Source organism: Telopea speciosissima, chromosome 8 (genome assembly GCF_018873765.1).
Source record: "Telopea speciosissima isolate NSW1024214 ecotype Mountain lineage chromosome 8, Tspe_v1, whole genome shotgun sequence".
Lineage (NCBI taxonomy): Eukaryota > Viridiplantae > Streptophyta > Magnoliopsida > Proteales > Proteaceae > Telopea > Telopea speciosissima.
This window is the reverse complement of record NC_057923.1, coordinates 51,348,301-51,420,389: the sequence shown is the minus strand read 5'-3', so window position 1 is coordinate 51,420,389 and position 72,089 is coordinate 51,348,301. Positions and strand designations below refer to the sequence as shown.

Genomic DNA, 72,089 nt, shown 5'->3' with positions numbered 1-72,089 from the left:
GCCCAAGGAGGTAAGCTCTGAGGGGCCTTTTGGTTTTAATGCTATATAGAGGATGGGATTGTATTGTGACTATGATAATTCCGGGGAGCAGGTCAGGTATGGGGAGGGTGGAGGACCCAGAGAGATCAATGATGATGATGACGATGACATTGAGTTCATGGGCTTCGGACAATTTGTTGCTGGGACTTCTGGTGCTCAGGAGGGAGGTGGGAGTGATATTCTATTGGCCATCAGGCGGATGATGGAAGGATTTGAAGATGTCAAGAAACAGTTCTCCACTCAGGGTCGGCGTCCTGAGAGCATAGAGAAAGAGTTGAGCGGCATCAACACCTTTCTCGGTCGCGGTGGTGGCGATGGCGCTGAGGATTAGCCCATTTCTCTCTCTCAAAAAATTTGAAGTTATTTTGATCAGCCTTTTCTTTACTTGTCTTTGAATCGGATGTTGTTGGAACTTTTCTTTTAGTTTTTCTTTGTTTTCTTATTTTTCTCTCCCTTTTTTTGATCAGTTGGTCTGGGAACTTTGGAAATGGTGGATGTATGTACTTTGAGTTTGGGATGGATGGAACTATATATTTTGAATTGGGAGGGTCACAAACTCACAATCACTCCCAAGCAAGAATTTGGAATAGTCTGGTGGTTGAACTTGATTATATATATATATATATATATATATATATATATATATATATATATATATATATATATATATGCTTATATATTTACCTATTTCCCTCATTTGGATTATCTTTGGATAATTGTAGGTTGGTCATATTTGATTTATCATTGATTATTGTGAATTCTCATATGTAATTGTCCACCTATTACTTACTCAGGACCTAACAAAACATTAACACGGTTATTATTTAACAGCCTATATTTCAAGTCCTAAGTTCCATATTTACCTATTATCTTCTAGGTTCTCATTTCACCACAATCAGCCTTCTTCCTATGTCTGCATATAATTATTTATGCTCTTGAGGCTTTTAATTTAGAACCTAATTGTGGAGAGTAAATCAAGAGGTTACGCCAGACTGTGGGCGGTGCAGAGCATCATTGCTCTGATACAACTTTGTCACGCCCCCATCCCGATGAAATATAATTAATAATAAAGGGGGTGACTGGGACGACAGGTGTCATCCCACTACCTACCAGGATCACAGATACAATGTCCCGAGCAATAGTCCACCCTGTCATCAAATCGTGATAACAGCAAGGAACGTACCCAATGGAATAAATTGTTCCAATTTCAGAGTTAGCGGAAGCGAAATTTATTTAAATTATGTGAATATTGAGCATCGGTTCTCTAATAATAACACATAGTACAATTTTATTACTCATAATCACTCATTTCTCTCCTTATAGTTAAACATAAAGTTTATACATGAATGAAGATGAATATAGAAATAAATAAATAATCACGCCACTAGGGCACCAATATTGGGTGTACATCGACATCCAAGTCACAGCCACCGGCTCCACTTGATTCGCATTTATACGTGTGCATCAAGAGATTACCTGCATATCAACTAAAAAGGGGTTGCGCAACAGGGTTAGCTCCACAAGCTAGTGAGAGAGCAAAGGAAAATGCACATACACACAAACATATAATTTCAAGCAATTCATGATGCATGATAATGTTAGATTCATTTTCCACCTAGCACGCAATTTCTAAGTCAAGTGTATTCTACTGTGATAACTCGGGAGACACTGATGGTCACTTAACTTATCACCCCAATGAAACCTCAGTTATCACACGGGAGCCTATGCTAGGAGAAGCCATCAGACCACCCAGTGGCAGACCCCGATAGCCATCACTACCCCTGACTTGGCCTCTCTCCCCTCCACAGGCCACAGGTGCTTAGACTGTCTAACACATAAACCTCTGTTGGCAAGGGTCGTAGCATAAGGGAGCAAGAATCCTAGCCACAGATATACTACATGCAAATCCTATCGTCCCGAGAGGTATTCTGGGTGCATCAACGTCCCATTCCATCTAGTACCTGGGTACCAGCACGGCACGACGTATACAGATCAGGATGACAGATAACAAGTTTCATAATTAAATTCTGGGGTTCCGGCACCGGCACACCCGACACTGTAACCCGATACAATAGTGAGAATAATGTCACATCACATTCATAGCAATTCACATTTAAGATAAAAAAAATACAATGCGCACAATGCTTATACGTTATATAATAGCATGATAATGATTGCTTAATATATATATTTAAGCCCAACAAAATCACCCAAAACCCACTCACCGAACTCGGGTGCCACCCGGCGTGGTTGACATAAATCTCACCGGTGCACCAGCTATCCATAGAGTTTGGTAGCCTAAGAATACAAAATCAATCGTCAAAAGATGTATAGAGGGGTCCCAAGTTATGCCCCCAAAGCCATAATTAAGTTTCAACCAAGACAGCATGGACGGAAGCAATAGGGTGAGTCCGTCCTTGACTCCGTTCAGGCCAAAAGGTCAAAACACAAGGGACGGATCCATGGACGGAACTTCTACTTGGATCCATTCCTGCATCCGTTCGATTTCTGAGACACACCCGAGAGCGAGCGGATCCACCGATGGAAGCACCATCTAAATTCGTCATTGCATCCGTTCGATCCCTGAGACCCGAGAGGGAACGGACCCACGGGCGGAGGCAACAGAGTAATTCCGTTCCTTCATCCGTTTAGGTCCAGTCATTGGGATTATACTGGATGGACTGACGGACGAAACCACGATGGTGAATCCGTTTGTGCGTCCATTGGAATTCTTTTTTGAGATTTCTTTGGGTTTTTCCTCTAGCTTGAAGCCTAGATTTCACCTTGCACTCAAGGTCATGGAAGGGGTGTCTTAGGTCTCCTTATGATCACTAGAACCTAGGTCTACCTCATGGATCCAAGATCACATAAGGGTTTAGCTCCATTGGGTCCAAGGGTAGGGTTTGATGGTTTAAAACCAAGGATTCAACAGCAATGGCTACAAGGCAGCTTTATAGAAACCTTAACTAGGGTTTGGTCATCACTATTAGAGCTCCATTTAAGGGCTGAGCTTCACTTTGAGTCCCAAATGGAACCCTAGGTTAGCTCAAGCTCAAGGGATCTACTTCAATCAAGAATGTACAAGGAGAAGAGGAAGGTACCAAGAGTTAGAGCTTACCTTGGGGAGTGGAGCTCAAATTCCAGCCCTAGCCAGCCTTGAAGATCCACCTCCTCTTCCTCCTTCTCTTCCTTTCTTTCCTTTTCTTCTTCTCCTTCTCCCCTTTTTCTTCTTTTCCTCAAGCCTTGGTCGAGCATGAGGAGGGATGGTAGGGCAGCTAGCCTTCTTGGCATGCCTTCTATCTTCTTCCCTTCCCCTCTCATTCCTCTCCCTACTTTTCTTCCTTCTTCTTTCTTGTCTCTTCTCCTCCATGGTTTGCTTGGAGGGGAAGAGATAAGAGAATATGAGGCTTTATCTTATCTTTTAAGGGTCAAAAGAGGCCTTAGGTCTTGTTTGTTTAGGTGCCCCTAAAACACGAGATAGTCTCTTAGGTTTAAATGGGTTTTAAGGCCTGTTTGGCCCAAGTCATAACCCATAAGTCTATCTAGTTAGGACATGTTTGGGTCTACCCTAAGTCTTATGAGACATATTAGTCCTTAAGGTTTGTTTGGTTTAAGATAGAATAGTAAAACTCGTTATTTGTTTATGTAAAGTTTTGTGGGCCCACTTTTATGGTCCAACTAGCCAATTAATGGTAAGGGTGGGAGTCCATCTGGTCTAGGGATCTAGTTATGGTGTCCGGGACATGGGGATGTGGGTCCCACAGAAAAATAAATCAAAAGGGCAAGTAATAGCACGAGCGGATCCACGAGCGAAACCAGTTGAGTGAGTCCGTTCGTGACTCTGTTGCTGTTGTTAAGGCCCAAACTTTGAGAAAAATTGTGGGGCTTTGACCCGTACTTCTAGGACTTCGAGGGGACACTTATAATGGTAATTTAAGTTCAAGGCCATAGATGTTGACCATTTCCACCATGGCATTACCCTTTGGTAAAGCCTAATTTGACCCGGGGTACTAGGATATATTTCGGGTGCGGGTGTAACACTTTTCCCCTATTTTCATGGGCCTTTCCAGCCATATCGACCCATAATTGTGATCGCCTGAGGAAGACAATCGTTTCTCTTAAATCCGTCAGCACCCTGGTTTGGTCACTAGAACAGGCGATGACAGATTTCCTGAAACCCTAAAATAATGGGTTCTTCTATTTGTGCGATTTGAGGAAGAAGGAATCCTTATTTCGTTGCTAAATAAGTAAACAACAACAACAACCATAACCTTATCCCAACTAAATGGGGTCGGCTACATGGATCCGAAGAGGCTGCGACAATAATAGAAATAGGAGAAGTAGAAGGGTTTAAAAAGTAAAAAAAAAAAAAAAAGTAAGGAGTAAAAGGAAGTAAAAAGATAAAATAAAGTTACTAAAGGAAAAATTCTAAGTAGCATCCCCCTATAAGGGGTTGGCTACACGAGTCCTTGTCCTCCAAACAACTCTATCTACGGTCATACTAAGGTCGAGCCCTACCACATGCTTATCCTTTCTTACCACTTCTCTGATAGTCATTTTAGGCTTGCTCCTACCTCTTTTAGCTCCTTCCAATTTAATCCGGTCACTCCTCCTTACTAGTGCATCCATGGATCTCCGTTGGACGTGACCATACCACCTCTAGCGGCTCTCTCGGAGCTTGTCCTGGATTGGTACAACTCCCAAGTCGGTTCTAATACAATCATTCCTTACTTTATCTCTCCTGATCTTGCCGCACATCCTCCTCAACATCCTAACCTCCGCTACACTCATCTTATCTATATTACTCTTCTTAACGGCCCAACATTCTTCCCCATATATCATCGCTGGTCTTATTACTGTCTTATAGAACTTCCCCTTAAGCTTACTAGGCATGTGTTTGTCATATAAAACTCCTGATGCACCTCTCCACTTCAACCATCCTACTTTAATTCTTTGTGAAATATCATCCTCTACATCACCCCCATTGCTAATGGTTGATCCCAGGTATCTAAATTATTCACTTGGTAGTATCTCTTGCTCCTCAAGCTTCACCACATCATCACCTCTCCTAGTTTGACTAAAGTTACACATCGTATATTCTATCTTTGTTCTGCTTAACTTAAAACCTCTTGATTCCAAGCAAGATCTCCATAACTCTAGCTTTGCGTTAATCCCCTCCACTGTCTCGTGTATCAAAATAAAATCATTAGCGAAAAGCATACACTAAGGGACCTGATCTTGGATATGCCTAGTTAAATCATCCAAGATGGTGCAAATAAATAAGGGCTTAGAGCTGATCCTTGGTGTAACCTAATTGTAATTGGGAATTCACTACTTTGGCCATCTGCAGTTCTGACACTTGTCACCACACCTTCATACATGTCCTTAATTATATCCACATAGTTACTTAAGCTCATTCTCTTCCCTAATACATGCCAAATGAGTTCTCTAGGAACTCTATCATAGGCCTTTTCTAGGTTGATAAAGACCATATAGAGGTTCCTTTTATAAGCTCTAAAAATTTCCATAAGCCTTCTTAGAAGGTAAATAGCTTCAGTTTCTTTTCTTACGTGTAATTCAATGATTTTCTCCCATAACTTCATGGTATGACTCATTAGTTTAATGCCTCTATAGTTATTGCAGTTCTGGATATCACCTTTGTTCTTATAAATTTGAACTACAGTGCTTCTCCTCCAATCATCTGACATTTTCTTTGTACTCAAAATCTTGTTAAATAGCTTGGTTAGCTAAGATATCCCCCGTACTCCTAAGCTCTTCCACACTTTAATTGGGATCTCATCTGGTCCTAGGGTTTTGCCTACTCTCATCTTTCGTAAGGCCTCTTTAACTTCAGTCTCGCTAACTTGTTGTAGAAGTCCATGACAAGTGATGTTGTCTTCAGGGCTATTCCTCTCAACTTCCGAATCCATTCTATCAATCAAGGTAGCTCTGTTAAGTAGATTGTACAAATACTCACCCCATCTCTCCAAAATGTCCGCATCCCTTAACAACACTCTACCATCCTCGTTTTTAATGCATCTAACATGGTCCAAATATCTACTCTTCCTTTCTCTTATTTTAGCTATCCGATAGATCAAATTTTTTCCTTCCTTAGTATTAAGTTTTTCATAAAGGTCATCATATTTCTTCGCTCTTACTTTCCCCACAATCTTCCAAGCTTTTTTTCTAGCTGCATAGTATCTCACTTTATCTTCTTCCTCATTAGTCCTTTGCCAGATCTTAAAACAAACTTTCTTAGTTCTAATGGCTGCTTGAACCTCGTCATCCCACCACCAAGTCTCTTTAGGACCCATACGCATACCCTTGGAAACCCCTAGAACTTCCTTAGCAACCTTCGTAATACAACTTGTCATCTCAATCCACATCTCGTTGGTATCATCTTCAAAATCCCACCTTCCTTGTAAAACCACTTTATCGGTAAATGACTCTAGGAGAGTTCCTTGTAGTCGCCCCCATCTTATCTTAGGACAAACATGTTTTGCCTTTTTGCGTTGCCTCATATTGAGGTACATATCCAAGACCACCAGTCTATATTGGGCAGTTAAGCTCTCTCCTTGTATAACCTTACAATCCATACATAAAAATCTGTCCCCCGATCTTCTAGTAAGGAAGAAATCTATTTGGCTTGCATGTTGTCCGCTCTTGTAGGTAATTAAATGTTCATCTGTCTTTTTAAAAAAGGTATTTGTAATGTACAGATCAAACACTATCTTAAAGTCTAGCACTGAGATCCATTTTTTCATTTCTCTCCCCAACTCCATAACCTCCATGAACCTCATCATATCCTCTACGATCTCTGCCCATATGTCCGTTAAGGTCACCTCCGATAATAATTTTCTCTTCTTGACCAAAACCATGCGCTAACCATCCATGTGTTCCCAGAATTGTAATTTAACACTCTTCTAATCCTGCCTGGGGTGCGTACGCGCTAACTATGTTGATAGCCTCGTTGTCTAACACCAGCTTGATAGATAAGATCCTATCCCCAAATCTTTTAATGTCTACTACATCATTCTTAAGGTCTTTGTCCACAACTATGCCCACTCCACCTCTCCCGCTTTCGTCTCCCAAGTACCATAGTTTGAAGTCATCCAATGCCTTGGCTTTTTTATCCTTCCATCTTGTTTCTTAAATACATGCAACATTAATCCTTCTTCTTCTTATAACATCTATCAGCTCCAAACTCTTACCTATCAATGATCCGATGTTCCAGGATGCAAATCTAATCCTACGTTTAGAAACAAGATTAGTATTAAAGGACATGATAAACGAAAAGGTTAGAGATAAACAAAACAAAAATAAAAAAATAAAACAAAAATAGTCAAAACAAAATACTAGGATCCATGCAAAAGGGATTGGCTAGATATATAGTATAGTGCCAGTTGCCTACCTGACACACCCAAAATAGTATAAATACTATAGAATATATAGATATAATATGAAAGGTATGGTTAAAAGAGGTTATTTAGTAGCTTATACCATCAGTTTCATCTAAATAGAAAGTAATGATGCGGAATAAAGATAGATAAACAAGACGAATACACAAGATTCAACTAAGGCCTGGTCAAGATAGATCAGGTTATTTCACAATAAAACACACTATACAGAGGGGTGGCACAGCGAATTAGAAGAAGAAGAGATAAACAAAATTGAGGTATAATACTTTATTAAAAACTTAAGCAATGGATACCACCACAACACCAAATAATACTAGTGCAATACACAATGTAGTAATCAAGTGTAGTAAAACAATAATCAAGCAAACACGAAATTAAGTGTAGAACAAGTGAAACACGTAAACAAATGAATGAACAATGAGACAAATGCAATAAATAATGCAATGAGACCCACAATAGGTCAAGCAAGGCAAAAGAAACAAATGAATGCACTACAAAATAAAACAAATGCAATAAATGATGCAATCAGGCCCACATTAGATCAAGCAAGTCAAAAAGAAACACTGAAACAAATGGATGCACTACCGAGCTGGTACTTGAGAAAATCAATATACAAGTGCCTAAAAAAAATGAATATTGTAATGGATATATTTTTTTTATTACAATGTTGATATGATATGTCATTTTGTTTTATTATAATGATAAAATAAAAGAAAAGGATTTTGTTTTATGATGATGGATGGTTTTTGTCTTATTGTAATAATTTTTTGAGTAAATTACTCCCCCTCCTCTCTATGATGCCCGAATGACAAATCCCTCCCCTGGGTTTTGGGTAATAATTCTTCTTTCTCTTGAACTTAAAAGATTTTATCAATTGTATCCATTCTGTCAAAAATGGTTGTTAAGTGATGACATCACCTAAAATATTTTCATTTAAACCTCAAAATACCCTTATTTTCTAAAATACCAATAATACCCCCTAATAACAATAGATAAAATGACCTAAAATCTCTTCTTTTATTCTCAAAATTTTATCCACATAAGCAAAGATAAAAAATAAAAAAGGAATCTTAAGAAATCTGATTTTTTTTGCTTAAATGGTTAAGCCTACAGGAGTTCAAATTCTATGACAAGTAAGAACTGATTGAAATATGAAGATAAAAAACCATGAATTGGCCAAATTTGCAAAAAATTACCTCTGAGAAGAAAGGGCAGTGTAGAAACAGAGGCCAGGTATTATCGTATTGATGGTCGTGGCCTAGTTAAAGATATTAAGAGGCTCAATGGAGAAATGCAGATCCATGGACAATGAACTAAGAGCACAACTTTACCCAAAAAAAAAAACAAAAAAACTAAGAGCACTTGAAGGATGGTAAAATCTAGGTTTGTCCAAATCATGGTTCGTGATCTCGGTACCGGTTGGAATCGGATAGATCGATACAGATCAGGATTGCCTAAACTTGGGCAAATATGACCCTTTTGTCCTTGTTTTTTTATTAAAAAATTAATTTTTTTATATTTTACCCCTATCCATATATGTAGATTGGATCAATATCAGGATCAGTCTCAACCAATATCGATCCGATCTGACCAAATTGATCGATGCGATCCGATACCTCAAACCATGGTCCAAATGCTAACATGTGGTTGTTGTTTCAACGACGGACGACTCCAAAGGTACGAGTTGAAACCAAGGGAATGAGAAGAAAGAAAAAGGTTTGGGAAAAGAAAAAAGGGCACAAGACACTAGTATTTTATTTACACTAGGATACTCTCACGTGCAATAAATAATATGATAATGATGGGATTCTAATTTTTTTTATTTTTTTTTAGAAATAATGATGGGACCCTATAAAAGTTCATTTTTCTGTCTCTCCTTCGACAGGTATGATGGACATAAAGCGGATTCTTGTGAGGTTGCCGCGAAATTTCCCTTATAAATACAGTCCACTTTGAAGCATCATTACTCTCAATTCAAAATTCACAACCACATTCTCAAATCCCCCCTCTAAACTCTATCAAATAAAAAAAAAGACCCCAAGGGGTCAGCTCAATTGACAAAAGACCAACTCCTTAAATAAGAGGTCATGAATTCAACCCTTAGTTAGTAAGTTCGGGAACGATAATTGAATGAGAACAGATACGCTCGACAATTAAACGGACTAGATAACATTAATGCTTTTCAAAAAATCAACGTAATAAAATGCATACAGTACTAATATGATACGTGTTTAATATGATCACTTTATAAGCAAAGATATGAGCATATATTCACTATGTACTAGACATGCACCATCTAATAAACAAAATAATAGCATATAGACAATGATTTTATCAAAAAGAAACCTCATAATTAAAATAAATATAATATAATATCCCCCTATTACATCTCATAAGATTATCATTTAATAAATCAAAATATCAATAAAAATATCTCATCAAACAAAAAAAAAAAAAAAAATAAGACAATGCGTTCAAGAACTCATCTCTAAGATGAACTGTGGCGTGTTCTCCATGATGGAGTTCCTACTAAATCCAAGGTGCCCTGGGTAGGATTGGATAATACTTTATGCCCCCTATGTCAGATGGAACCTGAATCCCCTTGGCATTTATTCCTCTCTGGTTGTTTTACCAAACGAGTATGGGCAATGGGACCCTTAGGCATCCGTACTGAGTACATTACGGGTTCAACCATTTTGGATGGGCTGAACAATCTCTTGAACCTGATTGGGGGAGTAAGCATACACAGAATAGGATCTTATGCATACTGTCCATCACCTTTTATTTCCTTTGGCTTCACAGGAACCAAGTACTTTTTCAAAACAGGCCCATCAACCCTCAAATCATTCTAAGAAATATTCATGGATGGCTGACGAACTTAAATTTATCTGACTTTGAAGAAGGGCCAGTACCCTCTCCTCATGATATGGTTCCTATTTCCATCCCTCCCCTCTCCTATTATCTAGACTTGGATACAAAGGATACATGTCTCATTTTGTCTGATGGGAGTTTTTGTCATTCTTCATCCTTTGGTGGCTGGGACTTCTTAATTATTCATAACAATAGACTATTAGCATCGGCAATGGACTGTGGATTCGTAGGCACAGCACAGGAAGCAGAGCTGCGAGAAATCCAAGCAGGGATCGAAAGATCATTTTCATTGGACTGCAAACAAGTGACCATCTGGACTGATTCCCAGCAGATTCGGGATTGGCTTACTGATCGAGATCTCAACCCGTGGCCATGGGAGTTGTTTTCATTTTTGTTTGATATATCCCACAACCTATCTTCCCTTCGGACTGTAAATATACTCAAACAACCCCGCTCTTTGATACAGCCTGTTGATAAGTTAGCTAGGCATGCTAGGAGTACAAATGCCGATCAGACTGCATGGAAACTCTTGTTAATATTATGTTTTGATTAATGCAGATTTCCTTTTTCATCAAAAAAAAAAAAATAAAAAACTAACATCACCAATGGAAGTTCATGTACCTTAATAGCAGGTTAATACTCTATATAGTCATATGTAGAGCTCAGATGACCTGCTGCTAAGCTTGTGCTTAATGGTCTACTACGTCACAGGGCATTAGAATTATAGTCAATGATCAATTGCATCAAATAGCAGTTTTGTCAATTCATGTTACTCGAATCATATTTGTTTATAAAAAAATTTGTTTCGTGAATTAAACCCCAGAAAGATGAAGCCAAAAAAAAAAAGAGAAAAAGAAGAGGAACGACTTGCAAAGACGAAGAAGAAAGAGCCTCAAATTGAGTGTTCCCACCAGACCACCATTGCAATCACCGCTGCAATCGTTTGGCGAACAGAGACGGAGACGAAGAAGAGGAATAGAGCTTATTTGCCTCTGCAATCACCGATTTACGCAGCTGCAATTAACTGGCCACCTGAACTAAAATAGGAACCAATAATAGGAAGGGGCAGGGGGTATTCAGCCTCAAAGGAAGTCTCGTCGGCCACCTGAGCTGAAATGAGAACGGAGATGAAGAAGATGAATGGAATGGGGGCAGTCGGCGGCTAGGTTTTAAAGAGAAGAAGACCAAAATCGTATTATGCGAGGGTTTTGTTTTGCGTTTTTTTTCTTGCGTTTTTTCTCCTTTACGTCTTGAATTTTTTATTTAAAACAAAACAAAACTTAAGTTAAAAAATATTAAATGTGTTTAATACGTGTATAATACGGATGCACTTAAAAAATGAGTATTTTACCATATATACGAAAATATATGGTAAAATATTTTTTTTTAGTTAAACGTTTGGATACGTGTATAATACACAAACTTACTAACTAAGGCTCAAACCATGCACCTTGGGGCCTATCCCCATCCCCAATCCCCCCCCCAATTAAAGCTCTCCAATTCCAAAAAAAAATGGGTAATTTACACATACATTTTTTTATTTTTTTTGGTAGAAGGTAATTTACACATACCGCCCCTAAGGTATGTCGAGAGTATAATTATACCATCTAGTTTTGGAAAGTTTTGCATACCCCCCCTGAGGTTCATAAGCGTTAACACATGCACCTATTCTGTCAGTTTATGACTAACAATGTTAAAATCAAGAGGTAAAGTTACAAAAATACCCTTCAAGAAAAAAAACACCAACAATTCATCTTCATCAAATCGTTTAGTGTTTGAAAAAGGGGAACATCAGTTGCTGGTATGTATCGTGTTTTTCTTGAAAGATCAGACTTTTCTGTAAATGGGTTGTTGGTGTTGTTAATTTCTTGATTTTTTTTTCTCTGTGAAGATCGATCAGTGGATGATAGACACTCGGCAATCTGAAAATGGCGGTGGTAAAGAGAAAGGTTTTGGATTCAGAGGAAGTTTCCTATTTTTAGAACGGAGTGGGTGATTGCAGGCGCTAATTCGAGTGACATTTGGGCATTTTGCATTCATTTTGTTTTAGATCACTCGATACTTTTCTGTTTCCTTCTCAGGTCTTGCTGTGCAGCCATAGAAGTGGGTCTCGCCTGACGTAGAATTGCATTTACAGAGTATCCAGGAAAGGACAAGAAAAATAAATACGGAAATCTCAATTCAAATTCAAATTGCAGGAATCTCCAACACTGATGAATGATTCAATAATGCGTGGAAATGGGAAAATAGGAAAGATTTCAGTCGGTGGGGCTCGGTCTTGCAGGAAGGGATTTAAAAATCAGAAAGAGAAATGGGTTTTGTGTAACAGATGGATTTGATTTTGGGAAGAAAGTGGGAAGTAAAGAGAGTATTCGGTCAGTGATTTACAAAGATGAACACAAAAATAAAAAAGGCAATGGAGATGAGAGGTTGCGGCTGCTAGGTTTGGAGTATTAAAAGAAATGGAGAAGATGAGAGGGTTCGTTTAGTGGGTTTTGGAAAGTAGGAAGCTCAAAGTGCTGATGAAATTTTTGGTCAATGGAGATGGAGATGGGAAGAAGAAACAGAGAGGAAGAGCTATGGAACATGGGCGAGGGAGATCAGAAATGGGGGAAATGGGTTTTGGTCGGATTGCAGATGGTGATGGCGGTTTCCATCGGTGAAACAGAGAGATTAGGGGAAAGATGAGGGCATACATTTGCAGAAGAAGAAGAAGAGGAGGGCATTAGTGTCATTGTACCCCATCAAGGATATATTGGTCACTCGATTGGCAATCTGGAAATTGCAGGTTTTTTTTTCATGAAAGGGCATTTTTGTAATTTTACCCCTGAATTTTAACATTGTTAGGTTTAAACTAACGGAATGGATGCATGTGTTAACATTTGTGAACCTTAGGGGGTTATGCAAAATTTTCTAAAACTTGAGGGTATAATTATACTTTCGACATACCTTAGGGATTGTATGTGTAAATTACCCAAAAAAATCCCCCATTAAAAAAGTTCTCCCTCTGGGTAGTTGTGGTGGGACGGAAAACAGGGAAGCATTCGTGGTCATTGTTGTTTCAAGAGTGAAGAATCGGATCAATGACTCAACTGATTCAGATCAAAATGGGATCAGTGAATTGGCTGATTCGACGATCATGATCGATTCCGATTCCGGCTGATCCGATATGCCCACCACCAAAAATCTATAGAATCATTGTGTCTTGGTTTTTTTTTTTTTTGGGGGGGGGGGGGGGGTGGTTTTTGAGAACTGATTCTAGGGTTCATACGATCGATTCCAAAGGTCTCACACTCAAACAAGATGAGTGAGAGAGACACAGGGGAAAGAGAGAGAGAGAGAGTGTGTGCCGTTTACAAGGTGAAAGAGAACCCATTACTGAGTTCTTCAGGACTTTCACGGCTTGCACACAACGACTATTACAAAGGTGAAAGAGTACCGTTTACAAGGTCCGAGTTCTTCACAACTTTCACAGCTTGCACGTAATGATTTTTACAAAGGTCTGAGTAATTGTTTTGAAAAGAAGAAAATAGTAGGAGACCTAAGGAAGGTTAATGGAGGAGTGTTAGCAAGCAATATTCTTTAACATATGACAAGAAAGGGTAAACTTGAGCATTTTAAAACATCAGGGGAGCCCGTCCCGTTCTGCCTTTCTCCCAAGTAATTTGTTGATCCCTTTTGGTGATCTCAAAATACAATTTGAATTTCAAGTTAATTTGCTCTGCATGAAACAAACTGAAATGGATGGAAGTTTCAGGTATGAATTCCAGATGCAGTATGGATCAATTGGATGGTCGTATGGTGCAACTCTTGGATATGCACAAGCTGCAAAGGATAAGCGAGTCATTGTCTGCATTGGAGATGGAAGTTTCCTAGAGATTCTTCCTAGTCTTTTCTCAACTGTGCGTATGATTTTCTTAACAGTTACATAGATTGAGAACTTGTAATCAATGGTAATTCATGGGCAGGTGACAGCACAAGATGTTGGATAGAAGCCTCATGTTCCTGATTGACAATGATGGGTACACTATAGAGGTCGAGATCCATGATGGGCCATATAATGTGATTAAGAACTGAAAAGTGTTTTACAAATTTAGATTTGACAAAAAAAAAAAAAAAAAAGAAAAGACAACCATTGAAAGTGAAATGTGATCCCAAGAACTTGCTCCAACCATTCAATTTGGATACTCTGCTGTCATGCAGTCATGTGGTCGGTGTGTGGCCTCACACAGGCAGGATGTGGATCTCACTCGGACAAATATCATCTCATTTGGGAGATAATACAGTGTGACCATATCATTATTGCCAATGTTGATTCTGCAAACAATTTGTCTAACCCTATGACAAAGGGATTTACACTAATTATCTTTAGTAAACATGTTGAGAACATGGGTGTTAGAGTTGTTGGACATTGGATTTGATGTGCAAGTGAAAGATTGTTGAATTTATAGATATTTGATTTGTGTGCGTCCATCAAACCCAATTTAATATGGTTAAATTTATGTTTACTACAATTATTCTGTTTATGTACAATAAGTCACTTTTACTGTTATTCGTTCTCAAGTATGGACAAAATTGGCACTATGTGCTAAAGTTGACGTACATATTGTATATTACTTCATTGAGGTTGGAACGAAAATATTAATGTTGGCACTTTAATATGTTGAACATTGATCCATTGAAATTCTTGAATGGTTTCGCAACGGAAATTTCTTGTAGTTTCTTTTCCTTATACCTAATAGGCACTAAGAGTTGTTGGACATTGGATTTGATGTGCAAGTGATCGAAAGATTGTTGAATTTATTGATATTTGATGTGTGTGTGTTCATCAAACCCAATTTAACATGGTTAAATATATGTTTATTACAATTATTCTGTTTATTTACAATAAGTCACTTTTACCGTTAATCGTTCTCAAGTATGGACAAAATTGTCACTATGTGCTAAAGTTGACGTACATATTGTATATTTCCTCATTGAGGTTGGAACAAAAATATTAATGTAGGCACTTTAATGTGTTGAACATTGATCCATTGAAATTCTTGAATGGTTTCGCAACGGAAATTTCTCATAGTTTCTTTTCCTTATACCTAAGAGGCACTTATTGATGTATCTAGGTTTATGCATTTGTGGTACCAATGGTTGATGTCTACCTATAGAAATGGATACACACCGGATGCTCGGCATGTAGAATATATGCTTGAATGGGGGTGATGAATAGGGATGTAAATGGATAACCGAAATCCGAATCCGAATTCGCATCCGTATTCGTTTAGGGGCATCCGTATTCGTTTAGAGATATCCGGAAAATAATCCGAATACTCCGATTAAAATCAGTCCGAAAAAAAATCCGAATACTTAATAATAAAAAATTAAGTAAATAATGATTTCAAGGGTTTTTGAAGATTAAATAAGTTCTAGAATATGATGAAAAGAGAATCATGATCTAAGAGATATGGATTGAGAGTGAATTGTATCCGCTAGGGGGAGGAAGGTCCGGGTTACACAAGGCAGAGATGTAAACGGATGGTCGAAAATCCGAATCCGATCCGCATCCGAATCCGTTTAGAGGTATCCGTATTCGACCAGGGAATATCCGGCTCCGATCACATCCGATCCGTATCCGATCCGAATCCGATCCGTTTACATCCCTAGTGATGAATAAGGTTTCCACATCCTATTAAGTATGAACATCCAAGCGAACGAGTTTTCGGACTATGATTGGTCAAAATCTGGGGCTCAATAATATTATATTGAATATTATTATTTAAAGTGTTTCAAATATTTTGGTCCAATCATTGATCTAGACACTCCAGGTTAATATATTGAGGAGCAGGGTTTATGACAATTTTTTTATTTCATGCCTGTGAGGGTCTATTATGGATGTTAGTAGTTTGGGGTGTAAAGTTGTAAGGATCTGCCAAGAGATGTCGGGGGAGGGGTCTTCCCCCACCCCCACCCTCGATCTAGGAAGGTATCAGGGTTCTCCCGAAAATGATCCTCCCTTCAAGGACTACAAAGAAGAGGATTGCACAATTATCGGGATCATGCAATATATAAAATAAAATGGATTCGCCACCTAGGATTAGGGTCTAGGACCCGATTGGTGTAGCTCTATAAGGGCTACATGATTCCATATGGTTTGCTCAGAGAATCTGGGTAAGCTGTCAGATTACGAGAATGGGAAAGTGTTACACACCCACATCGCCCGGTTGAACCGGTCTTTTTACTAAATGCTTGATTTTGAATGTTCTCCCATGATGACTTAATTTATACTAATATATAAGATAATGAATATGCAAAATATAATGAAAACTGTAAAAATAGTGAAAATATGCTTAAATGATCTACATTATGCCGAAATAAATGGACATAGTAAAAATATGTACCTGATGGTTTAATATATCAAAAACGTGAAAAGTGCGAAATGGGTCACCACCCGACTTAGGTGGAGATGGACATACTACCTGACTCTCTCTTGTTGGACAGAATAATGCCTTATAAATGAGGTATCTCGATTCTTGTATTAAGACTTTGGGCTAAGTAACAGTTGTACCACTAGGGATGAAAGACCTTATTACTTGAGCTAGTACCTCAATGTTATAATGGGCTGAAATGTTGCTAGGGCATCCTGGACACCGACACGGCTTCCTTGTTGTATCGTCGAATCACCAACAGGGCTTCTTAGACTCCGGTAGGGCTTTTGTGAAGTATTTTTGAAACACCAACAGGGCTTCCGTGTTGTATTGCCAAATCACTAACAGGGCTTCCTAGACTCCGGCCAGGGCTTCCGCGCTTTAATCACTGACAGGACCTCGAGGGCCAAAATAAACAAAAACTAAATCCTAAAAAGGATAAAAAGACAAAACTTCTCTATTTTCCTCTTTTCTTCTCTCTCTAGATTTCCGGATTTCTGGGACTTCCTCGGGATTTTTCAGAGCTTCTCTTGGCTCTGAAAATTGTATAAATGAAGTTAGAGGGGCTCTCTATTTATAGAGGGCACCACCTAGGCCTGGGCGGCACCAGCCGCCCAGGTCCTGGGTGGTCCCACCGGGGTCCAGTTTGAGCCACCGAGCCCTCGAGCAGTACTACCTGGGTCCGGAACGGTATGGTTTGGCTAAAATGGTCATTTTTCTTATGTCTGGATATTTCTTATGGGTTTATGGGTGACTCGAGAGAGGTACCATCTATCTATGTCCTTGTTTGTCATCATTGCCAGGGGGTGATAAAATTCAGTGTCCACAAAAGTGTAATGAAACTTTCTACTGCTGAGGTTTTTAGGTTGCACCTTTTGAAATATCTTCCTTTTATGTGATTAAGGACAACTTAAAAGCTACCTTTTAGGATCACATCAATTGGCTTGATCTCGTTCATTAATTTGGAATCTTCAAATTAGGCTTTTCTATATAGAGATGCCTTAGTCCAAAAACCTAAGAGAATTATACAAAAGTAAGAATTAGAATTGAGGAGAGAGAAAGAGAGTCTTCTTCTTCCTCAAGCTTGGGTTTTTGGCCATTGGAGGTGGTTCTTGAGACGGAGATCGAGTGCTCGTACTACATTCCTTTGGAGGAATATACCACATGTGTGTTCAAGGTAACTATCAAACCATAATCAGATATTTTACTACATGCGTGCATCAAGATCCTCTAAATTTTTTTTTTTTTTCTGTTAATCTTGTATTGATTCACTTCTGCCGCCACTTTCAATTGTAACCTACAACCACTTTTTATTTGTTGGAGCATTCCACTCATTGTTTGAATTTTGAATGTTTGCAACCTATAACCACTTTTTATTTGATGGAGTAATCCATTGAAAAGAGTAAACAATTTAAAGAAGAAAATCCAAGTCACATTTTCAAATAAAAATCTGTTTCTCCATCAGAAAATCTAAATCATATGGACAAGCGAATAGATGAAAATCCAATTCTCCATCAGACAATCCACATTTTCCCACTGAAAATCATTTAAAGAAGAAAAACATTTAGTGGATAGCGAAATGAAATCACACAAGTCACAAGACCAAACCAAGAAGAAAATAAAAAATATAACGCATATAAAACAATGTTTTTGAAATCCTAAAGATGAAAACAAAAATCTTGAATACTAGCCGCATAAACCAATCACAAAGCTGGATACTGGAGGGGAAGGGAGTCTTTTCCAAAAGGGGAGGAGAAATGATGATACATGTTGGGTACCCTGGCAGCGTACTAGCCTTTTCTCTAAAAATCTATTAGGATTATGGCTATGAAGTTTTGATGCTTCAAAAGTTGAAATGCGCATGCTCTCTTCTTCATTCTGTTGATGAGCTAATGTCCGAAAAATCTCTCCTGTAGCTGTGAGAATCCGTCACGGGATCGAGGGTTTTCATCCCTTTGAGGACCGAAAAGAAGAGTTTCACAATTATCAGGGGATTGGGATCGTACAATCATATGAAATGGAGTCGCGACCTAGGATTAGGGCCTAGGACCTGATTGGTGTAATCCTATAAAGTGCTACATGATTCCGTATGGTCTGGTCAGAGGTTCTGGGTAAGTGGTCAAGTTACAAGAGTGGAAAGATGTTAGGCACCCACCTCGCCCGGTTAAACCGATTTTTCTACTAGATGCTTGATCTCGAATATTCTTCCATAATAACATACCCTATACCAACATGTATGGCTAAATCATGATGTATCAATCATTCAAAGGAAACTAAACTACGTTATGCTTAGTATTATGTACACTACATGGAGTAGTTAAGAGTCTACATTGTGCCAATGTCAACAATAGGAATGTATACCTGTACAATAAACCAATGCAGTCACTAAGAATACTAGGTGGGTGACGTCCCCCGACTCAGGTAGAGATAAATGATCAACTTATCCTCTGTTGGACAGAGTAACAGCTTGAAAAGATTGGCTTTGATGCTCAGACTTTGGGCAGAATAACGGTGTCGTGGAAGATACGTGAGCCAAATGCTTGATCTTTGAATAGAACCACCATGCTATATGGGATTCATAGGCTTCAAGGCAAAAATGTATGGGAATAGACTAAGTAGTTGAATCTGAGTGATCCGGACTAGGGACAAGGTTGCCAAAGGATTCGGAGCTGGGGATGGGACGGACCCCAGGACAAGCAAAACAGGGCTTTGGACACGAAAACATTCATAACTAGGCTTTGAGGTGTGCTTCCCAAGATGGAGATGGGACGGACCCCTTGGGAGCTCTACGGCGCTGCGGTAGTGCTTGCACTCCTAATGCTAGTCTCAAGGCTTGGGTGATTTTGGCTATTCAGAGAGGTTTCAAGGTCTCGCAAGGTGTCTTCGAAAGACATCGTCGATCATCCATGTCCAGTTGTTGTCATTGCCGGGGGCTGACAAAATTCAGTGTCTACCAAGGAAAAAAAACTTGGGTTTCGACCTAGCCAAAACCGAGTTTTGGTAGGTTTCGGTCGAAACCAGGGATTTTTTTCCCATTCATGGGGACACCAAGGTTTCGACCCTAAAACAAGGTTTTTATGTCTGATTTTTTGCAGGTTGCCTATTTCTCACATTTTAAACACAATCCATGAATTACTTTCACCAAAAAATCACTGAAAATGGTACTTGTGGTTATTGACCCAAGTTTACTAACGTACACGCTGATACGATACAGACACAAAGTATCAATATGCCAATCCTTTTTTTCACACGCCACAAAGTATCAATATGCTTTAAAATTCTGGAACTCTCACCATAGTGCTCAAATCCTTACTCAAAACTTTCCATAAAAAAACTTCCAATGCCAGCCGAAACACTGATCTTTATCCAATCCCATATCGATTTCCAGGGTGACCGATCCTAGAACCAATACCATGAACTTAAACCATGGTCATTCTAGATGAATTCAATCAATCTTCTTTAGGTTATCCTTTATTTAAGCAGCATGGAGAGTGGATCTCATAATCTAGACTATCACAAAATGGCAGGAATTACAGGTTGCCTTCTTCCAAACCTTTTAGAAAAATCTCTTTGTCCTTTGGATATTTCATTTACTTTTCACCCCTTTTACTAGTGTATTTCTACCGGAAAAAAAAAAGGAAGTATATGGCAACGTTATGAAGAGATGAGTTGAATGCAGAAGAAGATGCAAAAATAACCTTGATATGGCAAGGTTATGAAGAAATTCCAGCCAAAACCGAGCAAATCCACCTAAAGAATGCCAAAGAAGATAGAAGAAGAAGAGCTTCTGTCGTTGCTTTGAATGGGAAAAGAAGATGGGAAAGGGAGATAAGGTTCTACCACGGAAAAGGGTATTCAAAAGGCTATGGTTTCAACCAGCTCGACCAAGTTTCGATCGAAACTTGACCGAAACGATCAAACCCATTTCGAGTTTTGGGATTTTTTAAAGTTACACGATAACTCGTCTCGAAACCTGTCGACACTAAGACAACTTGACGGTTTCGACAGGTTTCGATCGAGTTTTTGATCCATGGTGTCTACAACGACATATATATAATCCACTGGAGCTAGAAGGAAAGATGTGTTGGAGTATGTCCATCAAAGCCGGTTCATTTCAAACCCATTTCTCTTTGGAATAAATAAATTATATTTTTATTGCATGAATTCATTTATGGGCTTATAAGTTTGTTCCATGGGTATTCACCCAAAATCGTTCTCGTACGACTAGGGATAGGACCGGACATCCTGTTCATATGGTTGTTACATTGTATGGCACTAGAAAAAGTGTTTTCAGGGTAAAAATGTAAGTACACTTAATGTGTGCATACAGAAAAGAATCTAGTACAAATTCTCACATGTGTTACTGTATGTCGTATTATAAAGAGATGCGTACCCATCACCTGTGACCCTTTAACATGAGAGAGCCTTATCATTACAATGTTACATTGCAATGGTTGATGTCACATCGACATCCTTATCGTTACGGTGTTACTGCCTGTCGTATTATGGAGAGATGCATACACCAATGGTTGATGTCACATGGACTAAATATCGGTTTATTGGATTCGTGATTGAGCATCATGAACGAAAGATATGCTTAATATGAAATCCACTACCCTTGATTGGGGAATATCAAGTAGAGAGAATGCATGTGATTAATCGGTCAGAAATCTGTATCCTCTGGCATTTTTTTAAATGTTTTGTAATTTTTTTTTTCTATTTATTAAATATATTAGTACATTATTTCAAATAATGTTTAATCATATTTTTTGTCGTCCGATTATGATTACATGATCTCTGATTAAAGACGATGGATTAAGGTTTGGCAATATTTAATTTCATGCCCTATAGTCCATCATGAGATATTATTTAGTGTAGGGTCATATGTGCAAATTAAAGAGTTTAATTATGTATAGCATTTAATTGAGAAATTAAAAAAATAAGTTGGTGGTATTTTATTTATGGTCATTAATTTTATTTGATAAATATAATTTACTATAATTAAAATAGGGGAATTATTAGTGTAACAAGGGTCTGTTATTTATCCAAACATAACAAGACACCTATTACCCTCTTCAAACTACAGTTTAGGACCCAGTTGGAAACAATTTTATAAGGATAATTGAGTAAAATCACATTTATTGCTTGAAAATAGGGAAAATCCACAAATTTTAACTTAATTTTTAAAATAGGGTTAAAACGTAATTATGCACTACAATCCAACGGTCAATTTTGATTGCCCAAAAAATCACCCCACCTATCAAAGTTGCTCCTCCTTCGTCTCTCCTCTCTCACGACGTGACGATCGACGACCAAACCAGTATCCGTTGTCTCCTCTCCAGGCTTCTCTCCGACGATGGTGTGACATCCTCATGCCAACGCACCCTCACGCAACTGTAGAGAAAGGAATCTGTCAAAGCCGCTGCTTCCATTGGCAGCTTCTACCCTAAAAGCGCTAAACCGAACAAATCTCTTCCTCTCTCACGACGACCAAACCAGATGGTAGAGAAAGGAATCTCCTTCTACAACTCAATCATTCTACGAATGGACCTTCCTGCAACTTCAATCTCTCCAGGTATGGTCCATGGCTAACTCGCCATCTCTTCCTCCCACCTTCGTTCTCTATTTTATGATTAGATTCTGAAATCATGAGTTAGGATTTTTAATTTAGAATCGTGGATTTAGAGCTTTTAATGAGGTGATTGTGGTAGCGAAGGAACTTTGATTCCAACCCAACAAGCCAGCACCATGTGCTACCACATCTTGATCACTATTGCCAATACCCAAGTGCTTATTTGTGCATTCACTCTTAGAGCTGTAATGGCTTAAAAAAACTCTTAGTTTCTCTCAAATGAATAATCTGCTCAACCTCAGGCCCAAGAAAAATTAAAGTTTCGTTGGCACATTGCGGGAGAGATATGACCAAAGAATTTTTGCTGACTTTATTACCCTGATTTTCCTATAATTCTCTCCCCATCATTAGAAAATGATGGGAACAGCAGAGAGATAGAAAGAGAGGAGTTCGCGTGACATCTCGGTTTTTTTTCACAGATGGGAACAACAGCAGATCGACGGATCCGGCTGTGGTTGCTGTCTTTGATGGTATTCCGACAACGAGAGATTAAGAGTTGGGAGAGAAACCTGGTTCGCTTGCGAGAGAATCGACCGCCTATCGCATCTGAGACTGTGAGGAGTGGTAGCGATGCGGCGCAGGTTGCAGATCTACGACCACCTATCTCCAGCAAAGTGGTTCTTTCTTTCTCAGAGGAGGAGGAGTGGAGAGAGGAGAGGTAAATGCGGGAAACTAAAAGAGAGAAGTGAATGATTGCGCTTTAGGGGAACTTTAAAATGGACCGTTGGATGAAAATCTAGACAGGAGTATGATGAAATGATAGAAATGCCCTTTTATATACTAATTTTAAATACAATCTTGTGATTTTAATAAAAGAAAATGAAATGCCAAAATTACCCCAATAATTAATCGTTCAATGTCCCACTGGTTATTGCATATTTGGTCTTTTCACCATTTTGTTATTTTTCCAAATGTAACCTACCTTTGTTACATGAATAACAACCCATTAAAATATCACAAATTTTGTGGCAAAGTGTAGTGCTCTAATTATTGGCTTTAAGCAGGCTAAAGACCTTCATCTCACAAATGTCTGGATTGAATGTGATTCTACGGTGGTGGTGTTCAAGTTTTCTAACTTTATGATTCCGTGGTTTATTCGACAAAGGTGGACAGCTCTTCAAAGCTTCATCGATACCTCTGAATGGAAAATCACTTATTGCTATAGAGAGGCTAACCTAATGGTTGATTTCCTCGCTAAATCGGCGGCAAAACTTGAAGCCTCGACTCAATTTTCTTCTTGGCCTAGTTTGATAGAAGAGGACCTCAGAATGGATGCACAGGAAAGACCTAGATTCGGTCATTTTAATCTCTTCCTATCATGTTTATTTTTCTGTTTTTAGTCCGCTAGTGGCTCCCCTGCTATTCGCTTAGTCGATGGTGGGGATTGCTTTAGTAGTTTTGTTTTTGTCTCTGGGTTTCCCCATTTTTTTGTACATTCTCTTTCTTCTAAATACATACGATCTTTTAGCGAAAAAAAATATAATTAAAATATCACAAAGTCCCTTTTAGATTCTACCTCTTCGCTCTTTAGAAGCAAGTTGGAATACAAGTCGAACTACTCATCTCCAACAGTTTCCTATTCACTTTAGGAAAAGGATTGAAGTGAATCACCTGAACCCTAGGAATTGGGGATTATATAAACACTACCAGAGAGTTTCGGCCAAGGCAGGCTTGACCAGATTTTTCACCTCCCTCCCCTAGTCGATCTCTCTCTCTCTCTCTCTCTTGTTCTTTTGTGAGTGGTGGTGTGCGGTTAGGGTTTTAGAAACCCTAAATCGTTGATGAAAGTTTGTGTTGGCTTTGCTTTGATTTGGAGATTCAAGAGTTGATCTTCAAATCCCTTCGTTGCTCAAGTGTGGAAGAACTATTATCTGGAGGAAGAACTGCACTTGCGGTTCTCAGGTAACCTATATTTCCTGTATTATTTTTTGTTATGGAAAGAGATCTCAAACTTGAACGCAAAAGTAAAATACCCAATCCAAATTCCATGGCATATTCGAGTTATCAACCTATCTTGAGAGTCCTCTTTCTTATAGACACTCAAGATCGGATTCCTCTCATTTTAGAAATCTTTGGATGTGATCAAGACTCAAGATTCATCTTTGGATATGATTTTATCTCAGGATTCACATGTGATATTACCTACCATGTTTACCAAATTTTGATTGTATGTAATCTCATGAAATCCCACATGTGATATTAAACTCAATCTCTTGTAATCCTCTAGTAACCGACTAGAGATCCTCTATGTAATCTTCTACATAACTCCATATTGGAGAGTAATGAATTGGGTTGGAAATCTATTTTTATTGTATTAATACGAGTAACCAGGTTGATGGTTAAATTCCAACAAGATAGATCAAGCATTCTCCTCAAATAAATCCCATTCCAATACGTATATAAATCAAATATCCATCTGAACAATCACTTCTCAATACATAAAAAAATTAACTTCAGAGAATAAAAGGAAGAATCTGCATATAGAGAACCAAACAAGTTTTATTTTATGGGGATGAGGGATAGAATGGTATCAAACATTCCATTAATCAGCACTTCATGGGAGGAAGATCAGAGGGTTTCTGATTGATAGGCATGGGTATCTGGTCAGCTCTAAAAACCTTGCTGCCGAAAAGCAAGAAGCCAAGGGCATGGCCAGCAATGGCAACGAGGAATACACCAACATTGAATGACATAAGAGCAAGCATTACCAGGTAAGCTAGTCCCATACGGACAGTATGCATAAGCATTTGCAGCAACCCTACCACCACATGGTTGGTCGATTTTATCAGTTGGCAATGGGAAAGCCAATCCACCAGCACTGCTAACACAAACACTACGATTAAGGCTAGCACGTACATCCCTGTGTTGCTGCCTGGCCAACCTGAGAAGAGAATCTGTGCATTCTTACCCCAGAAGAAGGTCATATGCATCATCATCATATTCTGCATAGCGGTGCCGTTGGATGCCGGCATCGCCGGGGATGGCATCATTCCTCCTGGCATCATGCCACCTTCTGCCATCTCCATCTCTATCTCTCGGCATAGGAGGAAGGAAAGGGAGGGATATTGTTAGTTAAGGGTGGGCTGGGCAAAGCCTCCACATACAACAGGGTCCAGACTCTCGACGGATACTTTCAAAGAGGCAAGGATTGAACCACTTTTCCATTGGACAAATGTGTAGTACAGTTTAACAACTAAGGCTAACTATTTGACTGTTTTGTAGTACAACTTATGAGCAGTGTAACTTCCTTGTTAAACATGTGAAGTACAACATGTTTGACAGTTTTGCAGTACATTTCTATCAGCAAAGTGACTCCCTTGAATGAGTTTTGTGATTTTATAAAGAAAGTGTCTGAATTACACCTGTTTAGAATTTAACACTTCCTTTTAATTCTCCCTTGTCTTATTCTAAAAAAATGTTTAAAATAAGGACATAAAAGGAATTTCAAAAATAATTTGAAAGTAAAATATCTTTTTTTTTTATTATTATTTTTTTTTTGTAAATGAAGCTTCAAGAAGCCATGGAGTGGAAATTGGTTAATCAATCCTACACGTCAAGGACCTGAATAAATTTGGTTGCAACCTGGATTGCAGCCATGTTCCTGCTGCCCCCAATAGTAGGTACTAACTTGGAATAATCCCCTTCCCCTTTGGGTTCATAAATACACCTTTAAGTTTAAATATTTTCTAAAATATCCTTAAAGATTTCAAGTCAGCTCCTATGATTGGGACAGTAAGAACATGGTTGCAACCCGGACAACAACCAAGTTTTGTCCAATTCAAGGACCGGACCCTCCTAGCAAGAGAGTCAGCCAAACTGTTTCCCCCTTGGAATAAAAGAAAAAATACATGATTCTAAGCTCGATGCCAAATAAGTAATATTCTGGATGATAAGAATCACTGAATTTAGTTGATTAGTGCATTCGTCGATGAGGATAGAGATCAGTACTTCATTGTCAGGTTCGACAATTAGATGGTCCAAACTATCTTCAATAGCTTATAGGGTGCCCATATGAATTGACAAAGCACACCCAAGTCCACCAATAGTGCTGCCATTAATTACTCTATTGATCCTCTGCTGTACCGAGAAGATCAACAGAGTAAATATAAGGCAACTTCAACCTCCTACAATCATGTTCTAGCTTCATCGTTCAACAGTTTGACACCCCTACCGAACGGGATGGACGTTTGGCTTTGTGTTTTGGTTGGGGTTTGACATGGTATACAATATCCATGTTATCCAATTGTGGGTGGCATGTAGTAGATGGAGGAATGGGATTAATAGTTATTTGTGGTGGATTTGGTTGGATGGTGGATGGTGAACTGGGTTCCTCATGGTGGACAATTCAGATCGTCTACAGCGCAATTGCCCGTAGCAGCCTGTGCGACACAGACTAGACCGTGCGTGCAATGACCGCCTTACCCCTGCTTGAACAAGACGTTTAGACAGGGGTAAGGCGGTCTTTGTGCGCACGGCTCAGTTTGCATCACTCAGGCCGCTACGGGCAGCGCATCGTAGAGGATGTGAATCCCATGGTGGATGGCTGGCTTATGGTAGTATTGACATTAGGATGTCTCGTCTCATTTTCGTTCGAATAAGTTCATTCCCACTTGCTAACTGCTAGGTTGAATATGGTATATAGTATACCATTAGAGATTTAGAGGAGGCGTAACTGCTTGCTATATTTAAGGAGTGATGCCAATTTTCATGACCCTCAAATGGTAAAAACGGCTCCAGCCTCCATGGATGCATTGGGCCCTTTGAGTTTCCTTAAGAAATAACAATGGCTCACTAAAGAGCTCTCTTGAATTTGTAGAGTAAAACTCTATCATGTGCCTAATGGGGTTTACTCTAGTGTATGGGCGCTAGATTGGGTCAGTCTAGTATGGGATAGGTTAAAGGGTTTGATTTAATATGTCCCATCAACTCTAAAACTTTTGACGTATCGGTCAAGTACCTAACATTTGGTATCAAAGCCAGTCACCAAGTAGTGGGTTCAAGTAACGGAAAGGGCTACCTGCCACCATGCAAAAACCTTGGAGGAGAGTAGAGCCACTTGGAAAGGGCTACTTACTGCCAGATTGAAAACTGCTTAGAGTGAGAGCCACCGAGGACAACGGTTGCGGAAGCGTGGTGGTCTGTTATGTGTCTAATGAGACACACTCTAGTGTATGGGCGCTAGATTGGGCCAGCCTAGTATGGGATAGGTTAAAGGGCTTGATTTAACACGTTCCATCAGCTCTGGAGCTTTTGGCATATCGATCAAGTACCTAACAAACTCCCACATGGTGATGCTGAATTGAGGAGGTGTAATCGCTCTCACTATGTGCAGATTGAAGAGCACATAAAGAGTAAAGACGAACCCGTTTGATGACCATTTACAGCTTCAAACCGATTGAGTAACTGTTTGTGAAATCACTGCCCCGGATTAGGGGTGTCAAAAAAACTCGGCCATCTCGATCCGACCCTAACCTGCCCTGAGCCCGGACAGGGCTGGGCCTGGCCTGGCCTAGGTTAAGGCCTTGGCCCAGGCAGGGCTAGCCCGACCCTGTATACACAATATATTATCTGTATAATGGGCTTTGTTAAGTGGGTTGGGGCTATATATTCATATATATTATATGTACAATGGGCTTTGTTAAGTGGGTTGGGGCTATATGTATACATAATATATATATTCAAAATTTTCAGATACCCAAAATGTCCCTGATATCCACCCATTCAAAGTCCAAAATACCCCTCCGTCCCCTTTCAAACAAAAACAAAAAAGAAAAAGGTGTACGTCTCTATTTCAAAACATGTTCCAAGTGATTACATAATTACCCGGAGAAGTTTTTGGAACATTAAATCACTACCTCCATGAAGAAAGGTAACGATAATTACTCAAATTGCTTCGATAAAGTACTTGCATGGCTGTAATAACAAAGTCAAGAAATTGGTGGTTTTGTATCTAGAAACCATTTCCCTAATCTCATCCCCCCCCCCCCCCCCCCAAAACACCTATTTATTATTCTATGGTGTTTTAAACCCATAAACAACAAGAGTTGAGGGTTTTTGGGTATTATATGAGTTTTGGGATTTTGGGATATTGTAACAGTAATAGGATCTGTTACGGTGTTCTTTCAAACTCTCATTCCCACTTGAACAGACGTGTCCCAAGTCGTCTTTCTAATGCTGAAATTAACCTGAGTCCCCTTTCCATCTCTCATTCCATTTCTTCACTTTCCAAAGCCCAAAATACCCCTGAAAGCACTTTCCATCTCTTGTTCCCATTCCCATGAACAGATGCATTGTAGCAATCTGTTTTTTAATTTTTCAAAAACCCAAAATAACCCTGAGTCCCCTTCTTATCTCTCTTTCCGTGAACAGACGCATTCTCTTTCCATTATCCTTCGGACCTTCTCAAATGCAACCTCTTTTGAGAGAAAAAAATAGGAATGAAAAACCCAAAAAGGATAGAGAGAAAATAAGATTGAAACGACACAATCTCTGGTAGAAAAAAAGGGAATCAAAAGAGGAACCCCCTTAGACCCGTTTCCATCTCCCTCCTCTTCATATTATCCCTCTCATATGCCTGCTCTCTGAGAAAGGAGTGAAACGACCCAACCTCTGAGAAAATAGGAATGGCCGGACACCTCCTTTCGGTTTTGTCCATGGCTGTATAAAATCCTTTTTCCACCCTCAACCCCCAACGTATTGTGTTTTGTACACCCTCTCATCCATTGAAGAAGGGATTCAAATATTATTTAGACTACTGAAGAGAACACTGTGAGTAATGAGTCTCTCTCTCTCTCTCTTCTTTTCCTCCTCTTTTCATATCCCAGTTACCTGCTATTTTACAAGTTTTTCTGATCTCTCATGTGCCATGAGTTTTAGATTTATTTATAGTTTTATTCCCCCCTATTTGTGTGGTTGTTAAAATCGTGTGAATTTTTTTAATAAATAATTGTTATTGGTTTCTCTGATGCACAGCCGGCAGCAATTTGCATAACACAGGAAAGCCAAGAGCCTTTGCAGCAAGCATATGGCACATCCTTTCCGTTTCTGTTTTAACTACTACTTGTGGAGTTCCCTTGTGAAAGAGTAAAGTGCTAGAGTTCTGGAAATCCTGAAGTATGGTAGAGTGTTTAGGAGTGGAATTCCATGGTCAATCTTATCTAAGTGGCCTTATGCAACGATGTATATAGAGTCCCATTCTATATACGGTTTCTATTCTCATCACATGTGATATCCACAGAAACTTCCCATATTATCTTCTACCGGAAAAAAAAAACTTCCTACATTATCACATGTGAGATCCACTCAATCTCAACCTATTGAGAATCCTACTTCTAAATTTGTTCTTCCCTCTTACATGTTTAAACACTTCTCTTTCCATTTTCCGTTGTTGTTATTGTTCTTTTTCTTTGTCTGATAATGTATATATTAATAAGATATCCTCTTGCATCTTCGTCCTTCCCTCCCACTATCCTTTCTTTAGGATTCTATTGATTTTTCAAATTTGGGTTTCCACGCAACTGTCTGATCTAATGGTAGAACTGCTAATCTCACTGTTGTTTTCAGCTCTCTCACTCTCTCTTCTTCTGTTTCTCGATTCCAACGAAAATTTGGGCTTCCTTCCGCCCATGAATGTCATACAAAAGAAGCGGAAGAGTTGGGGTGTTTAGGACTGTAGGTTCTTCTCAACCTTAGTCGCAGAAAGGTTAGCGCTGTCTCTCATTAATGATTTTCAGGAAAATCATGGTGCTCTCCCTGTCTTTGGTGCAGCGAGGCAAGTTGCTTGTTTTTTCACCTCTGCACTTTCTGAATGTTAGAGGCCATTTATTTTGTATTTTCCTGTTATGAGTATATGGTTGTATTTAGTGATCATAGTTTTGGAAAAATTTATTGGCAATATGTGTTTCTGGATTTGTTTCTGGATTGAGTGCAATATATTCTTTAGTTCCCAGTGAATGTTCCACTGAGATTAGGGATCTGGACATTTATTTCAAGCATCGACCAATTTGATGAAATTTGGACATCAATCTTTTGGGTGAAGGTATGTGTCTGTAGGTTTTTGGGATAACATTCATGGAGATGGAAGATGAAGCATTGAGTTTCATTCTTTTTCTGCTTAAATTTTAGTCCCAAAATATGGCACATGAGCAAGAAGTGGACTCTTTGGGGAAGTTGATTCTTATTAAACAGTTGTAATTAAACTATTAGGGCAAAGAATTCAAGAAGTTTCAGTAATCTAAGTTATGTTGCTCCTTGTCATTGGTAGGTTATGTCATGGAAGTGAGTTTTGCTGTGGTTTTCCATAGAATTTTCAATTTTATTTTCCTTGAATTCCAATTTGATTCATGTTGTAGATCACAAAGATTAGGGGGCATTGATAAGTTAATTTTCAGCTACAAAGATTATCGTACAAACAATCTATCTTAAGAATCTAAAGGATCTTCTCCTACAACTTCACAACAGGAATAGGTTACACACTCTTGTCTCTCTTGTCAGCAAAGACATGGAGAATTCACCCAAACCCAGATTGTACGTGCAAGGCATGATCGTGCCAATGAGAAACATCCCTCCTTCCGCCTTTTGTATTCATTGTAGCGCAGGAAGAAATAACCTAAATAGTCGAAATCGATTGAAGACATCTTTGCCTACACAAAGCACAGAGAACGATTTAAGATCGAAATTGGATTCCTGTAGCAATTCTTGGAGCTAAGGGAACACTGGAGCTTACCTGGATCAGTGCCCATAGAGCCCAATATAAGTGTGATGCTAACATGTAGGAATCTGTCTCAACGAACAGTGCTTTGAGATCTTCATCAGACACCTGGTGTTCTAAAAGCTTGAATTTATCAGAAAACTGGAGGGGGTTACGTTTCATTTTCTGTAGTTAGACATCGAAGTATCTGGGTGGAATTGAAAATTATTCAACCTATGCTGGTACTAATTTCTTTAATTTACTCTTCTTTTCCTCTCTCCAGTTGGTATAAGTTTCTCTGCCGAATTTACAGAATTCTTCAAGCCATTTCCTGTATGTTTCTAGCACTCAACATGGTTTGCCTTCATGTATTTATATTATTAGGTTTTAGGAAATAAAAATGCTTGCCTTCAGGGAGTTCTCTTAAGTTCCAGGAATGGCATATTTGCGTTCCATAGTTAAGGATAGGGAGAAGCCTCATGACTGGGGGTCAATCGAGAGCATAGTTTGATGTAATTTGTTTAAATGGAGACTCTATATACGGTTTTTATTCTCATCGCATGTGATATCCATTCAAACTTCCCATATTATCTTCTACCAAAAAAAAATATATATTCCTATATTATCACATGTGAGATCCACTCAATCTCAACCTATTGAGAATCCTACTTCCATACAATTGTAATTGGCTAGGTATCTCCTGTATATATATTCAATAGTGATCAATGAATACGATGGGATTTAAATTCTATTATTTTATGTGCTAGCATGCATGAATCATAGGTCATCAGTGCGCAAATGCCTGCATAATTTTCTAATGTATTCCGTGGCATTTGAGAGATTAGAAAGTCAAGAACATAGAAGTCCCTTGTATTTGTAGGCTCGGAGAAAATCAACCATCTTCAAAGACAGTTAGCTCCATTAGTTGTAACTGTAACGGTAACTTGAAGACTTTAAAATTTGTGCGCTCAGAGAAAATCAACCATCTTCAAAGACAGTTAGATCCATTAGTTGTAATTGTAACTGTAAATGTAGCAGAGGTGGTGGTGGTGGTGACGAATAACAACTAACACTCTCTCTCACATGAAATAACACCCACGAGCCATACTGACTACCCATAAAAACTACTAACTCGGACTCACATAAAATAACAATTTCATATGAACACGGTTACATAAAATGATGACCCCTACTACTACTGACTCACCCATGATCAACTTCAGAGAAGAAGATTTTAGGTTTAGAAATCAGAGACAAAAATCATTTTTGAAATCAGAGACAAAAATGGTTTTAGGAAAACAAAAGGAAAGACAAAAAAAGAAAAAAAGAAAGGAATCAAAACGAAGTTTTATTTTTAAAATGGGTCGGACTAGGCCTAGACTGACAAAGACTGGATCTAGGAGGTCCCAAGATGAATCTTACAATGGGCCTGAGTGGGCCTCAATCTAAGTAAAAGCAGATGTTGCTTTTTGGGATTGGCCCAAAATGATTTATGACAATCTATTGATGGGCCTGATTAGGCCTCAAGCTGGGTAAAAAATGAGTCTGATTTGAGGACTGCCCATTTAATGTTTTATAACAGAGATTTTTATGGACTGTGCTGTGCAATGCATGAATGTTATCGAACTCAAACGGAATAGGCTCAAATAAGCTGTATCAGAATTCTCAAATGGGCTTCCCTGACTCATTATTGGACTAAACAGAATGGGCCTAAAATCCTAGAATCATATATGGTTTTTTGAATCAATTATATTTGGATCCAACATATGGTATAAAGTCTAAATCATCATGGGTTTATTTTTAAATCCCAAATTGAATCCAATTCGCTTTTTTCAGATCCGAGATGCCAAAGCCCCATCTTAAACCAAATCGCCTCTTGGATTAAACACCAGAATCCAGCCCATGTATTTAGATCTAGCTCATCACAAATCAAATCTGGATTGGAACGCCAGAGAGCCCCACCCATACACTAGGCCAAAACATGTTAGAATCTGAATGGGCTTGGGGCCCAAGCATAAAAGAGAAGAGCTATATGTTTACTGCATTGGTCTTGCAGCAACTCCCTTACACCGAAAGAGAGATTGATTAGAAAAATGAAGATCATGCATATATACCCATACAAGGGAGTGATGATGGGGTTGGGATCATGTCCATTATTCAATGGGAATCAAAGACTTCGCAATGGGAAAAGAAAAGACTACAGAGACATTCAAGAAACCATGGATAACACCTATGTAAAATTCAAGAATTCAAAAAGGATGAAAGTCTCATGATAACAAGAACCAGAAATTATAGGAACGATAATAGGATTTAGATCATGCTCATCACAGAATACAAGTCAAGACTAAAAATTATTGAAGCATGTACCTAGAAACCACATCACAAAATGGGGATTCCATGACATAAAAGGAACAAAGATTATAAAAGAATCAATCACGTACATCTAGCACGTTAACGTGTATGCCTTAGATTATATTGTCACATTTAACTTCATCTGTGATTTATTCCTTAGATTTACTATGGCTACACAAGAAACTTCCCAGACAGTATCTTCCCCTAAGACAAGGCTTAAAGCCCGTGAGAATAGAATACACTGTAGCTCACTCCTGCATAAGAAGAAGTTGATCTCTGTCCCTAAGAAGAGAGTGAAAACCTGTGCATGTAGAACTCCCCTCACCTTGCATACAAAGAGAGATGATTAAGAAGCCACAACCTGAGTTAAATTGATAAAACAAGTAGACAGAATTTGGAGGATCTTATATATGACCAACGTAATGATATCTCAGATGATGAGGAGTGTGAAATGGTCAAACAGGAGATTCGAGAATGGTATGAGTTTGGAGATAGCCTAGACAATTTGGGGACCTTGGAGCAAGTTTTATCTGATTACAAGCCTCCTGTTAATAAAGGCTTTCTTTTTCCTGTTGATGATTATTCACAACCAGCCTCATCAGAAGAATCGAAGACTTAGATTATTAGATCTATGTCTTCCAGTTTAGTTGCTTTTGGATTCAAATTGCTATAAAATCTCTTATTTTTAATGGAATTCTAATTTCTTCATTGAACTCCATAGTCTTTGTACTTCTTGTTTTATGCCAACACCTTTGACTAAGATCACTAAAAAAAGGAGTTTGATGTTCTTGTTGTACAAATAGATTTTGTTGTGTTCTATTTGTACAAAAGTCCATGTTTTTTTAACATTAACTGTTATAAAGAGACTTGTTTACTCTTATATCTTGTCTGAATTTATTATTTATTATTTAGTCTACTACATAATTGTTTGAATATGATTGTGATGGTGAATAGTTATTAGATATAATAATGTTACGGGGTGATAGCCACAGTCTCTATTCTACTAAAATGTATGTGATTAGTTATTGGATACAATAATGTTACGGTGTGATACCCACAATCTCTATCTACACAAATCTAGATTACTCTATCGTTAGTCTCTTTCTTTAAAGTTTTAAAATGTGAAACCCATAACATTATAATTCGTGCTACAGGATCTATGGCAGATATTGACAAAATAAATGAATTAAAGCCTTTCCAAAGGGATTAGAAGGTAAGGGTTGCTGTAGTTCAACGTTGCAACCTTATAAATTACAATAACGATAAGGGTACCGAAAAAATACAGAAAATAATACTTATGGATGAAGAGGTATGTTATAATAGTATTTACTAATACTTTATAGAATTGATAACTGATAATATATCAAACTTCAATTAATTGAAGAAAAAAAAATTATTTATATAGGGGACCAAAGTACACGTAGTGATGTTTAATGAAATAGTAGAAAAATTTGACGATACACTGATAGAGGGAAAAACATATTTAATAACTGATGGGCTTGTGAAAAGAGTTAATTCTAATTTCACAAATCTTCACAAAGTTATTGAATTGACTTTTACCAATCTTACAAAAATTAAGGAAGACAAATAGATCATTAATGTGAATAACAAGAAATACAATTTCTTTAACCTAAAGGAGATAAGCAACCAGATGGACAAAGCAAATACAGTGTTCGGTACGTACAATAAATCTATTTTTTAAACTTAATATTTATATAATTAACTAAATTAAATTTATTCATACAATAATGATAGTTATTATTTAATCAATTTTTTTTACAGATGTTCTTGCGGTGGTTATCAATGTTCAGAATCTAAAAATCATAAAAACTACTTCCAGCAATGTCATAAGGGTAAAGCGTGAATCGCAAATTATTAACAATGAGTAAGTGTTTTATGTTCCTAAATTTAATATTATTATTATTATTATTATTATATATATATAAAATAAAAAAATTAATAATAATTAAATTTATTATCATTTTAATTGACACTTGTCTACTCTAATAGTTCAAATCAAATATTGTTAACTTTGTGGGGAGAATATGCTAAGAATGAAGGTCAAAAGTTAATGGATATATCATCAGAGAAGCCAATAGTGGCTTTTAGTTCATTAACTGTATCAACATATCAAGGTATTATTTTTAATTTATCTTTATACATTAATAATAAAAATTATGATGATTTCAGTATACAATAGCCTATACAATGAATAATTAGTCCAAAATTTGTAATCAGTAGGTCTTTCACTTATTTCTACTGGATCAACCGCAATCTAAATTAATCCGTAGATTAAAGAAGCTGAGGAGTTGCAAAAATGGTAATTATATCATACCCTACTATAAAAATATTACTTTAAAAAGTATTTTTAAAACATTCTGAATTTGTTACGTCAAAATTCTTTCTTACAGGTCCAAATAAAAAATTAGAATGAGGAAAAAAAAGCCAACATCATCAATAGATGAGAATGAACATTGTAAATATTAATGAAAGTAGCATTTTAAATTTATTACTCTTAATTTTAACTTCTAATTATTTTTTTGGGGAATGATTTTAATTCTAATATCTATGTTTTTCATATTCCACTGTTTTTCATATTCCACTCTCTAATATCTATGAACACTCTGTTAGTTCCACTCTCTAATATCTATGTTTTTCATATTCCACTGTTCTACACAACATGCTTTCTCTCTCGCCAACATATGGCCACACGTGCATTTGCACATGTGAGTTTACTAGTATATATATATATATATATATATATATATATATATATATATATATATATATATATGTTAAGTGGGCTCACTGGGCTGTTATGGGTTGTTCACTATTTAGGGCCAATCAGGGCCGGGCCGGGCCGGGCTTGGGAAAACCCTGCCAAGGTCGAGCTAGGTTGAGGGTATGCTTGACCCTGGCAGGGTTGGGCTGGGCTTGGGCTTAGGTTAAGGCTACCAGGGTTGGACTAGGGTTAAGGCCAAGCCCGGCCCAGCCCAACCCATTGACACCCATACCCTAGATGAGTTGGCCTGCTGGCAACTAGCGTTCTACGCTCCGACGGGCCGAAGATGGTGGTGGCGTTGCACACACAATGGCCTCCCCAACCCCAATTCGAGAGTTCTCGTACAATTCATGGAATTATGGATGCAAGTTAGACCCTGTGAGCCCTGGCCCATCCTGAGCCCAAACATGGCCTAGGCTGAAGTTTTTGACCCTGAGGGCGGGTTAGGGTTCTATTTCTAGGCCCAAGGTCAAGGTTGGGTTGGGCCAAGGTTGAGGCATCGGGCTGAGCCTAGCCACGCCCAACTCGATCCTGATTTATTCACTTTAAGTTATTCACCGAGTTTCCCTCCACCCACGATGAATGGGATCTCATTCACCGAGGGACGGGAGAGGGTGAGAATGGATCTCATTCGCATGCCCCTGATGTGATCTCTCCCAACCCTAGATCCCTAATCTCTCATCCTTTGGTTCTCAATGGACCAAGTCATGGAATCCTGGATGGGTCAGAATGAAATCATGGAACAGATCGGCCGGGGAGCTTTTGGAGTAGCAATCTTGTAAATAAAAATTGAAGTACTTCTATTGCTTAAAAATTGGAGTAGTAGTTCCTACTACTGATAAATTGTGTCTTCTCTCCAAATATTTGTGGTTTATGCTTTGTTTTCACTGTTATTCAATGTTCCCAATTACAAGTATGTTCTAAAGAAAATCCCGCATGCTAGACAGACCATTCGTTGCAGGAGATCTACTCTTCAAGTGGTATGTCAAAAGAGCGTATCTTGATTTGCTCTGTCTTTTACCTGGTTTTGGTAGTTGTTTGGACCTTGGGAATGAGATCTTTTTTTTTGGTAAGGGAATGAGATCTTTCCACTAATACGAATATTCGAAATATGGATTGCTCTTATTACAAGAATCCAGCACCCTTACATTCTCGAACCCAAGGAAGCATGGTAGAGGTAGGGATGTAAACGGATCGGATTCGACTCGGATAGTGCTATATCTGCATCCGCATTCGATTAGCTTTCGGATGGATTCGGATAGTGCTAAACAGATACAGACATGGATACGGATCGGATATTTTGTCTATTTACATGTAAATATAGCTTTTCGGGTAGCTATAGCCTATTCGTATCCGCATCCGTTTAGCTTTCAGACGGATTCGGATAGTGCTAAACGGATACGGCCACGGATACAGGAACGGATTTTAGCTATTCATTTACATCCCTAGGAAGAGGTGGTTAGAATTACTTATTATTATTTATTAATCGCACACAGAGCACATGAAAGTAACGTGTTGTACCCATGGAAAGGTAGAAATCCCGTTCATGATGATGCTTGTGCATGCACTCCCATTGGCCAGATTGCGATGTGCAAACTCTAAAGGCCCAAGCATCGATCTCTTTCCCTAATTAAATTATGGCCAAATGTTCTCTGTGTCGGGGGCACAGGCTGCACCCAGACACATGGAGGTGGGCGAAATGACCACCCTGCCCCCTGAATGGCAGGCCCATGAGTCTTGACGCAGGCTGCGCTGCGGCACAGAGAACATCAGCCCTGAAATAATATGTTCATCTTCTTTAGTTTCTTTCGAACAAGCCTTCCTTCCTGAATCAGAAATCAACCTTGTGTGTAGAATCGATTAGACCTATAACCGAACCAAGTACTCACAGGCTCGGCTTGAGTACAAGATTTCAAAACTGACTCAATTCTGGATCACACTAACAATCCCTTGGACTAAACCAAAACCGACCCAAATAACCCAAACAAAATTGATTGACACCCTTAATCATAAATCACAATCATTCAAAGGTATCTTGTATTTTGCCCTATAATTTTTTGGATGAAATTCATAGACGAATTTTACTGCTACCAGGGTAGCAGGATTGTTCATTCTGCTCAAGGAGGAGAAAGCGATCATTGTTCAGCCTTATTGTGTGCTAATCTCCAATGGACCTTCATTTGGGTATGTTCTAATGAAAGACTTCTTTCAAGCTCTTGCAAAGAAGCTCAAATGCAATACAACTGCGTATGAAAACTACCACCATATTTATGTCCCTGATGGGCTTCCCCTTCAATGTGAAGCCAATGAACCTAGGAGTTTAGGAGGAACATTCCTGCTACCCAGGTAGCAGAAAAGTCTCCCTATGAATTATTAAAATATTTGTTAGATGTCACCTCCAGATAGTTGTGATAGAGACATTCTTGCCAAGTGATTCAGCTTAGAAAATTCAAATTTTAGTCATCTTTGGACAATGCGTCCACGACTTGCTGAATCACTCTCACTCCTGCCAGAATCTGTACCAAATGAAAGTGACTCTCTCTTTCACACACACACACAAAAACAAAACTTTGGGGCTAATATTAAATTCAAATTAAAAACAAACAAATATGCAAAATCTAGTTGTACTAGTTTGCTGCAAATAGCAAAATCATAAACGGCAATGATAGAACAAAAAAACTAAATCCTATATTCACCAACGAATTAACAGAGGAAAACCGCAGACTGGAATCTGAGGATTTGGTGGTTGGCTATTTGCTGCAGAGACCCTTAATCCCCACTCAAGTAGCTCTTTGCTTGTATCATCTTTGTGAACAATAACTTCTATGAAACACAGAGAATCCTTTTCCTGTCCTGTGGCTGTTTCAGTTGCATCCACTAGCTCCTCTTCACATCGTACCTGTAATGGCACCACCAATTTTGATCAAATTTTAATACCAAAGTAGTTATCTACCCATTACAGTTAAAACAATCAAAACCCAAAACTTCAGAGATTTCAAAACAACCTTAGTAGTTCAGCATTTCCCCTTCACCATTATGGATTGCATCCACCAATGCAGTGTAGTTCCAGTTCTTAAAGCTCAAATAGTTTAGATTCCTGATTTCTGAATCAATTTATGTCGATTTAGATTGGAATCAGATTCGTTTTTTATTCCGAGTTTTAAAACCTTGGATTGCAAGTAGCAACTCCCAAAGACTATTTCCTTCTTAATATAGAATGATGTCAATGGAAAGAAATTTTACTGAATATAAATCTTTTGTATTTATTATTTTATTCTATTAATTAAAATTTGAGAGAAAAAACACTACCTGGTCGTGTGCAACTTGCAACCCTTGCACCTAGGGCTGCAACAGGGTCAGGTTGGGTCGGGCTTTTTAAAACCCCAGCCCAACCTTGAGTCCCCATAGCTAGCCCAGGCCTGACCTGACCCTAAGTCAGGGCTTGAAAAATCCAACCCTGACCCGCCCTCAGGGTTGGGCCAGGCTTACTCTATTTGGCCCTGATTATGGGGTGGGAAAGAGATAGATGCATGGGTTAGGCTGGACCGGGGAGAAAATTGTCAATTTTATATAAATTAATATTATATTAAAATGCGATAGTACCTACCATTAAGACCAAGAAAACTTATTTTAAGACCTGGCAAAGGACTAACGAGGCTGAAAATAAGGTGAGATATTATGCGGTCAGAAAAAAAGCTCGAAAAATTATGGGGCAAGCAAGAGCGAAGAAATATGATGACTTTTATGATAAACTTAATACAAAGGAAGGGGAAAATGCAATTTATCGAATCACCAAAATAAGAGAAAGGAAGAGTAGAGATTTGGACCATGTTAAATGCATAAAGAGTGAGGATGGTAGAGTACTAATACGAGATGATGACATTATGGAAAGGTGGGGTGAGTACTTGTACAACCTACTAAATGGAGCTACCTTACCTGATAGGATGGATTCAGAAGTGGAGAGAAATAGTCTTGTAACCAACACACGACATGGACATCTACAACGAGTTGGCGAGGCCAAAGTTAAAGAGGCCTTACGAAAGATGAAGGTAGGTAAAACACCGGGACCGGATGAGATCCCAATTGAAGTGTGGAAGAGCTTAGGAGCACGGGGGGTATCTTGGCTAACCAAGTTGTTTAACAAGATTTTGTGTACAAAGAAAATGCCAGATGAATGGAGGAGAAGCACTATAGTTCCGATTTTTAAGAATAAAGGTGATATCCAGAACTGCAATAATTATAGAGGTATAAAACTAATGAGTCATACTATGAAACTTTGGGGAAAAATCATTGAAGCACACTTAAGAAGAGAAACTGATATATCGGAGAACCAATTTAGCTTTATGCCAGGGAGATCCACGACAGAAGCTATTTACCTTCTAAGAAGACTTATGAAAATATTTAGAGCCTTCAGGAAGAATCTCCATATGATCTTTATCGACTTAGAAAAGGCCTATGATAGAGTCCCTAGAGAACTCATTTGGCAGGTCCTAGGGAAGAGAAGGACCTCAAGTAACTATGTGGATATAATTAAGGACATGTATGAGGGTGTAGTGACGAGTGTCAAAATTGCAGATAGCCAAAGTAGTGAATTCCCTATTACAATTGGATTACACCAAGGATCAGCTCTAAGCCCTTTTTTGTTTGCACTCAGCATGGATGATTTAACCAGACACATCCAAGATGAGGTCCCTTGGTGTATGCTATTCGCAGATGATACTGTTTTGATAGATGAGACAGTAGAAGGGATTAATGCAAAGTTGGAGCTATGGAGATCAAGCTTGGAATCACGAGGATTTAAGCTAAGCAGAACAAAGACACAGTATATGATGTGTAACTTTAGTCAAACCACGAGAAGTGATGAAGTGGTGAAACTTGAGGAGCGACAGCTACCACAAAGTGAGTGCTTTAGATACCTGGGGTCAACCATTAACAAAGAGGGTGATATAGAAGATGATGTTTCCCATAGAATCAAAGTAGGATGGATGAAGTGGAGAGGTGCATCGAGAGTGTTATGCGATAAACACATGCCTATTAAGCTTAAAGGGAAATTCTATAGAACAGTAATAAGACCAGCCATGACCTATGGAGCAGAATGTTGGGCGGTTAAGAAGAGTAACATAGATAAGATAAGTGTAGCGAAGATGAGGATGTTGAGGAGAATGTGTGGCAAGACTAGGAGAGATAGAGTAAGGAATACTTGTATTAGAACCACTTTGGGAGTTGCACCAATCCAAGACAAGCTTCGTGAGAGCCGCTTGAGGTGGTATGGTCACGTCCAACGGAGACCTTGGGATGCACCGCTAAGAAAGAGTGACCAGATTCAGTTTGACGGAGCTAAAAGAAGTAGGGGCAGGCCTAAAACGACTATTGGAGAAGTGGTAAGAAAGGATATGCATGTGGTAGGGCTCAACCCTAGTATGACCGTAGATAGAGTTGTTTAGAAGACAAAGACCCGTGTAGCCGACCCCTTGTAGGGGAATGTTCATTGGGATGCTGCTTTGACTACTGCTTCGACTTTTTCCTTTCCTATTTTCCATTCTTCTTCCTTTTACTTTTTTTTACTTCCTTCTACTTTCTTTTACTTCTCTTATCTCTTCTACTATCTTAGCCTCTATAGGATCCATGTAGCCGACCCCATTTAGTTGGGATAAGGTTATGGTTGTGTTTTGTTGTTGTAATCTCATGAAATCCCACATGTGATATTAAACTCAATCTCTTGTAATCCTTTAGTAACCGACTAGGTATCCTCCATGTAATCTTCTATATAACTCCATATTGGAGAGCATGAATTGGGTTGGAAATCTATTTTTATTGTGTTAATACGAGTAACGTACCAGCTTGATGGTTAAATTCCAACAAGATGATCAAGCATTCTCCTCAAATAAACCCCATTCCAATACGTATATAAATCAAATACCCATCTGAACAATCACTTCTCAATACATAAAGAAAATCAACTTCAAAGAATAAAAGGAAGATTTTGCATATAGAGAACCGAACAAGTTTTATTTTATGGGGATGAGGGATAGAATGGTATCAAACATTCCATTAATCAGCACTTCATGGGAGGAAGATCAGAGGGTTTCTGATTGATAGGCATGGGCAACTAGTCAGCTCTAAAAACCCTGCTGCCGAAAAGCAAGAAGCCAAGGGCATGGCCAGCAATGGCAACGAGGAATACACCAACATTAAATGACATAAGAGCAAGCATCACCAGGTAAGCTAGTCCCATACGGACGGTATGCATAAGCATCTGCAGCAACCCTACCACCACATGGTTGGTCGATTTTATCAGTTGGCAATGGGAAAGCCACTCCACCAGCACTGCTAACACGAACACTACGATTAAGGCCAGCACGTACATCCCTATGTTGCTTCCTGGCCAGCCTGAGAAGAGAATCTGTGCATTCTTACCCCAGAAGAAGGTCATATGCATAATCATCATATTCTGCATAGCGGTGCCATTGGATGCCGGCATCGTCGGGGATGGCATCATTCCTCCGGGCATCATGGCACCTCCTGCCATCTCCATCTCTATCTCTCGACATAGGAGTTGGGAGAGGGAGGGATATTGTTACTTAAGGGTGGACTGGGCAAACCCTCCACGTACAATAGGGTCCAGACTCTCGACAGATACGTTCAAAGTGGTAAGGATTGAATCACTTTTCCATTGGACAAATGTGTAGTACAGTTTAACAACAAAGGCTAACTATTTGACTGTTTTGCAGTACAACTTATCATCAGTGTAACTTCCTTGTTAAACATATGAAGTACAACACGTTTGACAGTTTTGCAGTACATTTCTATCAGCAAAGTGACTCCCTTGAATGAGTTTTGTGATTTTATAAAGAAAGTGTCTGAATTACACCTATTTAGAATTTAACACTTCCTTTTAATTGTCCCTTGTCTTATTCTAAAAAAATCTTTAAAATAAGGACATAAAAGGAATTTCAAAAATAATTTAAAAGTAAAGCATCATTTTGTTTTTTTTTTTTTTTGTAAATGAAACTTCAAGAAGCCATGGAGTGGAAATTGGTTAATCAATCCTACACGTCAAGGACCTGAATAAATTTGGTTGCAACCCGGAATGCAGCCATGTTCCTGCTGCCCCCAATAGTAGGTACTAACTTGGAATAATCCCCTTCCTCTTTGGGTTCATAAATACAACTTTAAGTTTGAATATTTTCTAAAATATCCTTCAAGATTCCAAGTCCGCTCCTATGATTGGGGTAGCAGGAACATGGTTGCAACCCGGGCAACAACCAAGTTTTGTCCGATTCAAGGACCGGACCCTCCTAGCAAGAGAGTCAGCCAAACTGTTTCCCCATTGGAATAAAAGAAAAAATACATGATTCTAAGCTAGATGCCAAATAAGTAATATTCAGGATTATAAGAATAATTGAATATAATTGGTTAGTGCGTTCATCGATGAGGATAGAGATCAGTACTTCAATGTCAGATTTAACAATTAGATGGTCCAAACTTAATTATTATAATAAAATATGATATTACCTACCATGTTTACCAAATTTTGATTGTATGTAATCTCATAAAATCCCACATGTGATATTAAACTCAATCTCTTGTAATCCTCTAGTAACCGACTAGAGGTGCTCTATGTAATCTTCTATATAACTCCATATTGGAGAGTAATGAATTGGGTTGAAAATCTATTTTTATTGTGTTAATATGAGTAACCAGCATGATGGTTAAATTCCAACAAGATGATCAAGCATTCTCCTCAAATAAACCCCATTCCAATACGTATATAAATCAAATACCCATCTAAATAATCACTTCTCAATACATAAAAAAAATCAACTTAAGAGAATAAAAGGAAGATTTTGCAAATAGAGAACCAAACAAGTTTTATTTTATGGGGATGAGGGATAGAATGGTATCAAACATTCCATTAATCAACACTTCATGGGAGGAAGATCAGAGGGTTTCTGATTGATAGGCATGGGCATTTGGTCAGCTCTAAAAATCCTGCTGCCAAAAAGCAAGAAGCCAAGGGCATGGCCAACAATGGCAACGAGGAATACACCAACATTGAATGACATAAGAGCAAGCATCACCAGGTAAGCTAGTCCCATACGGACGGTATGCATAAGCGTCTGCAGCAACCCTACCACCACATGGTTGGTCGATTTTATCAGTTGGCAATGGGAAAGCACTCCACCAGCACTGCTAACACGAACACTACGATTAAGGCTAGCACATACATCCCTATGTTGCTTCCTGGCCAGCCTGAGAAGAGAATCTGTGCATTCTTACCCCAGAAGAAGGTCATATGCATCATCATCATATTCTGCATAGCGGTGCCATTGGATGCCGGCATCGTCGAGGATGGCATCATTCCTCCAGGCATCATGGCACCTCCTGCCATCTCCATCTCTATCTCTCGACATAGGAGTTGGGAGAGGGAGGGATATTGTTACTTAAGGGTGGGCTGGGCAAAGCCTCCACGTACAACAGGGTCCAGACTCTCGACGGATACATTCAAAGAGGCAAGGATTGAACCACTTTTCTATTGGACAAATGTGTAGTACAATTTAACAACAAAGGCTAACTATTTGACTGTTTTGCAGTACAACTTATCATCAGTGTAACTTCCTTGTTAAACATATGAAGTACAACATGTTTGACAGTTTGCAGTACATTTCTATCAGAAAAGTGACTCCCTTGAGTGAGTTTTGTGATTCTATAAAGAAAGTGTCGGAATTACACCTATTTAGAATTTAACACTTCCTTTTAATTATCCCTTGTCTTATTCTAAAAAAATCTTTAAAATAAGTAGATAAGGAATTTCAAAAATAATTTAAAAGTAAAGCATCATTTTTTATTTATTTACTTTTTTTTTTTTTTGTAAATGAAACTTCAACAAGCCACGGAGTGGAAATTGGTTAATCAATCCTACACGTCAAGGACCTGAATAAATTTTGTTGCAACCCGGATTGCAGTCATGTTCCTGCTGCCCCCAATAGTAGGTACTAACTTGGAATAATCCCCTTCCTCTTTGGGTTCATAAATACACCTTTAAGTTTGAATATTTTCTAAAATATCCTTCAAGATTCCAAGTCCGCTCCTATGATTGGGGTAGCAGGAACATGGTTGCAACCTGGGCAACAGTCAAGTTTTGTCCGATTCAAGGACTGGACTCTCCTAGCAAGAGAGTCAGTCAAACTGATTTCCCCTTGGATAAAACAAAAAATACATGATTCTAAGTTAGATGCCAAATAAGTAATATTCAGGATTATAAGAATAATTGAATATAATTGGTTAGTGCGTTCATCGATGAGGATAGAGATCAGTACTTCAATGTCAGATTTAACAATTAGATGGTCCAAACTTAATTATTATAATAAAATATGATATTACCTACCATGTTTACCAAATTTTGATTGTATGTAATCTCATAAAATCCCACATGTGATATTAAACTCAATCTCTTGTAATCCTCTAGTAACCGACTAGAGGTCCTCTATGTAATCTTCTATATAACTCCATATTGGAGAGTAATGAATTGGGTTGAAAATCTATTTTTATTGTGTTAATACGAGTAACCAGCATGATGGTTAAATTCCAACAAGATGATCAAGCATTCTCCTCAAATAAACCCCATTCCAATACGTATATAAATCAAATACCCATCTAAATAATCACTTCTCAATACATAAAAAAAATCAACTTAAGAGAATAAAAGGAAGATTTTGCAAATAGAGAACCAAACAAGTTTTATTTTATGGGGATGAGGGATAGAATGGTATCAAACATTCCATTAATCAGCACTTCATGGGAGGAAGATCAGAGGGTTTCTGATTGATAGGCATGGGCATCTGGTCAGCTCTAAAAACCATGCTGCCAAAAAGCAAGAAGCCAAGTGCATGGCCAGCAATGGCAACAAGGAATACACCAACATTGAATGACATAAGAGCAAGCATCACCAGGTAAGCTAGTCCCATACGGACGGTATGCATAAGCGTCTGCAGCAACCTTACCACCACATGGTTGGTCGATTTTATCAGTTGGCAATGGGAAAGCCACTCCACCAGCACTGCTAACACAAACACTACGATTAAAGCCAGCACGTACATCCCTGTATTGCTTCCTGGCCAGCCTGAGAAGAGAATCTGTGCATTCTTACCCCAGAAGAAGGTCATATGCATCATCATCATATTCTGCATAGCGGTACCGTTGGATGCCGGCATCGTCGGGGATGGCATCATTCCTCCGGGCATCATGGCACCTCCTGCCATCTCCATCTCTATCTCTCAGCATAGGAGTTGGGAGAGGGAGGGATATTGTTACTTAAGGGTGGGTTGGGCAAAGCCTCCACGTAAAACAGGTCCGACTCGACGGATACGTTCAAAGAGGCAAGGATTGAACCACTTTTCCATTGGACAAATGTGTAGTACAATTTAACAACAAAGGCCAACTATTTGACTGTTTTGTAGTACAACTTATCATCAGTGTAACTTCCTTGTTAAACATATGAAGTACAACATGTTTGACAGTTTTGCAGTACATTTCTATCAGCAAAGTGACTCCCTTGAATGAGTTTTGTGATTTTATAAAGAAAGTGTCTGAATTACACCTATTTAGAGTTTAACACTTCCTTTTAATTGTCCCTTGTCTTATTCTAAAAAAATCTTTAAAATAAGGACATAAAAGGAATTTCAAAAATAATTTAAAAGTAAAGCATCATTTTTTATTTATTTACTTTTTTTTTTTTTGTAAATGAAACTTCAACAAGCCACGGAGTGGAAATTGGTTAATCAATCCTACACGTCAAGGACCTGAATAAATTTTGTTGCAACCCGGATTGCAGCCATGTTCCTGCTGCCCCCAATAGTAGGTACTAACTTGGAATAATCCCATTCCTCTTTGGGTTCATAAATACACCTTTAAGTTTGAATATTTTCTAAAATATCCTTCAAGATTCCAAGTCCGCTCCTATGATTGGGGTAGCAGGAACATGGTTGCAACCTGGGCAACAACCAAGTTTTGTCCGATTCAAGGACTGGACTCTCCTAGCAAGAGAATCAGTCAAACTGATTTCCCCTTGGAATAAAACAAAAAATACATGATTCTAAGTTAGATGCCAAATAAGTAATATTCTGGATGATAAGAATAATTGAATGTAATTTGTTAGTGCGTTCGGCGATGAGGATAGAGATTAGTATTTCATTGTCAGATTTAACAATTAGATGGCCCAAACTTATTATAATAAAATGCGATATTACCTGCCATGTTTATCAAATTTTGATTGTATGTAATCTCATGAAATCCCACATGTGATATTAAACTCAATCTCTTGTAATCCTCTAGTAACCGACTAGGGATCCTCTATGTAATCTTCTATATAACTCCATATTGGAGAGTAATGAATTGGGTTGGAAATCTATTTTTATTGTGTTAATACGAGTAACCAGCTTGATGGTTAAATTCCAACCAGATGATCAAGCATTCTCCTCAAATAAACCCCATTCCAATACGTATATAAATCAAATACCCATCTGAACAATCACTTCTCAATACATAAAAAAAATTAACTTCAGAGAATAAAAGGAAGATTCTGCATATAGAGAACCGAACAAGTTTTATTTTATGGGGATGAGGGATAGAATGGTATCAAACATTCCATTAATCAGCACTTCATGGGAGGAAGATCAGAGGGTTTCTGATTGATAGGCATGGGCATCTGGTCAGCTCTAAAAACCATGCTGCCAAAAAGCAAGAAGCCAAGTGCATGGCCAGCAATGGCAACGAGGAATACACCAACATTGAATGACATAAGAGCAAGCATCACCAGGTAAGCTAGTCCCATACGGACGGTATGCATAAGCGTCTGCAGCAACCCTACCACCACATGGTTGGTCGATTTTATCAGTTGGCAATGGGAAAGCCACTCCACCAGCACTGCTAACACAAACACTACGATTAAGGCCAGTACGTACATCCCTGTATTGCTTCCTGGCCAGCCTGAGAAGAGAATCTGTGCATTCTTACCCCAGAAGAAGGTCATATGCATCATCATCATATTCTGCATAGCGGTACCGTTGGATGCCGGCATCGCCGGGGATGGCATCATTCCTCCGGGCATCATGGCACCTCCTGCCATCTCCATCTCTATCTCTCAGCATAGGAGTTGGGAGAGGGAGGGATATTGTTACTTAAGGGTGGGTTGGGCAAAGCCTCCACGTAAAACAGGGTCCAGACTCTCGACGGATACGTTCAAAGAGGCAAGGATTGAACCACTTTTCCATTGGACAAATGTGTAGTACAATTTAACAACAAAGGCCAACTATTTGACATGTGTCTTCTGTTTTGTAGTACAACTTATCATCTCGAGTTGTAACTTCCTTGTTAAACATATGAAGTACAACATGTTTGACAGGATTGAACCTTTCATTGGACAATTTTACATTAACAGAAATTATTTTTACAACTTTACGAACCTGTTAATAAACATTTCTATTCTATCGAAAGTGACTCCCTTGAATGAGTTTTGTGATTTTATAAAGAAAGTGTCTGAATTACACCTATTTAGAGTTTAACACTTCCTTTTAATTGTCCCTTATCTTATTCTAAAAAAATCTTTAAAAATAAGGACATAAAAGGAATTTCAAAAATAATTTAAAAGTAAAGCATCATTTTTTATTTATTTACTTTTTTTTTTTTTTTGTAAATGAAACTTCAACAAGCCACGGAGTGGAAATTGGTTAATCAATCCTACACGTCAAGGACCTGAATAAATTTGGTTGCAACCCGGATTGCAGCCATGTTCCTGCTGCCCCCAATAGTAGGTACTAACTTGGAATAATCCCCTTCCTCTTTGGGTTCATAAATACACCTTTAAGTTTGAATATTTTCTAAAATATCCTTCAAGATTTCAAGTCCGCTCCTATGATTGGGGTGGCAGGAACATGGTTGAAACCCGGGCAGCAGCCAAGTTTTGTCCGATTCAAGGACCGGACCCTCCTAGCAAGAGAGTCAGCCAAACTGTTTCCCCCTTGGAATAAAAGAAAAAATACATGATTCTAAGCTAGATGCCAAATAAATAATATTCTGGATGATAAGAATAATTGAATGTAATTGGTTAGTGCGTTCATCGATGAGGATAGAGATCAGTACTTCATTGTCAGATTCAACAATTAGATGGCCCAAACTATCTTCAATAGCTTTACAGGTTGCCCATCTGAATTAACATAGCACACCCAAGTCCACCAATACAGTTGTCATTACTCTATTGATCCTTTGTTGTACCAAGAAGATCAACAGAGTAAATATAAGGCAACTTCAACCTCCTACGAACATGTTCTAGCTTCACCGTTCGACAGTTTGACACCCCTACCGAACGGGATGGACGTTTGGCTTTGTGTTTTGGTTGGGGTTTGACATGGTATACAATATCCATGTTATCCAATTGTGGGTGGCATGTAGTAGATGGATCAGATCTTCTACGGCACGGGCTGCCCATCGGCCCCATCCTGATGTGCGGCGTAGACACTAGATGGTGCGCATTGACTGCCTTACCCCTACCCGAGCGCCTTGCCCGAGTGGGGGTAAGGCAATCATTGTGTGCGGTCTTGTGTCTACGCAGTACAGGCAGGACATGGCAGCACGCCATAGAAGATCTGTGTTGGTAGTAGATGGAGGAATGGGATTAATAGTTATTTGTGGTGGATTTGTTTGGATGGCGGATGGTGAACTGGGTTGAGGTGGAGATACCTCATGGTGGATGGTTGGCTTATGATAGTATTGACATTAGGATGTCTCGTCTCATTTTCGTTTGAATAAGTTCATTCCCACTTGGTAACTGCTAGCCCGAATATGGTATATAGTATAACATTAGAGATTTAGAGGAGGCATAACTGCTTGCTATATTTAAAGAGTGATGCCAATTTTCATGACCCTCAAATGGTAAAAACGGCTCCAGCCTCCATGGATGCATTGCGCCCTTTGAGTTTCCTTAATAAATAACAATGGCTCACTAAAGAGCTTGGATGCATTGCGCCCTTTGAGTTTCCTTAATAAATAACAATGGCTCACTAAAGAACTGTCTTGAATTTGTGGAGTAAAACTCTATCATGTGCCTAATGGGGTCCACTCTAGTGTATGGATGCGAAATTGGGTCAGTCTAGTCTGAGATAGGTTAAAGTGTTTGATTTAATGCATTCCATCAATTCTGGAACTTTTGACGTATTAGTCAAGTACCTAACATTTGGTATTAAAGCTAGTCACCAAGTCATGGGTTCAAGTCACGGAAAGGTCTACCTGGGAATAGAGTTAAAGCCGTTAAGAAAGGGCTACCTGCCGCCATGAAAAAACCTTGGAATAGAGTAGAGCCACTTGGAAAGGGCTACTTACCATCAGATTGAAAGCTGCCTAGAGTAAGAGCCATCGAGGACGACGGTTGCAGAAGCGTGGTGGTCTGTTATTTATCTAATGGGACCCACTCTAGTGTATGAGCGTTGGATTGGGCCAGCCTAGTATGGGATTAAAGGGCTTGATTTAACGCATTCCATCAGCTCTGGAGTTTTTGGCATATCGATCAAGTACCTAACAAAATCTCGCATGGTGATGCTGAATTTAGGAGGTGTAATCGCTATCACTATGTGCAAATTGAAGAGCACATAAAGAGTAATGATGAACCCATTCGTTGACCATTTATTGCTTCAAACCGATTGAGTAACTGTTTGTGAAATCGCTGCCCCAAATTAGGGGTGTCAAAAAAACCCGGCCATCCCGATCCGGCCCTAATCCGCCCTGAGCCCGAACAGGGTTGGGCCAAACTTGTGTTCTAGACAGGGTCGGGCTGGGTTTAGTATTTTGCTGGCGCTGGCTGGGGCGGGCAGGGCCTGGGTTGAGGCCTTGGCCCTGGCAGGGCCAGCCCAACCCTGTATACACAATATATTATTTGTATAATGGCCTTTATTAAGTGGGTTGGGGCTATATATTCATATTTATTTTATGTACAATGGGCTTTTGTTAAGTGGGCTGGGGCTATGTGTATACAATATATATATATATATGTTAAGTGGGCTGAGGCTTTGTTATTTGGTTAAGTGGGCACACTGGGCTGTTATAGGCTGTTCACTATTTAGGGCCAACCAGGGTTGGGCCGGGCTTGGAAAAACCCTACCAAGGTTGAGCTGGGTTGAGGGTATGCTTGACCCTGGCAGAGTAGGGCTGAGCTTGGGTTTAGGTTAAGGTTGCTAGGGTTGGACTAGGGTTAAGGCCAAGCTCGGCCCCAGCCCAACCCATTGACACCCCTACCCTAAATGAGTTGGCCTGCTGTCAACTAGCGTTCTACTCTCCGATGGGCCGAAGATGGTGGTGGCGTTGCACACACAATGGCCTCCCCAACCCCAACTCGAGAGTTCTCATACAATTCATGGAATTATAGGTGCAAGTTAGACCCTGTGAGCCTTGGCCCACCCAGAGCCCGAACATGGAATGGGCTGAAGTTTTTGACCCTAAAGGCAGGTTAGGGTTCTATTTTCTAGGCCCAAGGTCAAGGTTGGGTCAGGCCAAAGTTGAGGCATCGGGCTGAGCCCAACCACTCCCAACCCGACCCTGATTTTATCACTTTAAGTTATTCATCAAGTTTCCCTCCACCCACGATGAATGGGATCTCACTCACTGAGGGGCGGGAGAGGGTGGGAATGGATCTCATTCGCATGCCCCTGATGTGATCTCTCCCAGCCCTAATCCCTAATCTCTCATCCTTTGGTTCTCAGTGGACCAAGTTATGGAATCCTAGATGGATCAGAATGAAATCATGGAACAGATCGGCCGGGGAGCTTTTGGAGCAGCAATCTTGTAAATAAAAATTGGAGTACTTCTATTACTTAAATATTGGAGTAGTAGTTCCTGCTGTTGCCTAATTGTGCCTTCTCTCCAAATATTTATGGTTTATGCTTCGTTTTCACTATTATTCAATGTTCCCAATTACAAGTATGTCCTAAAGAAAATCCCGCATGCTAGACAAACCGATCGTTGTAGGAGATCTACTCTTCAAGTGGTATGTCAAAAGAGCGCATCTTGATTTGCTTTGTCTTTTACCTGGTTTTGGTAGTTGTTTGGACCTTGGGAATGAGATCTTTTTTTTTTTGGTAAGGGAATGAGATCTTTCCACTTATTCGAACATTCGGAATATGGATTGCTCTTATTACAAGAATCCAGCACCCTTACCTTCTCGAACCCAAGGAAGCCTGGTAGAGGTAGGGATGTAAACGGATCGGATTCGACTCGGATAGTGCTATATCCGCATCCGCATTCGATTAGCTTTCGGATGGATTCGGATAGTGCTAAATAGATACGGATTGGATATTTTATCCGTTTACATGTAAATATAGCTTTTCGGATAGCTATAGCCTATTCGTATCCGCATCCGTTTAGCTTTCGGACGGACTCAGATAGTGCTAAACGTTATGGACATGGATACAGGAACGGATTTTGGCTATTCATTTACATCCCTAGGTAGAGGTGGTCAGAATTACTTATTATTATTTATTAATCGCATGGCACCTAGACACAGAGGCCCACGAAAGTATCGTGTTGTACCCATGGAAAGGCAAAAATCCCGTTCATGATGATGCTTGTGCATGCGCTCCCATTGGCCAGCTTACGATGTGCAAACTCTAAAGGCCCAAGCATCGATCTTTTTCCCTTAATTAAATTATGGCCAAATGTTCTCTGTACCGGGAGCGCAGGCTGCACCCAGACACATGGGAGTGGGCTAAATGACCACCCTGCCCCCTAAATGGCAGGCTGCGCTGTGGCACAGAGAACATCAGCCCTTAAAAAATATGTTCATCTTCTTTAGTTTCTTTCGAACAAGCCTTCCTTCCTGAATCAGAAATCAACCTTCTGTGTAGAAACGAATAGGCCTATAACCGAACCACGTACTCACAGGCTCGGCTTGAGTATAAGATTTCAAAACTAATTCAGTTCTTGATTCAGTTCTGGATCACACTAACAATCCCTTGGACTAAACCAAAACCGACCCAAATAACCCAAACCAAATCGATTGACACCCTTAATCAGAAATCACAATGATTCAAAAGTATCTTGTATTTTGCCCTGTAATTCTTTGGATGAAATTCATAGACAAAATTTTACTACTACCAGGGTAGCATGATTTTCCTTCTGCACAAGAAGGAGAAAGCGATCATTGTTCAGGTTATGGGTTGTTCACTATTCAGGGCCAATCCGGGCAGGGCTTGGGAAAACCCTGCCAGGGTTAGGCTGGGCTTGGGCTTAGGTTAAGGCTGCTAGGGCTGGACTAGGGTTAAGGCTAAGCCCGGCCCAGCCCAACCCATTGACACCCCTACCCTAGATGAGTTGGCCTGCTGGCAACCAGCGTTCTACTCTCTGACGGGCCGAAGATGGTGGTGGCGTTGCACACACAATGGCCTCCCCAACCCCAATTCGAGAGTTCTCGTACAATTCATGGAATTATGGGTGCAAGTTAGACCCTGTGAGCCCTGGCCCATCCTGAGCCCAAACATGGCCTGGGCTGAAGTTTTTGACCCTGAGGGTGGGTTAGGGTTCTATTTCTAGGCCCAAGGTCAAGGTTGGGTCGGGCCAAGGTTGAGGCATCGGGCTGAGCCTAGCCACGCCCAACTCGATCATGATTTTATCACTTTAAGTTATTCACCGAGTTTCCCTCCACCCACAATGAATGGGATCTCATTCACTGAGGGGCGGGAGAGGGTGGGAATGGATCTCATTCGCATGCCCCTGATGTGATCTCTCCCAACCCTAGATCCCTAATCTCTCATCCTTTGGTTCTCAATGGACCAAGTCATGGAATCCTGGATGGATCATAATGAAATCATGGAACAGATCAGCCAGGGAGCTTTTGGAGCAGCAATCTTGTAAATAAAAATTGGAGTACTTCTATTACTTAAATATTGGAGTAGTAGTTCCTGCTATTGCCTAATTGTGTCTTCTCTCCAAATATTTGTGGTTTATGCTTCGTTTTCACTATTATTCAATGTTCCCAATTACAAGTATGTTCTAAAGAAAATCCCGCAGGCTAAACAGACCAATCGTTGCAGGAGATCTACTCTTCAAGTGGTATGTCAAAAGAGCGTATCTTGATTTGCTGTCTTTTACCTGGTTTTGGTAGTTGTTTGGACCTTGGGAATGAGATCTTTTCTTTTGGTAAGGGAATGAGATCTTTCCACTAATACGAATATTTGGAATATGGATTGCTCTTATTATAAGAATCCAGCACCCTTACATTCTCGAACCCAAGGAAGCATGGTAGAGGTAGGGATGTAAACAGATCGGATTCGGCTCGGATAGTGCTATATGCGCATCCGCATTCGATTAGCTTTCGGATAGATTCGGATAGTGCTAAACAGATACAGACACGGATACAGGTCGGATATTTTGTTCGTTTACATGTGAATATAGCTTTTCGGATAGCTATAGCCTATTCGTATCCGCATCCGTTTAGCTTTCGGATGGATTCGGATAGTGCTAAACGGATACAGACACGAATACAGGAACGGATTTCGGCTATTCATTTACATCCCTAGGTAGAGGTGGTCAGAATTACTTATTATTATTTATGGGTTATTTCCAAATGCCCCCCTAAAAATGGCCAAACTTACAGTTGCCCCCCTGAACGTTCACTAATTCCACGTGCACCCCTGCTTTCCAAACTAAGTACCATTATAGTCCCTGCCCTTAGACAGAGACGTTATAACATAACGGATCCCAGTTTTTGAACATCGATGGACCATTCTACCCCTTGATAGGATAAAATGACCAAAATGACCTTACCTAGGAAAAAAAAAAAAAAACCTGCAACTCATGTTATAGTCCCTACAGTTAAATAGAGACGTTATAACATAATGGATCCCAGTTTTTGAACAATCGATGGACCATTCTACCCCTTGATAGGATAAAATGACCAAAATGACCTTATCTGGAAGAAAAAAAAAACTTGCAACTAAATCTTCCCCACGTGCAACCTGTTAATCGCTTGGCACCTAGACACAGAGGCACATGAAAGTATCGTGTTGTACCCATGGAAAGGCAAAAATCCCATTCATGATGATGCTTGTGCATGCACTCCCATTGGCCAGATTGCGATGTGCAAACTCTAAAGGCCCAAGCATTGATCTCTTTCCCTTAATTAAATTATGGCCAAATGTTCTCTGTGCCAAGGGCACAGGCTGCACCCAGACATATGGAGGTGGGGGAAATGACCACCCTGCCCCCTGAATGGCAGGCCCATGAGTCTTGATGCAGGCTGCGCTGCGGCACAAAGAACATCAGCCCTAAAGTAATATGTTCATCTTCTTTAGTTTCTTTTGAACAAGCTTTCCTTCCTGAATCCGAAATCAACCTTGTGTGTAGAATCGAATAGACCTATAACCGAACCAAGTACTCACAGGCTCGGCTTGAGTACAAGATTTCAAAACTGACTCACAATTATTCAAAGGTATCTTGTATTTTGCCCTATAATTTTTTGGATGAAATTCAAAGACGAAATTTTTCTGCTACCAGGGTGGTAGGATTGTTCCTTCTGCTCAAGGAGGAGAAAGCGATCATTGTTCAGCCTTATTCTGTGCTAATCTCCAATGGACCTTCATTTGGGTATGTTCTAATGAAAGACTTCTTTCAAGCTCTTGCAAAGAAGCTCAGATGCAATACAACTGCGTATGAAAACTACCACCATATTCATGTCCCTGATGGGCTTCCCCTTCAATGCGAACCCAATGCACCCAGGAGTTTTGGAGGAACATTCCTGCGACCCAGTTAGCAGCAAAGTCCCCCCTATGAATTATTATATATTTGTTAGATGTCACCTCAAGTTAGTTGTGATAGAGACATTCTTATCAAGTGATTCAGCTTAGAAAATTCAAATTTTAGTGATCTTTGGACACAATGCGTCCACGACTTGCTGAATCACTCTCACTCCTGCCAGAATATGTATCAAATGAAAGTGACTCTCTCTCTCACACACGCACACACAAAAACAAAACTTTGGGGCTAATATTAAATTCAAATTAAAAACAAACAAATATGCAAAATCTACTTGTAGTAGTTTGCTGCAAATAGCAAAATCATAAACGGCAATGATAGAACAAAAAAACTACACCCTATATTCACCACCGAATTAACACAGGAAAACTGCAGACTGGAATCTACTGAGGATTTGGTGGTCGGCTATTTGCTGCAGAGACCCTTGATCCCCACTCAAGTAGCTCTTTGCTTGTATCATCTTTGTGAACAATAACTTCTATGAAACACAGAGAATCCTTTTCCTGTCCTGTGGCTGTTTCAATTGCTTCCACTAGCTCCTCTTCACATCGTACCTGTAATGGCACCACCAATTTTGATCAAATTTTAATACCAAAGTAGTTATCTACCCATTACAGTTAAAACAATCTAAACCCAAAACTTCAGAGATTTCAGACCAACCTTAGTAGTCCAGCATTTCCCTTCACCATTATGGATTGCATCCACCAATGCAGTGTAGTTCCAGTTCTTAATCACATTATATGGCCCATCATGGATCTCAACCTCTATAGTGTATCCACCATTGTTAATCAGGAAGATGATGGTTCTTTGCCCGCAACGTATCATTGTCGATACATCTTGTGCTGTCACCTGCCCATGAATTACCATTAATTAGAAGTTCTGAATCTATATTTGCTATTAAGAAAATCACACACACAGTGAGTGAACAAAAGACTAGGAAGAATCACCTGAAAGCTTCCATCTCCAATGCAGGCAATGACTCGCTTATCCTTTGCAGCTTGTGCATATCCAAGCGTTGCTCCAACCGACCATCCAATTGATCCATATTGCATCTGAAATTCATACCTGAAACATCCATCTATTTCAGTTTGTTTCATAGAAACAGATGCTGAGCATCGGAATTCATACCTGAAATACCGAGCTAATTCAGTCTATTTTACTGATACAGAAACAGAGCATCGAATGTAAAAAATATTGATTTCATTTTTTCCCCCTCTTACCCGCAACCTTGCGGCAGTTTCAGCTTCTGGCAATTAAACCATGAATCCCCTGTCTCGGCGATCACAGCAGTGTCACTCGATAACATCGCTTGAATGTGCTTGAACAGAACATTAACCCTCAGGGGTTCATTGGGTTCAGATTTAAGGGGAAGCCCATCAGGGACATAGATACGGTGGTAGTTCTCATACGCAGTTGTGTTACATTTGAGCTTCTTTGAAAGTGCTTGAAAGAAGTCCTTCATTAGAACACACCCAAATGAAGGTCCATTGGGGATCACCACACGATCAGGCTGAACAATGATTGCCTTCTCTTTCTTGAGCAGAAGTGAATAACCCACTGAGCTGTAATCGTTAAAAATAGGTCCAGCAAAGAGGTAAGCATCAGCAGATTCAACGATTTCAGCACAGAAAGCAGTGCTTACAGCTCCCCAGTAAGTTCCGATGAACCTAGGGTGATGCTCTGGCACCAACCCTTTTGCAGATGGCATCATAGCAACGGCATAACCACAGGCATCTGCAAGCTCTGCAAAGGCTTCGCAGGCCTTGGCCACTCTGAGTTTTGGACCACCCACCATGACTGGCTTGACGGCCTTGTTCAAGAACTCCACAGTGGCGTTAACAGCTGCTTCTAGACCCATTTGATTACTCACTCTGAATCAAACAAATCGAAGATAACTCAATAAAATCAATAAACAAATAGATTGGTCATCACCAATCACTCAAACTAAAATAGTATTTTGAGATCAGGAAAAGGGATCAAGAAATTACTTGGCAGAAAGGCAGAACGGTACAGGCTCTCGGCTGAAGGTAGGATGAGGGATCCCCGGTAAGTTACAGCTAACGCTAATATAAACAGGCTTGCTATCTTTCAAAGCAGTTGAGATGGCCGTATCGATCAATTCATGTGCGTCTTCCAAGTTATTCACTACCGCCTAAGATCGAACACAGCACAGATTATGTACCATTAACCCAAAATTCGCCAACAATTTTGAAAAGCATTTGGATCAAATTAATAAGAAGAGAGCAATGATCAAGTATCGAATGAAACAAATTAAGACAAGGCGCACCTGATAGCAGGTAACAGCATGGAAGCATCGAAGCTCTTGGCTGAAGTCGGGCAATCCGATGGTGTGGTGGAGGATTCTGTTGGTTCCATAGTCATTTGAGTTGGGCCCTCCAACGATGCAAATCAGAGGGAGATTCTCACTATAAGCACCAGCGATGGCATTGAGAATACTAAGGCCACCGACAGTGAAAGTAACAACACAGGCACCAACACCACGGGAGCGAGCAAAGCCATCAGCAGCATACCCAGCGTTGAGTTCGTTACAGCAACCAATGAGGTTAAGCCCAGGCTCTGCGATGAGGTGATCTAGCAGAGTAAGGTTAAAGTCGCCGGGGACGGAGAAGACATCGGTAGCACCGATCTGGACGAGTCGACGAGCGAGGTGGCGACCGAGTGTGGCCTCGGAAGAAGCTATCAAAGACGGCGCCACCGAGTCTTGGACGACGGAAACGCCACTGGAAGGGATACTGCCCACATCGTTGCAGGCGGGCTTGGATGAATCAATAGTACCAATCATGGTTCCCATTGATGATAAACTAAGATGCAATCAATGATCAAAACAAGGCAAAACTAGATCCAAAAAAAAAATGGTTACCAGAGATTAGAAATTAATGAAGATGGACGAGATGGGATTTAACCATTTAGAGAGAGAAAGCGCGAGAGAAAAGGGCTTTTAAAGGTTTTGGATTGGATGATTAATTTCTTTAAAATCAGAGCGATCTTTTCAACGAGAGAATCTGAGGATTTGTGGTAGTGGTTTGTGGAATGGGAGTAAAGATCGCTGGATGATTTGATATATTTATAGGTTGTTTTATTAATGAATGAGAAAGGAAATTAGAAACCCGGGGGCGGTTTTCTGGGTTTTGGTTTTCGGTTTTACGGTAAAAATAACACAGATTCGAAAAAGAAACTATCGTTTTTCACGAATCTTTGACTTTTTTGCTTGCTTGAACATTTTACGCGTATATTCTCATGTCATTTTACACGTATATTCTCATGTTCAGTAGTAGTAGTAGGATGATTTTAAAAATCAGGAATTGGGTCGGTGAATCACACCAATCTTAATTTCCACCGTTCCTAATCGTTGCTTTTTAAATCGGAATCGGATCTAATCAAATTGGATCTGAATTGGCCAAGTCTTATTCATTTTTTTTAATAATCCAACCTGAATTGAACTGATGAATAGGCTGATTTCCTGATTTCTAAATCGATTCAATTGTTAACCTAAAATAGCTTAGATTCTTGATTTCTAAATCCATTTACATCAATTTAAATCGAAATCTCTATGATTGATTCTATTTTTTATTCTAAGTTTTAAAACCTTGGATAACAAGTAGCAACTTCCAAAGATACTTTTCGTTTTAATGCGGGATGATATCCATGGAAAGAAATTTGACCGAATGTAAATCTCTTAATCTCTTGTATTCATTATTTTATTTTAGGGAAGTAGTTTTCTGTCCGGGAGTGTGGTCTACGCCAACACTCCCATGTGTCTATCTCTCTCTTTTTCAAAATCAGGGATAGAAATATCTTTTCAAATGAAGAGGAGAGAGATAGACTCATGGAAGTGCTGGCATAGACCACACTCCCAAACAGAAAAAAAAAATTTATTATTTTATTAATTAAAATTTGAAAAAAAAGAATATTACCTAAACGTGAGCAGCTTGCGATCCTTGCGTGAACGACCATGTGAAATAATCATAACGTCTTCAAGAATTTCCATTTATCTGTAAAGACGCCGATGGCCATTTTACATGATCCGATGTCTGAAAGCAGAGCCACGCAGGGCACGCGATCACTTAGCATTTTCTTTCCCATAAAATTATCAGTTGATCAGAAACAAGGGTCAAATAATCCTGTTGAAAAATTCCGTGGGCAGGGGACAAGATGGGCTCCTCATTTGGCTCTTTATTGATTGAGGATCTATGGCCATTAACGATGAACGAAAAAAGTTGAATTTGGATCATCAAAGGACGAATTGGCAAATAGGATATCATATTATCATTGGCTCAGCTAGTGAAGCTGCAATGTATTATGGTTGTGTCGGTGAGGAAACAGGTGGGTAACCTGTGAATCTTAGCTGCACATCTCTGGTGACGTTTCGTATGTGCCGTCAATAAGGCGAGAAATACTCTTCTGCTCTGACACATTTGGTGGACTCTCAAATCTCAAATCTCAAATCTCAAATCTCAAATCTCAAGTCTCAAGCACTTTTTTGGAAGCACGTGATGCCTCATTATAAAATAGAATAATAATAATAAGGGAAGAAAGGAAAAGTTTGGAAAGCCAATGGTCTCGAATGATTACGTGGCGTCATTCCAGAGTCTTCAGACAGAGGAATATTTTAATGATTATGGAAAAAACATCAGCGCCTCCGGGTTTAGAGGATGTCCGTAGTATCTGATTTTTTTTTTTTTTTTTAATGAAAGAAGCACCTAGATTAACATTATAAAAAGGAAAGGAAGGAGTGTTTTTTTTTTTTGAGGTGGGGTAAATAAGGAAGGAGTTTTCGTCCGATACATAATTACCCTTCTTTTGTCAACCGGTCGGTCTCGGTCGGATCTAATCGGGTTCTACCAATCTCTAATCATGTATCGTGATCGTCCATTTAATTAATCGAGTCGAGCCTAGATGGGCACGGTTAGGCTCGGTTAGGCTCAGTCAATCTTAGACTATAATCGAGCTAAAAGTATAGTTGAAAATTTTGATTTTGATTGGGTGAGTCATTCGAATCGAGTCAAAATTTTAAAAACCTGATCAAGAGTCGTGTAGACTAGGTCAAGGTAAAAAATGACAAGACTGGATCATAAATGGTTCGAATCAAATAAGACTCGATATTTTTACCCGAGTCATGACAAAATTGACAAGTTTAGTCATTTTTAAAAAAAATCATAGAATCAATTCACTTAGAAAAGGAGTTAAATAAATAGTATATCCATAATCTAAAACAATAAGAAAGCCTCAACTCCTCGACTCTCTTCTATTGTTCAATGGTATAAACTCAAAATGCATTGATATGTGATTACTTGAATTTTTTTTTTTTTTGTTTATCCCATATTTTTCTGTATTTTTATGATTTTTTTTTAATTTATACATATTTATTGTATTATAAAATAAAAAACTTGACTCATTTTGATCAGGTTTGATAAGGCTAAATCACCAAGTTTTTTTAGAAGACGAGTCGAGTCAGAAAACCTTGTTTTCCAACAATGGCTAAAAAGATGATGTTCATTATTTATTCAATCTATTATCCATTAATTAAAGAATAACTCGATCCGCAAGGTTTCCTTCCTAGATGTTTTTTATAGTGTGAAGAAAGAGCATCACTTAAAAATTAAAATAGCACATAAAGCCCAATCAGTATTTTTTAAGGAAAAAAAAAACATCAAAAGTAAAATTCACAAAAAACCCTATAAAGGAGTGTTTTTTTTTGGGGGGGGGGGGAGGGGGGTGAATTTACATTTATCACCCCTATGATTTCAAACAATTATGTCTACCACTTCTGAAATTTCATCTATTTCATAAACTTCTCCTGTATTTTGAAAAATTCTTACAAACGTACCTTTACCGTTAGATGAGAACAGTTAAGTGATGATGTCATCGCTCAAATATTAATTAAATATCCATAATACCCTTAATGAATGTGTTTTTACATAAGGGAAATTTATGTCTACCACCCCTGTGTTTTTAAACAATTACATCTATAATCCTTGAAGTTTTAAAAATTACATACGTACCCCTGAGTGCTAACTTTGTTAGTTTTATTTTGAAAAGACAATTTTGCCCTTTCTTATTTGTTATTAATAAACTCACCCCATCCACCCTTGTTACCATTGCATACCCTATTATCTAGAGCGACAAGGGTTTGCGAGCCGACGACCTTCCATTTTGCGATCTCCTGCTGCTCTGGCGATCATCTGTTGCTCCGACGATCATCTGCTACTCCGACTGGTGTGCTACGATTGATTTTGCAGAGGATGTGTGGACGACGATTTTCCTTTTTTGAGACGATAGTGTTTCAAACAAATGGGGGTAAATATGTAAAAGCACTTTTTTTTTGGTGAATTTAAAAAAACAAAAAAAACAAGGGTGGTAGACGTAATTGTTTGAAACCACAGGGGTGGTAAACATAAGTTTCCTTGATAACAAATAAGAAAGGACAAAATTATCTTTTCGAAATAAAACTAACATAGTTAGCACTCAGAGGGGTATAGATGTAATTTTAAAATTTCAGAGGTGATAGACGTAATTGTTTGAAAACACAAGGGTGGTAGACATAAATTTCCCTTTTTTTTTGGGGGGGGGGGTATATAAAGGAGTTTTCGTCTTATACATAATTATCCTACTTTTGTCAGTCGGTCCGGCTCAGTCAGTCTCAGTGGGGCCTAATTGGGCTCCACCAATCTCAAGCCATGTATTGTGATCGGACATTTAGTTAATCAAGTTGAGCTTGGACGGGCTCGCTTAGGCTCGATCAGTCTTGGGCTATAATCGAGCTAATAGGATGATGTTCATTTTATTCAATCTACTATCCACTAGCTAAAGAATAATTTGATCATCAAGGTTTCCTTTCTAGATGTTTCTTATGGTGTCAAGAAAGAGCACCACTTAAAATAGCACGCAAGGCCCAATCAGTAAATTTTTTTTTTAAACAAAAAAAACATCAAAAGTAAAATTATCAGAACACCTTATGATGCATTTTTTTTTTTTTTTTCGCATAGCAATGATTCAAAAATAGAATTTACATGTGGGTCAATCAACCCAAAGCTTAAAAAAAATAATCAATCGGTCTAATCTATCCAAAAAATCTTTCTAGTTCTGCCCCCCAACTACTCATTTAATCAATTTAATCAGGTAAAATAGAAATTTCAAGCAATCTTAAATGGGTTGGGTTAGGTCGGGCTATAATCGGGGGGGCTAGGTCGGGCTTGGAATCGATCGGTCCAGTCGGGCACCTGACGGGCTAAGACCCCACACCAGAACCGCCCAATTATTAAACCTGACACGTTTAATAATCGGACCAGACCGGGCTATAACCAATCGGGCTCAGTAAGGCCTGGAATTGACACCACTGTGTGAGAGTATACACTTGTCCAAATTTTTAATCAGAAAATCTTTGTGTTTTTTTTTTTAATGGAAAATAGAAAATCTTTTTGTAACAAACCCTTTGTTATAATACGAAGAAGTTGAAGTTTTACTCTTTTTTTTTTGTTTTTGCCTAAATTGGTGAACTAAAAAGTTGTAATCTTTTTTTAACTAACCCTTGTTTTATTCCCAAAAGCTATTTAAATATAGGTGAATAGAATACTACCCAGTCGTGTACTAGGAGTGGTCACCATGCTTAGCATATGATCGGGTAGCATTCTATTCTTCTTTATTAAATAGGGATCAAGTTCTCTACACGGGGTGCAAGATGTGCCCAGACACATGGAGGGTGTGCAAAATTACCGACACACCCTGTAAAAGATCCAAACCCCACCCATATCCCCCCCCCCTGTTTCTGGGCGCAGCCTACGCCTAGGGATGTAAATGGATAACCGAAATCCGAATCCGAATTCGCATCCGTATTCGTTTAGAGGCATCCGTATTCGTTTAGAGATATCCAGAAAATAATCCGAATACTCCGATTAAAATCTGTCCGAAAAAAAATTCGAATACTTAATAATAAAAAATTAAGTAAATAATGATTTCAAGGGTTTTTGAAGATTAAATAAGTTCTAGAATATGATGAAAAGAGAATCATGATCTAAGAGATATGGATTGAGAGTGAATTGTATCCGCTAGGGGGAGGAAGGTCCGGGTTATACAAGGCAGAGATGTAAACGGATGGTCGAAAATCCGAATCCGATCCGCATCCGAATCCGTTTAGAGGTATCCGTATTCGACCAGGGAATATCCGGCTCCGATCACATCCGATCCGTATCCGATCCGAATCCGATCCGTTTACATCCCTACCTACGCCTGGATAGAGAACGTGCGCCGATTTAAATAACATTTAGAAATGAAGTTAGTTAAAAAAGAGTTACAATTGTTTGATCCGGATCCTTTGCCCCATTGTTTAACAAGCTCCTCGGATCTTTATCGCCCCCAGTATTGGGGGCGATAATTTTCCCAAGCTCCTCTCTGCCGATCAATTAGTGGCACTGCTCGTAGTAGACTTAAGCAGTTTTTTAGCATTTGGATAAAGTCGGGCCAGGGCTGGGATTTCTAGGTCGGGCCCAGCCAGAGTGCTAGACAAGTCCTGGTCTAGGACTTTTAGCCAATGGGTCGGGCCAGGGCTAGGATTTCTATCCCTAGACTAAGGCCTTAGGTTGGCCTGGCCCGGCCTGGTCCGGTTCTTTTTGGTTTGACTTGCCTTATAGGTATATAGGTATATGCAAGATAAGGCCTATGGATTAAGTATCATAATTTTCATTTAATATACATCATTGATTTAATATATTAAATACAAAAAAAAAATTTCATATTTTTTTATAAAAATAAAATAAATTACAAAATAAGGCTAAGCCCTACCGCCCTCAGCTAGCGAGAGCTAGGACAAGTCTGAAATGTCCTAGCCTGGCCATAGGTTTTCAAAACCCAGCCCAGCCCAACTCAAACCTGCTACACCCCCTACTATGTAGAACCGAAATTGGGTTTTGATAGAATTGTCAACTAAAGGACAAACCTAAATAGGGTTTAATAAAGATGACAATCTTAGGACCAACCAACTCTGATAGAATATTTGAAATGAGATTAATTGAATTTCCTATAAGTCTAGTTTTGATTTTTATTTTAAGAAAACTCCACAAAACATAGATGTGGTCCTCTTCAGGGAGCCCAGCGCCCAGGGAGTGCCCAAGGGGGCATCGAAGGGCTGGGCTATGCCACAAACATCCTGACACACGCCCCATTGGTTATTGATCAAAAGTGTGCGGGATAGCCCAACGGTTGTATGCCGCCCTGGGCAATCCCTGGGCGCTGGGCTTGGAGAGGAGTGATAAACCATAAATACTCGGGGCCAACCCCGATCCGTCATGTGGCATGGCATGAAGAGAAGACGACCCAGACTCAGCTACATCAAGACTCATCTGCTAGACTTAAGAGGAAGAGACCCAGTAGGTCACTCAAGGACCAAGGTCGCTGGACCTAGATCACTACACGAATGGGCAATGACATCACCACCCGGATTTACATCATCTTACCGACAAAGGGATCTTATCCCAAAGGAGATGCACCTTATCCGTGCACGACTCTCAAGGATCTTATCCAACACTTGGGGAACCCGCAGGTCTATTTGCGAGGAAACACCTTCCCTATCCAGATTCAACCTCCCAAGAGGAGGTGATCTACTATGTGATGGACTCTACTACCAAGGAGGCCGATCACTAACTACTTGGACTCTCCACACTGCCATACTCCGCTATAAATACTCCGGCTTCTTCCCCCCATTAATCCATCTTGAATTCCAACAATTCGTCTGTTGCTCATAGAGATCTAACTTAGGCATTGGAGAGTCCTAGGCTGGAACCACACCGATTCTCCCTTGTCCATAACGTCCTTTTGTAGGTTGCGGCACTTGAAGGACCACCTGACAATTTCTTGACGCAACAAGGAGCTCAATCTATTGATCGATCTCAATGGAAGGAGTCCATTGTCTTCCATATTTGTATTTTCCCTTCTTTATCACATGTGATAGCCTTTATCTCTTTCCTACTTTATTTCTTTGCATCCCTCTTTGTTTATATCATCTCTTTGATTGTGAATGAAATTCACACTGCAGAATTGCATCCCAAATCTTATATTTACACAATTCCAAAACATACCACATGTTTTTAAGAAAAAAAAATGAGCAATTTTCATGCATGACTGTATAAGGGGAGCAGGTTACGATACCTTAAATAAGGGGGTTTGTTGATTTTGATCCCTTATTATTATCCATATCGTTCCATCGTGGATGATGCATGCATGGCTGAACCTTTTGCTAAAAGAAACAAAAAAAAAAAAAACACAAAAGGGGACATCCCATATATTTTTATTTAAAAAAAAATGTCACATGGGTTATAAAATAAGAGCATCATGACTCACCGTTCCCTTGTCTTTTTTTGGGTAGATTGTGGGGGTGGGGGGAATGAATTCAAGAATGAGTGTAAAAGGTTTACTTTTATGCTCGTTTAGATGTTCAAGAAATTTTCAATATGATTTTGAAAATGTTAAAAAAAGGTGAGAAAGAACTCCACCCAGTCGTGTGCTGTGGCATATACTTGTACCTAGACACAGTCAGGTTCGAAATGACTGACCAGTTCCCATGAAAAGACAAGGGTGTACCGGTCATTTTGCATCCGGCTATGTTTGGGTACAGGTATATATATGCCACAACACATGACCGGGTGGCGTTCCTTTTCCCTTTTATTATTATAATTATTTTTACTCTTTATTTTATTTTATTTTTTATTTTTTGTAAACATCTACATAATCTCTAAAGTGAGACTTATTCAAGTTTAGGTCATAATCATTGAAAATATGGCATGCTATGGATACCCCAACATGTGAACGGTATTGGTATTTCCAAAACTAAGACTTCCCAAGTTCCCATTAATATGGTACAATGAGAACGGTTATTTACTTATTTGATATGTTAAACGTGTATAGTATAGGTTTAGAGATGCCCCATTAAGGAGGAGTACTGATATGATCACAATTGAAAGAGTTAAAAGAGTTAGGGGTAGGCCTAAAATGACCATAAGAGAAGTTGTGAGGAATGACATGCATAGTATAGGCTTTATACCAAGTATGAACTCAGATAGAACCTATTGGAGGGCAATGATCCATGTAGCAGACCCCATTTAGCAGAGATGATTCGGACTTGTTGGGCTATGCCTCTTTCCTCTTACTTTCATTTTTTTTTTGCATCTTTCATTTGTTGTTATAACCGGACTATGCGCAGAACAATATAAAAGTATAAGCAACAGTACGAAATATAAATGTAAATAACCAAACACATATAGTTACTTGTAACTTGCAGAATATAGTCAAAGAATACAAAAATTGGATCGAGTCGTATCTAAATGACACTCTCCTTAAGGTCTTTAATCTCCCCTTATCACTGCAGACCGGGTACTATGCGATTATACCTCCAAGATGAAACGATCCACTAATCACTAAAGACAGCACTCCCAAAGTGATTACAAAAGGGGTCCAAAAGCTACACTCAATGCTCTTTGAAGAAGAATACAGCAAAAAGGAACAAAACATAGAGGAAGGAAGAGCTCTCTGGTTTTGGAACTAAAGATGAAACAGTTTCTGTTAAGAACAGAACATAAACACACTCACGGTTATGTCTCCAGAAGCACAGAAGCCAAATATCCTTCTTCTGTGCACTCTATGGTATTTATAGAGATGTAGGGGTGAGTCTGTACGTATACAGGCATCTCTGTATATATATGAAAGTGACTGTACATATATAGGCGTCTCTGAATACGTATAGATGTGACTGTATCCACATGTGTCTATACATGTATCCAATTGGTGTGTGTCTATTTGAAAAATAAAAATATATATGTAAGACCTCATCCTCATCCACACCCGACCCCCCAACCTCACACATGAGAGAAGGGAGACTTCCCTTGGAACCCTATACTTACTTGTAACTTGCAGAATATAGTCAAAGAATACAAAAATTGGATCGAGTCGTATCTAAATGACACTCTCCTTAAGGTCTTTAATCTCCCCTTATCACTGCAGACCGGGTACTATGCGATTATACCTCCAAGATGAAACGATCCACTAATCACTAAAGACAGCACTCCCAAAGTGATTACAAAAGGGGTCCAAAAGCTACACTCAATGCTCTTTGAAGAAGAATACAGCAAAAAGGAACAAAACATAGAGGAAGGAAGAGCTCTCTGGTTTTGGAACTAAAGATGAAACAGTTTCTGTTAAGAACAGAACATAAACACACTCACGGTTATGTCTCCAGAAGCACAGAAGCCAGATATCCTCCTTCTGTGCACTCTATGGTATTTATAGAGATGTAGGGGTGAGTCTGTACGTATACAGGCATCTCTGTATATATATGAAAGTGACTGTACGTATATAGGCATCTCTGAATACGTACAGATGTGACTGTATCCACATGTGTCTATACATGTATCCAATTGGTGTGTGTCTATTTGAAAAATAAAAATATATATGTAAGACCTCATCCTCATCCACACCCGACCCCCCAACCTCACACATGAGAGAAGGGAGACTTCCCTTGGAACCCTATGTCCCTTAAGGACTCATGAATACTTATATACAAGTTCACCTCTTTGAAGCTAAGCAATGTGGGACTAAAAAGAAGTAGATTCTCATATTCATTGCTTGCTTTTAGTTCCAACATAACAAGTGAAAATTCAAAATAATGAATAGGAGGGAAACAAAAGTGAGGGAAACAAAAAGTACAAAAGTAAGTGATTTTGAATCTTTTGAATTAAAAAATCCAACATTTGTCAATGTCTGTTTTCATTTCTCATCTCATTTCCTATCTCTTTTGTCCCATGTCTTCATTCTTTTTTTTTTTAAGACCTCAGATCTACCTATTTGGTTTGTTATGATCCATGTAGCCGACCCCATTAAGTTGATATAAGGTTGTGTTTGTTTGTTTGTTGTATATGACATTAGACGTATCAACATGTGGCTCTTGTGTTTAATAAAACAAAGATTAAATTAACTAAAGAGAAGATACATCCTGACAACATATTTTTTTTTGGGTGCAATCCTTAATGACAAATACATAAAACATAGAAGGGAATTTAACCGTATGGCCAATTTAAATAATTTGATATTAATTGACTACTTAACCCACAAATACACAAAGGAGTTAGCAAATGTTGGGACAAATTAACTGAATTATTAGAAATTTAAAGACAGTAATTGTTAATTTCTAAACCGATTTGTCTCTTCCACATATTTATATAAGATTTTGAGCACCAATTAGTTCAAGAAATTTTATTGTTGACATCCTTTAAGGTTGTCAAATAAATTGTAACTTTATTCAACATTTAACTCAACTCTATCATATCCCAATTAAATGGGGTTGGCTGCATGGATCCTTACCATCTTAAACAAATTTTTCATAACTTATCATGTATCAGAGATAGTCCCAAATCAATTCTGATTGTTCGTTCTTTATTATTATTATTTTTTTTATCATTACTAGTTTTATTGCATATCCATCTCAACATTCTCATCTCAATGAGAGTAAATATTGTAATTTTATATATGGACTCAAAAAATGTGCAGTTTTAGGGTAAATTACACTCCCCTCGCCTGTACTTTGCTTGAATGTCACTCACCTCGCATGCATATGGACTAGATACAGTTGATAGAATCTTTAAATCTTAGGAGAGGGGAGTGTCATTAGTCAATATGCAGGGAAGGGGACTGACATTCAAGGAAACTATAGGGACGGGGAGTGTAATTGTATATTTTTCCTAATTTTTAATAATGATATAATGATAAGTCACTTTCATATTATTTTTAAAAAAAAATTTACCCTTCAATAAATTTTGATAATAAAATAAAGGATAATCAAAAGAAGATGTCGTGTTCCAAAAGCACTTATAAAGATCCTTAAATTTAATTCAAGTATTATTTAGATTAATTTGATCTGAATAGGGACAAAACCCCAAAAGCCAGGATCTCCATAGGGCGTTCAAGAACACAATCAAATGAATAATAGAAAGCAGGGATAGAACCACTAACCTAGTTTCGCATCCATAGTATCGATGATCGCAGTGAAAAATAAAGACCAAAGATCTAGGTGCTTCCCCTCTATTCCCAAAGTAACTGGCCTGATGAGAATACCATATGCACATGAATGATGAACACTGAATATTTCCCTCTCGGTCCAAAATGCACTCCTTAATAGAGATTAAGAATAATTAGTTGTGATGGGTAGAGAGGGGACCTAGCTCTCTTTATATAGTAAATCCTATAGGGTCTGACTCATCACAGTCCCAATAGGAATCTATCTGCCCACACTAAAGCCAATCCACATAGGATTCCTAATATAACTCAATGACCTCCTTAATTAGACCAATACTATAATTAGCCTAAGTTTAGGATATTAAATATTAGTCCATAATATTAGAATATTAAACCCAACAGGATTAAAATTATAACATTCTCCCACTTTGACATATATTAAATTCTTTATTTTTAAAAGGATTTAACAACAGTTTTGACCAAAACAAATCACAGGCTAACAACCCTTTAAGAAAACTTTATGTGCATATTTTTAAAAACAAATTGATCTAGAGGTCGTATTAGAAAATCAATCCTGTCCCATAGAGTTTTAGACATCAAATCATGGCGGTAACTACATCTATGATCAAGCGACACAGAGCCTTCCATGGTCACGAGAGCCTTCAACTCTACTAACATGGATGTAATGTGATAGTGTGGCAACTAGATAATACTCACATAGTGATTCCTTATGTATTATCCATTTGTCAGACCAAAATTTCTCTTCTTTAAGTGGCACAGGATCACTAGAGAAATTATCTTTATGATTCCAACGAATCTGTATGTCTCATCTTGAATAATTCAAGTTTTACTTTATGTGTTACAAGATATACCTTTAGGTTAATAACTTAATGCCCCAGCCTTGCTTAAGGTTAACACATTTCTTAAGTCTTTAAAACCAAATATATATATACATCATGTCAATAAATGAAACACCCATGTGTTCAAAAGAAATTTGCATGCAAATGCAATTGATATATATAAGCCAAAGTTTACCACACGATAAAAATTACAGATGAAAAGAAACTTCATTTTACAATGGAGCAAAAACAACTCCCACTAACCAACCGCATCCCATGATGCACATAAGCCCATGCTTATGACATGTCTTTCAAAACACAAGGGCGAAGACCTTTGGTTAGGGGATCTGTAACCATATCATCTGTACCAATATGCTCCACTACAATGCCACCTTTCTTTACTGTCTCCTTTATGGTCAAATAGTTGACCTTCATGTGCTTAGACCCTCTAAGTCCTTTATTGTTGTTTATAAACAACACAGCAGAGCCGTTATCATAGTATATCTGGATGGGTCTATCCACAAAATCTAAAATGGTCAACTGTTTTATGAGAATTCTGAGTCAAATAACCTGAGTAGCAGTCCCATGGCAAGCTACAAACTTTACTAGTATAGTCGAAGTGGTCACCAATGTCTGTTTTGTACTGTTCCATGATACAACTCTTTCTGCCATCAAGAAAACATAACCAGATGTGGACCTCCTATCATCCTCACAGCCAGCAAGGTCGAAATCTGTATGACTCACTAGCTTGAGTTCAAGAACGTGTCTGTATGTTAGCATATAATCTTTTGTCCCCTTCAAGTACCTCAATACTTTCTTGGCAGCAACCCAGTGGTTAAGACCAGGATCTAACTGATATCTGCTAAGAAGACCCGTCATAAAGGCAATATTCGGTCTGGTATAAACCTAAGCATACATGATACTATCTAGTACACTAGCATAAGGCACCTTCTTCATTTCATCCCTTTCAGCTTCATTTTTCTGGCACTATGTCAAACTTAGCTTGTTACCCTTGAGAACAGGAACATTCCTAGGTTTGCAATCCAACATACTGAACCTCTCCTGAATACGATCAACATAAGCCCTCTGAGAAAAACTTAGTAAACGGCGAGAACGATTCTTATGGATTTCAATGCCAAGGACAAAAGAAGCTTCACCAAGGTCCTTCATGTTAAATTCCCTAGATAATAGTTGCGTTGTGTTATGCAACATTCCTAGGTCACTGCTAGCAAACAGAATGT

At 39.0% G+C, this 72,089-nt stretch overlaps 4 protein-coding genes and 1 pseudogene across 5 annotated transcripts; all 5 read right to left on the bottom strand.

The window, feature by feature from the left end:
• Positions 1-24,922: 24,922 nt before the first annotated feature.
• On the bottom strand, positions 24,923-25,402 carry LOC122672416 (copper transporter 6-like). The gene has a single exon (XM_043869895.1). It carries the CDS (start codon positions 25,400-25,402, stop codon positions 24,923-24,925), a length of 480 nt encoding a protein of 159 aa, XP_043725830.1.
• Positions 25,403-39,266: 13,864 nt separating this feature from the next.
• LOC122670987 (pyruvate decarboxylase 2) lies at positions 39,267-58,833 on the bottom strand. 2 transcript variants are annotated; one of them, XM_043868053.1, is made up of 8 exons: positions 58,281-58,833; positions 57,982-58,145; positions 57,214-57,864; positions 56,941-57,121; positions 56,654-56,842; positions 56,364-56,547; positions 50,266-50,268; positions 39,267-39,278 (listed from the first exon to the last, which is right to left on the bottom strand). In XM_043868053.1, exons 1-6 carry the CDS (start codon positions 58,803-58,805, stop codon positions 56,377-56,379), a joined length of 1,881 nt encoding a protein of 626 aa, XP_043723988.1. In that variant the 5' UTR covers positions 58,806-58,833; the 3' UTR covers positions 39,267-39,278; positions 50,266-50,268; positions 56,364-56,376. The 2 variants fall into 2 exon arrangements, with proteins under 2 accessions (XP_043723988.1, XP_043723989.1); XM_043868054.1 differs by having other exon boundaries at positions 56,941-57,058.
• Positions 44,062-44,597, bottom strand: LOC122672415 (annotated as a pseudogene).
• Positions 45,964-46,467, bottom strand: LOC122672414 (copper transporter 6-like). Its single transcript, XM_043869893.1, has one exon. The coding sequence runs from the start codon at positions 46,465-46,467 to the stop codon at positions 45,988-45,990; it is 480 nt and encodes a 159-aa protein (XP_043725828.1). The 3' UTR covers positions 45,964-45,987.
• LOC122672413 (copper transporter 6-like) lies at positions 47,829-48,332 on the bottom strand. Its single transcript, XM_043869892.1, has one exon. It carries the CDS (start codon positions 48,330-48,332, stop codon positions 47,853-47,855), a length of 480 nt encoding a protein of 159 aa, XP_043725827.1. The 3' UTR covers positions 47,829-47,852.
• Positions 58,834-72,089: the final 13,256 nt, after the last annotated feature.

Coding starts and splice junctions, on each gene's coding strand:
- LOC122670987 (XM_043868053.1), bottom strand. CDS start 58,805: ATGGGAACCATGATTGGTACTATTGATTCATCCAAGCCCGCCTGCAAC. Junction 57,865..57,981: donor CCGTTCTGCCTTTCTGCCAA/GTAATTTCTTGA, acceptor TGTTTGATTCAG/AGTGAGTAATCAAATGGGTC. Junction 56,548..56,653: donor GGAAATGCTGGACTACTAAG/GTTGGTCTGAAA, acceptor GTGCCATTACAG/GTACGATGTGAAGAGGAGCT.
- LOC122672413 (XM_043869892.1), bottom strand. CDS start 48,332: ATGGAGATGGCAGGAGGTGCCATGATGCCCGGAGGAATGATGCCATCC.
- LOC122672416 (XM_043869895.1), bottom strand. CDS start 25,402: ATGGAGATGGCAGAAGGTGGCATGATGCCAGGAGGAATGATGCCATCC.
- LOC122672414 (XM_043869893.1), bottom strand. CDS start 46,467: ATGGAGATGGCAGGAGGTGCCATGATGCCCGGAGGAATGATGCCATCC.